Here is a 65,784-nt window from a genome sequence, read left to right as displayed (position 1 = left end):
CTTTGATCTATGGCCCTCCTAAAGAAGCAGAGAGATGTAGAGTATGGCAAAGACTGACAAGAATGGCTTCTTCTATCAATGGTTCATTGATGTGTGCTGGGGATTTTAATGAAATCTTCAATCAAAACGAGAAAATAGGCAGAAACTCGAGAGCAGCAAGGAAAATCCTGAGGTTTCACAAGATGATAAGTGACTGTGAATTCATGGATTTGGAATTTAAAGGGTCAAGGTTCACCTGGGCTAATAGCAGGAGTGGGGAAGCTCATATTAAGGAAAGGATTGATAGGGTTTTTGGGAATGGTGATATGAGAGAAAAATTCCCAAAAGCCATAGTCTTCCACTGGGAACTTGTGGGCTCAAATCATCATTTATTAGTGGTGAGTTTACACTATCAACAAAGTAAGAGTCCCAGATTATTCAGGTTTGAGCCTTACTGGTGTGAGCATGAGGACTTTGAAGGTGTGGTTAAGAGAAGTTGGGGTAAAGTTGTGCAAGAAGTTAATGTCTCGACTAAAGAATTGGCTTTGAAGTTAGAGGAATGTAGCAAGGCTCTCAGAAAGTGGAGTAGAAGAGCATTTCCTAATAACAGGAAAAAAATTGAAAATTTGATGACTATGTTAGAAGCCTGCAATGAGCAAATTCTTACTGATGAGATTTTGCAGCGAAAAGAAGCAATTATTGAAGAAATGGAGGAAGCTTGGAGGCTGGAAGAGAAGTACTAGCACCAGAGATCCAGAGTGAAATGGCTAAAAGAAGGGGATGGAAATACAAAATTTTTTGCATCTCACTACAGTACAACACAGAGCAAGAAACAAGATATTGAGATTGAAGAATAACGAGGGTAGATGGATGGAGGAAGAGGCAAACATAGCCGAGGAATTTACCAATTATTCCAGAGATCTATTCTCGGATTCAAGTGCAAGAGACATGTCTGAGGCTCTTAGTTACGTGGACTACAAGGTTTCTGAGCATGATAATTCAATGCTGCTAAGAAGTGTCACTAGAAAAGAGGTGAAAGAATCTTGTTTCCAAATGGGGGCAAGAAAAGCACCTGGGCCTGATGGATACATTGGGCAATTTTACCACTGCTCATAAGGAATTGTTAGCGAAAAAATATACCAAGCTGTGAAGAATTGTCTTGAAAACGGTGAATTTGTTGAACCTATGAATGCTACTGACTTTGTGATGATTCCTAAAGTTGACAAACTTGAAGTGGTAACACAATATAGACCTATAAGCCTTTGTGATTTCTGCTACAAGGTGCTTTCAAAGGTTTTGACAAACAGAATGAAGTTCTTGATGCCTAAAATCATCTCAAAAAATCAGTGTGCCTTTGTGGAAGGTAGAATGATTCATGATAATATCATTTTAGCCCATGAAGTTTTCCACTATTTGAAAAGGCGTAAAACTTTTGCCAAATTTGAATTTGCTCTAAAAATGGATATGAGTAAAGCCTATGACAAGATTGAATGGGATTTCCTTGAGGCTGTGATGTTGAAGATGGGATTTGATGAAAAGTGGGTTGATTGTGTCATGAGATGTGTGAAGACGGTGAAATATTCAATAATGCTATCAGGAAAAAGAATTGCTGAAGTAACTCCTGGAAGAGGGGTGAGGCAAGGAGATCCCCTATCACCTTACCTTTTTATTTTGGTAGCAGATGTCCTATCTAGCATGATCAGGATAAATGTGGAAAGAGGCATGCTGGAAGGTATTAAAATGAATTCTTCTTGTCCAGTTCTGTCACATTGCTTGTTTGTGGATGATTCGTTATTTTTCATGAAGGCATCAAAAAGGAATTGCAGGACTTTGAAAAAAAATCTTTGCTGTTTATGGAAGAGCCTCAGGTCAGCTGGTTAACTTGGAAAAATCAGGCATCTATTTCTCTGCGAATACTGATGAAGCTAGTAGAAATAGGGTCTGTAACTGGTTAGAAATTAAAGAAACTAATGACCCTGGTAAGTACCTTGGCTTGCCTATCATCTGGGGAAGGTCTAAAGTAGAAGCTCTTGCTTTCATTCAAGAAAAACTAATTAAGAAGATTCAAGGATGGAAGCAAAAATTTCTCACTCAAGCTGGAAAGGAAGTGCTAATCAAAGTTGTGGCTAATGCAGTGCCAGTTTACCCTATGACATGTTTCAAAATGCCATTGAAAACTTGCAAAGAGTTTGACAGCCTCATTTCGAAATTCTGGTGGGGAAGATGTTCTGAGGAAGGAGGTATTCACTGGAAAGCTTGGGACATAATGACTAGACAAAAGAAGAAAGGAGGAATGGGGTTTCGAGACTTCTCCGATTTTAATTTGGCTATGCTGGCTAAAACAGCTTAGAGAGCAATTCAAAATCCTAAGGCCCTGTGGGTACGGGTACTTAAGGGTTGATACTTCCCTGACAAAGACTTCTTAAGTGCTAAAAAAGGAGGAAGAGCCTCATGGTGCTAGTCAAGTATTTTAGAAGGCAGAGACATGCTGAAACAGAACCTTATATGGAGAATTGGGAATGGAAATAGGGTGAAGGTTTGGGAGGATTGGTGGGTTGGTGACTGTGCTCTCAAGAATTCTATGACTCAATCCTCTGCCTATCCTGACATGCTTGTTAGTGACTTAATAGAGAATGGACAATGGAAGGAAGACAAGCTTGTTGAGGTGTTCGATGCTGATTCTGTTAGAGATATTCTACAAATCCCCATCTCCAATTGTGGGAGAGAAGATAGAAGAATCTGGAAGGGAAGTAGAAATGGGGAATATTCAGTGAAGGCTGGATATGCTTTTCTGAAAAATGGAAAAACGATTCTTAGGAAGTCAAGACCTGAATCATCCTATGTGATACCAGAAGGTTTGTGGACAGAAATCTGGAAACTGAAGGTCCCTCCTAAAATTCAACACTTCACTTGGAGAGCAGTGAATGGATGCTTGGCCAAGGGAGAAAACCTCTTTAGAAGAAAATGTTACAAGGACCCTATCTGCAAAATCTGTGGCAAGAATGATGAAACTATTGAGCATTGTTTATTGCTCTGTGATTGGGCAAAGAAAATATGGTTTGGATCTCCAATCGGAATTATGTTGAATGAGAGGAACATCTCTAGGTTTGATAGTTGGATCCGGATGATGCTTGGTGAAGGTAGAAAGAGCAATGAATTCCAAAAAGCCTTGCTAGTGTCTATTTGCTGGAGTATATGGAAGGGAAGATGCAATGTGGTATATCAGGATATGATGCTGGAACCTGAAAAGATCTTGAAAAATGCAATTACCTTGGTGAATGAGTTTTGGGTGGCTAGGGGGTGGATGAAGGAAAAAGCTCTATCTGCTTCCAACAGGGAAGGCTTAATATGGAAGGCTCCCGATCATGGATGTATCAAGGTAAACATTGATGGATCTTTCCTTAGCAAGTCTAGTAAGGCTGGTATTGGGGTAATTTTCAGAAATGAGAATGGTGACCTGTTGAAATTTACAGCAGAACAAGTGAGATCTTCTTCTGCTTTCATGTCAGAGGCTCTTGCTGCAAGAAAGGCTTTGGACCTAATCAAGCTGAGTGGCAAAGGTAACTATCTGATCGAGATGGATTGTGAGGCTTTAGTTAAGGCAGTGGATTTTAACTCAAGTTCTCTTTGTGAGTGGCAGTCACACATTGTAATAGAGGACATTTTGACATCTTTAAGATCTATGTCAGGTGTCTCTATCAGTCTAACTCCAAGATCTTACAATAAGGCTGCAGATTGGTTGGCAGTCTCAGGCTCAAAGGGGTGTGTCTTGAAGGTTGTTCTAATTGGCCTCCACCCTCTCTTGCCAGACTTCTTACTGAAGATAAGGCCTTGTGTGCTTCTGCTTGTGGCACTGGTTTCTTCCAGGAGAGGACAGGTATTGGCTGATACTTTGATGCTGTTTGAAGTTTTCTGTGTTTGTGTTTGCTGGTTTTTTGGTTCTGTGTTTTTTCTAGGTTGTACTGTAGGTGCTTCCAGTTTTCTTGTTTTCGTTTTTTTTTTTTTTTTCAGGTTGTATCCTAGGATTTATTGCTTTCTTTTGCTTTTCTTGGCTTTGGCTATTGGGGTTATGTACTTCTTTTTGCTTATCAATAAAATGGACTACTATTTTCTGGTGAAAAAAAGAGGGTTGCTTCTCACAAGTACAGATATTTTTCTGTTAGATTGAAATAGTATTGAGTATTAAATATAAGCACATGTCTTAATGTACATTGTGAGAAATTCGTCTTTTCATTAGACCCAATCTTAGTAAACTTATTTGAATCTTTTGGCTTTTGTGAAAAACTAGTTGGGGGGACTTATATGTGAATAGTTTTTCCTTCTTCTTTTTCCTTCGGACCTACTCCCTCTGTTGTTCTTTATTAAAAAACATAATTAACTAAATTATGTTGTTTAAAATATCAGTTAAAATTAATTGAAAGCAGTAAATATGTAAAATAAAATGTCACCTTTTTGCCAAAAATGTATTCATTTATGTGAGAGAGAAAATATATGGTGAAAAGATAATTTGTGGGAATCTATATATCTACCTTTAATATATAAAAATAAAGTACGAAGCAAGACTCACAAGAAACTACACGTGGCTTCACAAGGATACAGATAAATGAGTTTTATTTTTCTATTTTTTTAAAAATTGAAATTATAAGCAAACCTCCCCTATTTTTGTAACTACCCATGACTACTCTAATATATCCAACATATGTGCTTTATGTTATTTTTCTATTTTTGTAAAAGTCAAAATTTCATGCTATCTGATTATGTGTGCTCCTAACTCTTAAAATAAAAACTTAATAATTATCTCAGAAACTTAATTCATATTGTTTAAGAGCATAAATATGAATTCAATAACTTAATCAGAAAAAATCAACATAAAAATTTTCGAATAACTTCTATTAATATTTAAATTTCAATTTTCATAGATTTTTTAATCTTCAATTTTACTCTTGTAAATTATTCCCACGTTGCATTATTTTTGTTCGAATTATTTTGACTGAATTATGTGTTCCTAAAATAAAGATCTTGAATAAATATTTTAAATTTAAAATTTAAAATATATGAAAATGATATAACTTTCTTGATTCACCCCAAGTTATAAAAATTTTCAAATACTACTATTAATATTTAAATTTCAATTTTCATAGACTTTTTAATCTTCAATTTTACTCTTGTCTGTCATTCCCACGTTGCATTATTTCTGTTTGAATTATATTGGTTGAACTGTTTGCTCTTAAAATAAAGATCCTGAATAACCATTTGAAATTTTAAATTAAAAATATATGATAATGATATAACTTCCCTGATTCACCCCGATTTATTTGGGTGCAGGATTTTATATTTTTCTATTCAGTTTATTAACCAATCAATATAATCTCAAAATAAAAAAATTTCAAAAAAATATGGGAGAATTTCAAAAAAAAAAGACCTTTAAATTCCAACATTTCAAATTAGTCTTATTTACTATGCTTTAATAACAATTGACAATATTTAACAAATAAATAACAACACATTTTTATAGTCATTCTTGATCTGGGACTTTGAAATTTTGGAGGTATTTTTTTGGGGATTTCCCCAAAAAAAATACTATAAATTCCTCCCCCATGCCTTCCCATTTTAAAAAAACCATTGAAAATGTTTTATTCCATTATCCTTGCCAGTCGCTTCCTTCTACTCCTCTCTAGGCAACCATGACAACCAAGCAGAAGCATATGGGAATCAATGAAAGGAGGGAGACCGTGAAGTTTCTGAAGCACAATAATACTAGAAAGGTTATGCCTGTGATGGGGTAATAGAAGACATTAAAGCATCTGCGGGCATTGTGAAGTTTCCGGTATTGGTACTTTCTTTATTTTCGTTATGGTTTTTCTTCATGGTTTGATATCTCGTCATTTTTATTTTATTTTTGTGCTCTAGATTTATACCCATAATGAAGAAGGCAAGGAGATCCAATCCAAAACAATAAAAAACAAAAAAGGACAAAACTTTTCCCGTAACTCGCAACTCTGCCTAAGTAATTCAAGAAAAATGAATTGATTGCGCTACCCAAGTAATTTTCCAATTACCAATTCTCTTCCTCCTTTGTGGTTGAAATCTGTGAATGTGAATCAGCGAAGCAAGGCATAACTGTGCATGATGCTTAGCGTTGACTCTAAGTAGTTTTCTTTTGTTGATGTTTCACTGAATCTTCATTTTGCTGTCTTCATTTCAACCCCTCACCACTTTTGCGACAATGTTGCCTTCATCTCTATCTTACCATTCATATATCAAACTTTACTCTTTATTTACATCAATCATGTATAGCTTTGATTAAATCAAAATCCCATGATTAAAACTTTAAGATAATCTTTAAATACCTCTTATAAAAGGAAACATAACATACTCCAAAATTGAAAGGAAAAAGTAGTTATAATTTTTCTCAAAATCTAAGTTTGTTGGATTCAAGTAAAGGGACAAAGCCAAAATTATTTAAGGCAAAAACATGCAGGTATATTGAGGGCAAATTAATAAACCTTACATTTCGTACAATTTTTCCCAGAGCTTCCGTTCATTCATTTCACGCATAAGTTGCCTATGTTTTGCAATTGCGTTGAAATGGAGAGGAATATATTCATGTATATATCAAAATTCATCAATCGATCATTAATTCTTGTCAGCTAACTGAGCATGAAGCAAGGAGAATTTCTGTTGTAGTCAACACCATATACTTTTTAACCCATAGTGAAACCAAACAAACTTCTTTATCAACCATAAAGGCCGTCAGGTGGTTAAATGAAGGGTGTTTTTTATAGGCACAGGTGTTTTTCTATTGAAAGTAACCTGTTCGATGTATTGCTAGGTGTTGAATATGGCTACCTTTTATTAATGAGAATCCAAACATTTATTTACTACGTTGTGAGAGGTTTGCTATTGGGGGACTTGTACAGTGATCAGTTTTTGTACATTGGACCTATGATTTTTCTCAAAGTTTCAAGTTTGTTGGACTCAATAAGTAGTAGAGCCCAAAAAAATTTTAAGCCCACGTACTTCTGAATATGGGTCGCTGATACAAAATATTTTGAGGGCACATTAATAAACCTTCCATTAAAGTTTTTGTACCCAAAACAAAACTTGCATTACTTACAATTTTTCCCAGACCAGAGCTTCCTCTCATTCATGCATAAGTTGCCTTTGGTTGCAATCATGTTGAGATGGAGAGGAAGAGATTCATGTAGATATCAAAATTCATCAAACAATTTTCTCTCATAATACTATTTTGCCCCAATGACACTCGCAAACCAATTAATGCATGCATCTATGACTCGTCCTTGATATCAGACCATCCTCTTCCTTCTTATCAAAGTGTAACTGGCATAGATTTAGCCACAGATCCGCAAACTCCAACATGCATGAACATCTTATTGATCAGTTTAAGTCCAGACAAGGGTATATGTTTAAATTTCATTGTCGTTCCAATTTTATCAAATGTCCCCAAAGGGACAATTTGAATTTCTTTGTCCATATAAATGCCTGATTGATAAACAATAACTTATTACTATATTTTGAACAATCTTTAAATTGTCACTCTGACTATGATTCTGATGAAATTTTTTCAGAACTCAATTCACTCAAGTATATTTTGTAGGAGAGCTATACACAAATTGACCTACTCAACTTCTACCTCATAATAAGATGACTTATTTAACTTATTTTGGCAATTCACTCTCAAAATGTCTCGCTAAATCTAAATATTAATATTAGTAACGTCACTTTTTTTAAATTACCAAGAAAATTTAATGGTCCTCAAATACAATAATTTCTCACAAGAAAATTAATGAAATGTTTTTTTTTCTTTTTCTTTTGCCAGTTATGTATATGCTGTCCAAAGATCACAATATATCTAACAAATTAGGGAAAATTAATTTGTCAGTTCTTATACTTTCATCAAATTTTGAGTAAGGTCCTTACAGTTTTTTTTTTCCATTTTATTCCATCCTTACTGTTTACCTTGTTATCCGTGCCAGTCTCTCTGTTTGCAAAACATGCACACGCCCTTAGTTTGAGTTGCCAAGAAATAACGTGGCAATCTGACTGGGCAAAAACGCTGACATGGTAAGAGAAGGACGACCAAACGTAGCACAAGAAAGAGATTCATTAAATAAAAAAGAAAAAAAGAAAAGAAAACTTGCTCCAATCTTCTTCCCCACCACCTCCGCTCCCTGCTGCGTTTAAAACTTACCAACCATCTTCAATTATTCTCTTTCTTTTGCAGATAAAAAGCGAAAACCATGCTGCTACTTTGTGATCTAAAATATTGAAGAAAACGACCAAGTGATGCTCATATAAGGTCTACATCTGACAATGGGTGAAACAAATTTTGTTACCAAACACCCCATTGTCTGATTAACTTACAAGTTTTGGCCAAGAATCAAAATGTCTGGAGAACTTTTTTCAGACCATCACGCCCGGATTCATTTTGCTTTTGATATAATCCTTCCAAATTTTTTTTAAAATTGAATTTCCCTTTGATTTGAAAATCGTGAACTTTCTTTGCTTTGAGGGCGACTGTTTCTGGGCATAGTTTTCCTTGCTCATCGTCTCTTCTTCTTCACCCTCCCCTCTCTCTAAACCGCTACCCCACCAAAAAAAAGGCTCACGCCCCCACATACCGCGTCTCCTCTTTCTTCATTAACCCTTCACAATCCGCCTCCTTTCTAGATAAGCTATTATTCTTACCAAATAAAATAAGTCAAAAAAAAAAACATTGCAAGCATTATCTTTCTTTAGCATCCGTTCGAAACTTCGCTTCAAATCCATCATAGCTTTGCTTTTGAAAGTGAGGACCCTCCATATCCCCCAATGGTGTCGATATTGACATGAAGTTTCTTCCCCCCAAACTTGACACGAGCAACTCAGATTCTGAAGAAGCGGTGGCGAGTGGCGGTTGAGGAGATAGAGGAGGAAGAAAGGTGGAGGAAGCAAAAGCTGTTGTTGCTGAAGAAATCACTACTGGAAAATTGTTGAGAGATAAGAAAGAGTGGTGTGACCGTGTGGGTGATAAAAAGAGAAGGAGACTGAAGCAATTTTTTTGGGAAAAGAAAAACTCCTTTTCCTGTCATGACAATGTTTTTTCCCAAGTCAGATGGTCACATGATCTCTCATCAGCTCAAACTAACGGTGTATATATGTTTAGTAAATGGAAGGACTAGCACAAATAACGGAGTAAACAGTGAGAATGAGATGAAAAGAAAAAAAACTGTAAAGACCTGATTCAAAATTTGATAAAAGTACGAAGACTGGAAAATTAATTTTCCCAACAAATTAATCCCCGGGGCTGTAATCACATTGAAATGGGACCGTTTGAGGTGGATCCACATTAGCGGTCAATATCAATTAAATGGGAAGCGAGAGATTCATCACACGAACGAATGGTTCCGGCTTTATCTTATTGTCAAAGTGTAGCCACAAATCCATGAAGCCTCATTTTTCTCTCAGGTTTATGAGACAAAACCTGTTTCAAGTGGTAAATTGACACTTTATATCAAAACAATTTTGATATAAAGTGTCAATTTACCACTTGAAACAGATTTTGTCTCATAAACATTAGAGAGAAATGGCGTTCGCATTCCGTGCTCATCAGGTGCTGAACACTTAAAACACTGCACGTTTTGAGTGCTGAGCACTTTTATTTTTTTCTTTTTTTATTTTTTTGCTAAAAAAATTTATACTGCCTTAAATTTTTAATATAAAAACTAGTTTGATGTTTAATTTATTTTTAAATATAAGATTACAATCTACTTTATCTTATATATATATATATATATTTTTTTGTTAAGATAACCCTTGTGATAGTTGCATATATTAAAGATTTAATCAATTGATGGTTCTAGTTTATACACATTATTAACAAAAGTATTTTAAAAAAAATAATACTTATTTATTAGAAATAACTAATTTAGTTAATTTTCTTAATATATTTGAATTAGTCAAACTAACTTTTATATTAGGGATGACAGGAAGTATATATCAAAATTATTTTTGGTTAAGATTTATCTAATACTCTAAAATATTTTTTTGGTGTTTTTAATACCTTAAAGAATTTTATATTTTATTTAGTATCCTAAAATATTTTTTTACGTATATTCAATATCTTAAAATATTTTCTATTTCGTGATATTATATCACAAAATATTTTAGAATGTTGAAAAAATAGTTCAAAATACTAGATAAATCATAAAAAAAACTCTAGAATATTAGGTCCTGAAATATTTTTTTTAGGTAGGTCCAATAACAAAATATTTTAGAATAACAAAAACATATGAAAAAAATATTTTAAAATGCTAGATGAATCACAAAATACTTTAGAATATTGGATTTTTAGATTTTTTTTCAAATAGGTTGTCACAAAATACTTTAGAACACTAAATATACATGAGAAAATATTTGAAGATATCATAAAATATTTTAAAATACTGAACGTATCTAAAAAATATTTTTGAGTATTACATAAACCTTAACTAAAAGTAAATCTAATACATATATTTTTTTGGTAGTGAAAGAAATTAAAAAATAAAAAATAAAGGTCCCTCACTATACTGCTTAGCAAGTGTTGAGCACGGAATGGGGCCCCTGATCCCTCTTGCTTAGGCTAATCATGTGAAAAGTATCAATGAGATATATACTACTTAATACAAGAGTTAAATAACTAATTCAGAAAAATTAAAAAAATAGTTAAGTTAGTAATTGTAAAAGATTAAATACTCCTCCGATCTTTAATATAAGACCTAATTTTTGATTTGATTTTGGTCCTAAATATAAGACCCATTTCTCATATTTATGAATTTTTTCTAAATTACCCCTATAGATACTCCCTCAACTATAATCAAGTAGAAGAAGGAAAGGGAGTATTAAGAGAGATGATTATGGTGTTTTAGGAAAAATGTGTCACTTTTTTTATAATTAACTAACTTATCCAACTTCCTTAATCTAATTAAATTAGTTACATGGGTCTTATATTAAGAGTCGGAGGAGTATATGTTAATTTACCTAAACTACCATATTTAATTTTAAACAAAACATTATAAATTTGAGAGATAAAATAAATTGAGTTCTTATATTTAAAACCAAATTGAATCTCCAATTAATTTTTATATTAAGGACCCAAGGCAATGTTTATTTATTAGAATACAAAGAGTAAAAACTCATTCATTATTTTCTTTTGATACTTTAATTTTTAAAGGTGCTTTAGAAAATTTAAATCTCATCGACTTTTTTATACTATATGTGGTTAAAAATTTTAATTTATATGTTTCTCATTTCTTTTTCTCTCTTTCATTTTTTATATTAGAAAATTGCTCAATACATTATTAGGCACTAAATATAATTACCTTTCCTAACAAAATTTCAAACCTTAATTCATGATGTTATAAAAAAGAAAAATCTTTTCGTTCTAACTTTCGTTTGTTTGTTTTGATCTCTCTCTTCAAACAATAAGCAATTGTAAAGGCTTGTTTGGTTAGAAGAATTTATTGGAATAAAAATGAATGGAAAAGAATTCAAAGAAAGAGAATAAAACATTTCTGACCGAGTGAGTGTTTGGTTGACACTGAAATTGAAAATGGTTTTAGTGAAAAATTTAAGTTTGGTTGGATGGAAGTAGGTTGAAAAATTACACTATTTTACCATATTACTCTTAATGAAATAATATGACATTATTAAATGAAAAAATAGTTTTTTTAAAATAAGAACAAAATGATATAAATAAAAAAAATTTTGAACCTAACAGAACAATAATATTATTAAAAGTTCAATAAGCAATAATTCAAATAAATAAATATTAATATGCAATATAAATATAACAATCATAGATATTAAATTAATAAAATAAACAAATAAAAATGAAATAATAGTGTATAAATAAAATACTCTTCCGATCCTTAATATAAGACCCATTTAACTAATTTGATTAGATTAAGGAAGTTGGGTAAGTTAGTTTATTATAATAAAAGTGACATATTTTTCCTAAAACACCATAATCATCTTTTTTAATACTTCATTTCCTCTTCTCCTTGATTATGGTTGAGAGAATATCTATAGGCGTAATTTAGAGAAAATTGATAAATATGAGAAAAGGGTCTTATATTTAGGATTAAAATCAATTCAAAAATTGGGTCATATATTAAGGACCGGTGAAGTATATTGAGGATAACAAAATATTCAAGTAGAACATAAAAACAAATATAAATATGGTACAAAGATTATACGTCCTAATTTTGTTTAATTTGAACGAAGTTGAACGGTCAGGGGTGTCTTTGAAAATAGTATATGTAATATTTATTGAAAAATCATAGAAGAAATTGAAAAAAAACGAATTCGCTGGAAATTCCAAACTTAAATGTCCTTCTTTCTCGGTACTAAACTTTTTTTTTTAAAAAAAAAAAATCGTTTTCTGGAAAGTTATTTCATTTCTCAAAAGTTTATTATTTTATCAGTGATATGAAAGCCAATTCCTTACCAAGTTTGAATTCATTTGGCATGTTTGGAATGACATTTAAAAATATCTATAAGTATGTTTCATGTAAACTAAGACAAAAATCTTTTTACATACTTACCTTATATTTCATAAATTTCCATTGAAAAACTACTTATAAACTATTCTAAATAAGTCAATTGTCATAGGTAGGAATCACAATCAGAAATTCTAATTTTATTATAAAAACTCAAATTTCATTACCATACATTCCAACTTTGCACGCAGCATTAGAATTCACCTCGGCGCAGGACCAACTCTGTTTTGCTCTGTTTTTTCATGTATGAATAGAGTAAATTCGCAAATTGAAATCAGACACAAATGGAACAAACCCAGAATACTTATATATTCATTACAATAGAGGAATGTTTTTGCAATCACCCAAAATATGCAGGAATATGACAACTTTCTAATCAACTTGCTTATAGATACTGCCGCGCTAACAAATAAAATGGTTATCACCTTCCACCTTCAACCCATATAAAACCCAGGTTTAAATTGGTTCAAAATCTTTCCATTCCTTCTACTATCTTTGATACAGTAACAGACAAGGCAAGAAGATTGCAAATGAAGAACAGAATACGAGTAGAGGACGATTACAAACTTGTGAACAAAGCTAGCTCATGCTCTCAACACTTGCACAGTAGTATTCATCCTCTTGAGCCTTCTCCATGCACAATGATATCATCTATGTCAAGCTCCACTCTCATTTTTTTAATGTTTTTAGGGGCAAATGGGTAAAATGAGCTTTCACACAGACGATAGAAAATCTGTTCCCACATTGGGTGGGAACATATTTTCAGCTATTTAAATAAAATCGAGCTGCGCTTTCGGTTCCATTCCCGCCTCTTCCTAATTTTTTCAGTCCCAAATTTTCCTTGAACCAAACGGGTTCTACTGGCCCACGTGGCACAACATGGCTATTCCAAACGTCAAGATTCTGTTGGTCAGCACCGGGGTCCTGAAAAATCCATATAGGGTCCCCGTTCGTTTAGATCACATTCAATTAGGGCCGAGAATTAATTCGAATCTTCTAATGCCTTTCCGAGCGGGGCGAAAATGTTCATGATTACGTTATCATTAAGAGGGTGTTTGGATAGAAATCAAACCATGGTTTCAGAAGTGCTTTTACGGATTACGAAGTAAATATGTGGAGGAGGTTACCTCGTTTTGCATAAAAGTGATTCTGAAACCATGGTTTTAGTTTTGCCAAACACCCCCTAAATTTACACTCTCACTCATCTCCTAATTAGAGCCGAGAATTTAGCTGAACCGAGCTTATCCGACAGACCGGATTTGGTCACAAAATAATAATAATTTTTAATTCTATTTATGTCTATTAATTTGTTATAATTAAATTATTTTAATAACAATAAGACAGAATATAAAATAATATTTTAGCTAGAATACATTGTTTAGAGAAATTTATAAAATATAAACATTTTAAAGTCTTACGTGTTACCCCATGAGAATACACTAATCAGATCTTAATTATGGCAAATAATAACTTGATGCTTAAAATCCATATTTAAGAACATTGCTCCTTTCAAATCTTTCTAGATGAATCAGAATCTACTGGACGTTTTATGAACAAGCATTAATTGCTTTTGGTTTGTTCGTTGGTGGGGACGTTGGGTGGCTGTATTTCTGATTGAAAAAGAAAGCTCAGAAACTGAAGATGATGTTAAAGTGTTTCTGAACCAGACATTTATACATCTGTCACTCTCCAATTTAAGACTTGGAATTATTGTGGATTTGGTTCCTCATCGCGACCTTTATTTTCTTAGATTTCGTGTTTTATGTTCAATAAAAATAACAAACATTTTGATTGGTTAATTTTTTAAAAAAAATATTTTGAAAATATTTTTTTCATTCTTTGTCGATGACACTCATGTAATAGAAATAATACTAACTCTGATCCTAATTATAAGAGCTAGTTGACTTATTTGAAGATATTAAAAATATAAGTTAAGTTAGTTATTGGTAATAAATAGGTGTTGTCTTTCCTAAAATATCCTTGCTAATCAAGTGTATTGGTTAGAATTATCATTATTAGAAGGACTATCTTGAAAAAATTACATAAATATGAGAAACAAAGTGGATTAAGGGTCTTAAATTTAGAACTAAAATAAAAGTCAAACAAAGTCTTATATAAAGGATCGGAGGTTGTATTTTAAGAAATTTTAATATGACAATAATATAATAATTCAAGGGTATTTTGCACTTTTTGGAAAAACAAACATTACTTACTTTAGTTTTTAAATATTTTTAACTTACGCATTAATTTCTTTTTTTTTTTAAATAGCAATTCCATTTCAAACACGGTAGATTACTTGCTTTAATTTTGGGATGAATATAGATAGGATTTATGAGGAATTTACTATTGGATGGATGTATGGAAAACATATTTATTGACAACAAAAATAGATAGGAAGAATATAGGATGGTAAAAAAGGCAATTAACTATCTCAAATAAAAATAAAATAGCAATAATTTTAAATTTTTTTCGGCCGCCCAATTTTAAAATGTTTGAAATATCAATTTATTAATTTGATATATTATATAAAAATTGGATGAGAGATACTATTATTTTAGAATTTATTAATTCTCTTTTTTTTTTTAATTTCGTTTTGTCAAATAATTTGTTTAATTCTTGAAGTTTTGAACAGTTTCATTACAAAAATTTGTATTGCATGTATATGCATGTCGGTTTTTCTTTTCTTGGGCATTAGAGTTTCACTATGGAGGCTTTGCACCAACTGCAAGTTGATTGTGATTTATATCAACTTTGAGAACTGAGATTACAGAAGTGAGCTCCCTTTTATTCCTTAATTGAGATTTTGATATCATAATTCATTAATTCTCAAGCTTAATTCTTATCTTTGTATTAAAATTAAGAGGTTTACTATTTTTAAATAATTTTAAAATCTTAACACATACTCATTGCTCCAATAGGTTTAATTTATTTTTTTTAATGACAGTTACATCAACAAGCAAAATCGTGCGCGTGAGATAGAGAGACTTGGAAGTCCTGAACAACTTACTTTACAACAACAATATTAACAAAACTACGTTTATTAGTAAACATAGAATTTTTTTTTTTCATCTGCAAAATAGAATTTTTTTTTCCCTCATTTGACTTTGAAAATCTATTTTGCGTACCTCTGTTTTCAATTGTACAAATTTCATTGATTTTTAGCCTCCCTTTTTCCCCCACAGTATATTGTATTTGCATAATAATAATGATAGTTACTCCAAAAATTGCACGTGTAATATCAATCTATTTATATCCTTCTCACAAATATTTCAAAACATATGTCTCACACTTTCTTTAAATATAACAAAATGTATCTGTCATAGCCCATATGCATTGCATATAATTTTTCAAGGAGAAAATGTGACTTTTAAATTGTTATAAATCTTATAGTTTATTTTTATTTAAACTTGTATTTCAAAGACTATGTATTACATCACAATATGTCATCTTTCATTGCAACTTGCATCAATATACTACTCCCTCACATTAGTTCAATGTAACAGCTGATAGAAGAGTTTATCTAATTATAAATGTAAAACCTTAATTTACTTTGTTATTTAAATTTATGATTTAAAAATTTTTCTTATTGATTGTACATATTAATTAAGGTATTTTCTATAAAAAATAATTTTTAATACAAATAATTAAAAGGGTACTTGAATCTTTTTTTTGGATTTTTCCTCCGGTATCCCAGGGAAATAGGCGTCTTTCAGCCGTGACAACGTCCCCAGACTAATCCGGATCGAAGGCTTGCAAGGAACCTTTCGGTCGGCGCCCTCTGGCCCCTCAGGGTGCTGCATTCCCACAGCTCGAACTCGAGACCTGTGGTTAAGCTAGGACAGCCCCAGCCAGCTGACCTAACCCCTTGGGGTTAAGGGTACTTGAATCTTAAATCTAGGTAGTATAACTGTGTCAATAATAATTGTATGGATGTGATCCCTATTTTATGAAAGCATATGTTTAAATTTTGAAAATTGTTTTTGCTAGCTAACCTAAAAACTAATTTTATACATGCTTTTTTGAGATTGAGATATATCAAAACTCTAATGAATAATAAAGAAAAGAGAGCCAATTTACTTTAATTTTGTGCGCAAAAAAATTATGTTATACCCCGATTTTTCCTATAGAATTTAATTACCCAGAAAAAAATAGGGACAAAATAACCCAAGTTGAATTGTAATATCTATATACTGATTTTCTACAAATATAGCAAAATAACGGACTTCGGCATAATTCTGTGAATCCGTTGGGTTCGGCCTGACTCAACTCTTCTTCTTCTTCTTCATCGTCGTCCTCTCTCCTCTTCATTCTCTAATCTCAACCTTGAAACCTACTATTCCTTCCTCTGCAACCCTAATGGATTCAGAACAAACGGAGAAGAAAGGAGCAATTCTAATGCAGAAATACGAGCTAGGCCATTTGCTTGGCCAAGGCACATTCACCAAAGTCTACTACGCCAGAAACATTAAAACCAACCAGAGCATTGCCATTTAAGTCATCAGCAAGCAGAAAATTCTTCGAATTGGCTTGATCGACCAAAGCAAGCACGAGATCTCAGGGATGCACCTCGTAAGGCACCCGAACGTCGTTCAGCTCTACGAAGTAATGGCCAGCAAAAACAAGATTTACTTCGCCATGGAGTATGTGAAAGGCGGCGAGCTCTTCGCCGAAGTCGCCAAAGGGAAATTGAAGGAGGATTTGGCGCGAAAATATTTCTAGCAGCTAATCGGTGCTGTCGATTTCTGCCATAGCCGAGGGGTTTATCACCGAGATCTGAAGCCGGAGAAGCTGCTTCTGGACGAAAATGGGGATTTGAAGATTTCAGATTTTGGGTTGAGTGCTTTGTATGAACCCAGAAAGAACAATGGTGTTCTCTATACAACTTGTGAAACACCTACTTATGTGGCCCCTGAAGTGCTCAGCAAGAAAGGCTATGATGGAGCCAAAGCTGACATATGGTCTTGTGGGGTTATTCTGTTTGTTCTTCTTGTAGGCTTTCTTCCATTTCAGGATAAGAATGTGATTGAAATGTATAGGAAGATTTGTACTTCAGAATTCAAGTGTCCTAAATGGTTCTCACCTCGAACCAGAAGACTTATCGCAAGAATTCTCAATCCAAATCCAAGAACAAGAGCAAGTGTTGCTAAGATTATGGAAAATGGCTGGTTTAAAATTGGGTACCAGCAGATTGAACCACCCAAATCACCAGTTTCCAATCCTACGAGTGATGTTCAGGCTCTTTTTATCATCATCAAGTCCAGAGGAAAAAACCAAAGAAACCCCAATGGAAGTGAAACCATCTGTCTTCAGTGCGTTTGATTTATTAATATCCCTATCTTCAGGATTTGATCTCTCTAGTTTGTTTGAGGAAGATACGTGTCGAAGACAACACGCTAGATTCACCACCACGAAGCCGTTTTTTTTTATTACCAAAATGCTATAAACAGTAAAAATATATATCAAAATACTGTACTTTTAAAAGTATTTATTAATATGTTATACTTAAAATCGTTTTTCAGGTAAACAATTTTTAAAGTCGTTTTTTCTGATAAATGATTTTTTCAGAAACAATTATCGATGTGCGTGAAGTGATTGAAAATTATTTTTCGGATGAACGACCTCAAAAATTATTATTTTGGTGAATGACTTCAAAACTTCATCTCCTATTGAAAGACTTTTCACCTTCTCTCCTAATAAATGAAAATAAAATAATTAGTATAATGATTTACATTCGGACTTGGATTTCATTCAAGTAGAGGATGGATGGCTATATGCAATTGTTAATGCTCCTATAGCACTTGATGAACTTAATCGAATATCTCAGTACACGCAATAGTATTGGAGACATACAACACGATGGATTTAACATATCAATGGTGATACAGGTCGCACGGTAAGTTTTTCATCTTTTCACCATTAATATCGTTTTCTTTTACACAAAAAGTGTTATTATCTTATATCTTATTATTTATTTCAATCTGACATAGCAGAGGAGATATACGGGCTATCAATTAATTCTTGTTCAACATGCCCTAGTCGTATTGATTATCGAGACAGGATTGCTCGTGACCAACGTAATGTTTTACTTACACTTAGAGAACAACGTTTTAATATGAACCCTCAGCCTGCTCCACCAACAATTGAGTTGCCTTGGCCACAAATTCCTCGTGATAGACCGAGCAAGCGACGTGGGAGTTACTTGTCTACCCAACCTATAATTGAAAGCAAAAATGCAAGGGAACAAGAACTTCCAATTTTTACTCAAACTTGTGACATATCACCATCACAATTATCCCTCTTCACCTCTGTCAATCCTACACAACTTGAGTCTCATTACATCGCACCCTCATCATCATCCCTTTTCAATTCAGCCAATCCTTCACAACTTTAATCGTTCATGACTTTATTAGATAATCATGTACTATTTTTAATTGAATAAAATGCCTTTACTTTTGAACATGGTGGACCATAAATGAAGCATTTGTCATTCCTCAACAATCTATACATTTAAATGAATCACCTTGATTTGATTTGAACATGCCAACTATACAAACAAATGAGACACTTGAATATCAAAAAATTGATATACAACAACAACGGCTACAATGTATGAGAAGGAGGGCAAGATGTATTACTATAAGTCACTATCAGAAAAGTGGATAACTTTTTCTTTTTAAACTTAATTTTTATTTATTATTCTTTATAATAAAATATTTATTACTTCTTTATTTTTAATTAATATACATCTTATACTCATTTTTCAATTAGTTTTAATATCATTATATAATTATCAACATTTTCCTCTCATTATTTAGTTATGATTTTGTCATTTAAATGATTGATAAATCATTATACTAAATCATTTTAGTTTCATTTATTAGAAGAGGAGGTAAGAAGTCGTTCAGAAGGAGATGAAGTTTTGAAATCATTCACCATGAGAATGATTTTTAGTCATTTCACAAACATCAATAACTAATTCTGAAGAAATCATTCACCAGAAGAATGACTTTAAAAATTGTTCACCTGAAAAATGACTTTAAATGTCGCATATTGGTAAATACTTTTAAAAGTGTAATATTTTGGTATATATTTTTACTGTTTGTAGCATTTTGCTAAAAAAAGGCCCCACGAAGCCCACCTCAACAATTGTTTCAAAATTATAATTTTTGAACTTAAAAATGACAGATGAGGTGTTGTGAAATTTCAATAAATAAATTGTAAAAATGCGAGAAAATTTTGAAATAAATCTATAAAATATAATGGGTCAATGCAAAATACTCGCATATAAGATGGCCAGTCAATTTCAAAATTTTACTTCTAAATTGTGGCAGATGAATCTGTAAATAAAAATAATATTTAAAATGTTAATATTCTAATAAATAATAATAATAAGTTGACTTATTGAACTTATTTTGGTGATTCACTTCTAAATCCAATATTGCTACATCTAAATGCAAAACTTGTTTTAAATAATGTTTTAATTAATATCATTTTTTCTTGCAATTATTAAGATTTTTTGAACGAAAAAAAGAGCCAATTTCATGGCCCACATATATAATAATTTTTCACAAGAAATTAACGAAACGTTTTTTTTCCCTGTTCTTTTTGACTGCTATCTGCATGTTGTCCAAAAGATCACGCAATATATATCCCACAAATGCCTCCCCACTTGAAGTCACATTGGAATGAGACCCTTGAGGTGGATGAATCCATTAATGCTCAATATCAATTAATTAGAAAGCCAGAGGTTTTCATTATATGAATGAATGGTTCTAAGACATGCCCTTCATATCGCGTCACGGTGTAGCCAAAACCCACGAAAGTCTCATTTCTCTCTCCCATTTATGAGTAAAATCTACTCCTTCGGTCCTTATTATAAGACCCCATTTGACTTTTTATTTGGTCCTAATTTTAAGATCCCAATCCATTTTTGTCTTTTATATTTATGCATTTTTTTTCAAGATAATCCTTCTAATAATGATAGTTATAGCTAATATACTTAATTAGCAAGGATATTTTAGGAATGACAACACTTATTTATTATAAATAACCAACTTAACTTACTTTCTTAATCTCCTCAAATAAGCCAATTGGGTCTTATAATTAGGACCGGAAGAGTATTTTTAAAGTGGTAAATTTCTCTAATAATATTCTGAGTTGTGGAAATCCATAATAATCCGGTAAGTCCTCGATATATATATGTGTGTGTATATGTGCAATTAACTCACTTGAAAATAAAGAAAAGAAAAGTGGAAATCTTGACCATGATTCCTCTAGCTATCTCTAACAATACTTAAACTCAAGACTTTGGGGGTATTTGAGTTAGTTTTTCATAAACTATATAAAAACATTTTGTTTAATATTTTTTTCAAGTATACCAAATTTTTGTTTGTAAGGAAACTCTTAAAACCTCTTTCACTGAGAAGAGTGTTTAGATAAAACCAAATTATAATTTTAAAAATAATTTTATAACACACAAAGTAAACATATAAAAAAATTTATCTCAATTTAAAAATATACTTTCGAGATAAGCCAAACACCTCAGAACCACCAGTAATTGGGTTGGTATTTCTTTGGCTCTCTCTCAAAAAAAAAAAAAGTCGAAATAAGATCCAAATCTCAGGCTGCATGGCTTGGGGTGCGCGCTCTTGGCCCACGTGGGAACACAATGGCTATTCCAAATGTTAAGATTCTGTTGGTCAGCACTGGGGTCCGCAAAAATCCACATCGGGTGGGTTCATTCAGATTCAATGTCCTTCAAGTGGGTCAGAAGTTTTAATGATTACGTTATCATTAAATTTACATTTTAATCTAATTCGAGCTGATTTGGGTGCCCAGAATAATACTTTCTCCGTTTTTTATTATAAGAGACAAATAACCAAATTATGTTGATAAAAAAATAATTAAAATTAGTTAAGAATAATTAATGTGTAAAAAGTATAATTTTTTTTTCAAAAATGCCCTCATTAATAAGAAGAGAAAGCATGAGAGAGAACAATTAAATTATTAAAAGGAAGAGAAGTGAGAGGGAGAGAGTGTGTGAGTTGGAGACAATAAGTATGGGTAAAATAAGAAATTAATACAAAAAAATAAAAATAACTTTTAAGTGTCTCTTATATATAGGAACATGATATAAACATTAAATGTTTTTTATAATAAGAAACAGAAGGAGTAATAAGTTTTCACTATTCTTTTTTTGGATACTAATTTTGCTATTATCAAATTTTTTGATAACAACAGGACAAAATAAAATTTTAACATCCATAATATAAGACTTAATTAACTAATTTAAGTATAATAAGCTTAATTAAGGATGTTAATTAAATTAGTTAATATAATATATTTTTTAAACATCCTAAATATATTTTTTTAATTCCCTTCCTCCTTTTATTACTTGATTATTGTTGACAAAATATCAAAAGGACTAAAAAAAATTATAAATATGTAAAATAAGTCTTATATATACGATCAACATTAACTCTCTAATTAGCTTCTATATTAGCTAGAGGAGTATAATATTTTTTTAGAGCAGAAATTATATATTAACACTCAAAGGTCTTATTACCCATAAAAACTAATCCGGTCTTATTTATGGAAAGAATAACTTGATGCTTAAAATATAGAATATTTAAGAAAATTGCTTAAAATTGCTCCTTTCAAATCTTTCTAAGTGTCTGTTTGGATTAGCAGTAGACAACTGTGATTTTAAATAATCATAAATTTTACAAGTGACACTGGCTATAAGTGACAGTGGTCAATCGTGATTTCTGTTTGGATATTTTTTTTATAAGTAATTTTAAGAATCATGATTATGTTTGGTTTTCATTTATTAAAATCGTTTATAGATGTATAATTACTAAAAAGGACATGAAGTTAATATTTAAAGAGATATTTTTAGAAGAGGATAGGAGGGTAGAATGGAGAAAATTTAATTGCTAAAGATTGATCGAGATTTTTCAAAAGTATAAACTACTCCTTGTTGCTTATTGTAAAAGTGCGACAAAAGAGTAAAATCACGATTGATTGGGATTTTATAAAAATTACCCAAATAAGACAAACATACTTCATAATCACTTATTTAGATTTAAACAGGCTTATTTGAGATCTTACCAAGGAACAAAAAACCGGACCGGAGACTAAACCGGTCGAGACAGTGGGTCAAGGGTCACTGGTCGGACCGGGGTCGGACCGGTCATATTAAAATGATATAATTTAATTTATAACATTAAAATAGAACAAAATTTATAAATAATAATTAGTTGAAAAAAGATAAAAAATTACAAAAGTAGTTTAAATATTTCATTGTACCAAGCAAACATTAATAAACTACATATCTTCATCGCTATGGAAAATCAAAATCATCATTAAGGTCATTGGCAATGGCATGGACCGAGACATCAACAGTTGGACAAGGAACAATAGGAGTGACAACATCATCATGCAAAGGTGGAGGATCAGCAATATCCATATCTTCATCACCTATGTAAGACAATAAGCAATATTAATGATTATGCAAATAATTATATTCATCTAAGAATAGAGTGTTAATTATATATATAAACCTTCGTTATCCCTCTCAAGAGTTGTTGAATTTGCAATGTTTTCATTGTTAATGACACTTTCAAGTGTAGCCATATCTCTATCATCAAACTCTGGAGTGGGATCTTCTTCAGCCACCCAAAAGTCCACCATGTCAATATTTTCATAGTCAATTGGATCATAACTTTTCTTCTTCTTTAATGTACTCCTTTAATGACAAGTAAAACTTCAATTAAACATAAATCAATTAAAATAAAAGACTAAAAGTATTCATTATTTTCAAGATTACCTATGCTTCAACCGCAGATTGTAGTTTGTGAACACCAAATCATTCAACCTCTTATGCTTCAATCTGTTTCTTCTTTTTGTGAATTCTTTCAAACAAACTCTAATTCCTCTCACAACCAGAAGAAGCAGAAGTTTGACTAAGAATACGCATTGCAACACGCTGCAATTCTGGAACTGAACAACCATAATATGTCCACCATTCATCTACATAATAAAATACATTTAGTATACAATAGTATAAGAATTAGTAAATAACTATGAATATACTATAAAGTATTAACACTTACAAGGGTCTAATTTTTGTGCAGCTTTTTGACATGAGGGTCTACTAAAAGATTCCTTGCCTTCACGATAAGTAGTTGCTTGTTTCATTACCAGAAAGCCATCAACATCTTCATCTGAGTAAGACTCCACCACATCAATCAACGCCATCATTAACTTTGACTTACTAGGACAATCTGGATCATATGTGATTGCAGGATTTAACAAATATGATGCTGCATGAAGATTAGTCTTCAAATGCCTGTCCCATCGAGCTTGAATGATGCTTGTGTAGGGCTTATACAACTCCTTGTTCCTTTTAAACATCTCTTTAATCGCCACTTTTGCCCTTCGCATGCCTTCATAAACATAAGGCAATGAAGGCTTCTCATCTGAATCCACAATTCTCAACAACTTTATGAGAGGCGACACAATCTTCACAACTTGATAACAATCATTCCAAAACCGATTATCTAATATGAGGGCACTAAAATTTTTTCCTGCCTCAGTCCTGGATAATTTGTGATCCACAAAATGCTTATCAACAACTAGAGCTTGCAAGTCATTTTTGTGCATATATATACTATGCAACATAATAAATGTAGTAGCAAATCTTGTGGCACCAGGACGTACAATTTCTTTCCAACTCGGTCTTTTCCTCAACCATGAGAGGAAAACCATATGGTTGTATGCAAAAATTGTTATCTTTGAGGCTTTTGATGCAAGGTCTGACACATGAGGCATGCTGGAAAAATCTTTCAATACAAGATTCAAACAATGAGCAGCACAAGGCGACCAATAAATATTTTTATATTTTTCCTTAATCAGCCTACCACATGCTACATAATTGGCTGCATTGTCAGTCACTACATGGACAATGTTCTTAGGACCAACCCACTCAATGACTTCACAGAATAGAGTAAATAGAGTTTTGGCATCTTTAACTAAATCTGATGCATCAACAGACTTCACAAACACCATACCATGTGTAGAATACACCAAAAAGTTTATCAAAGTCCGTTGTCTAATGTCAGTCCATCCATCAGCCATGAGTGTGCAACCGTTGTTTTTCCATTTAGCTCGATGGCTCTCAATGAGTAACTGACATTCTTTTCTCCAATCACTCAATAAATTAGTTTTGAAATCATAAGCACTAGGAGCTTTAAACCCAGGCCCAATTGAAGCAATACCATCCACAGCTTTTTGAAATAAAGGGCAATCAAATGCCTTGAATGGAATACAGTTTACAATAGCCCATTCAGCAATCAACATTTTCACATTGTGTTTTGCTTCTTTAGTTGCTAATGCACTTTTAATGCCTGGTTGGGAATCAAGAGCTGTCCTAGGAGCAAAGTAATTGTCCAAACTCCCAGGAGCTCTCCTCTTCGTCCCACTACTCATAGTAATTGGAGAATCAACATGGGTTTCTTCTAGGTCCTCATCTATGTTTTCAATAGCCTTTTTCTTTGAACATTCTTTCAAAGACTCTATCATTCTATGACGCACATCATGTGAAACTTTTTTGCATGAAGCTATTTGACCAGTAATACCAGCAAGATGTTGTTTCATTCTGTTTATCCCACCTCCTCTATAATTATTACCACAAAAAAGACATGTATATATAGTTTGTGTCCCCTCTTTTTTGTAGGCAACATGTGCCCATGCAGGATCAGATTTACCACGCAATGAAGAAGCCGGGGTGGGAGAAGAGGTTTCGGTATTAGGAGTGGAAGATTGAGTGACATTTTCATTTCCAGAACTTTGATTGTTTGGAATATCCATAACTGCTATTAAATAACAAATCAAAAATTAATAAAAATGATCAAACACAAACAATAGAGCCACAAGCTTCAGCCTTTCAGGAACCACTTCAAAACACAAATTTGGAATATGCAATGAAAGGCAGAACTAGAATTAGGAACACAAGTACACAACATCAATATTCAGTTAAAGGCAGAACCAGAATATCAGCCAACACAATATCATTATTCAGTGAAACGCACAACCAGAATTAGGATCAGTCCACAATATTTCCAATCATCATATTAATCCATAGAATGGCAGAAGCAAAACTACTGGTCGGTCCACAACATTAAGATCAGCCAACATGCCAAAATACTTCTAACATTGTTTATTTGTTCTAATTTCACTTCTGTTTAGCAGAGCAATCAGTGAATAAAATCAATTAATGAATAGTTAAGTACCGGTATTTAATCGGAGGCAGCGGCACAGAGCAACCCGTGACCACCAAACTCAACGAGCAGAGGCGCAGAGCAACCCACCGATCAGTGGCACAGGAACACCGGTCGACCACTCAGTGAGCAGAATATGCCGAATACGGACACCGATCGACCACCAAACTCAACGAGCAGAGCAACCCACCAGCACCGCTTCTCCACTCTCCACGGCAAATCGGCGGCGCAGGGACGTCGGTCGACCACCGAACCAAACTCAGCGAAGAAGGAAATGCCGAATACGGACCCTAGACCACGGCGCCTCCACCTCCACCACAAGTCGACCAACCCACCGGCACCGCTGTCTCCACTCTCCACGGCAAGTCGACGGCGCTGCAAGGGAGAATGGCCGGACGCTCAATCAAACTCAGATACTCAGCGAAATGATGGACGATGGGAATGGGGGAAGGGATCTGCGATGTGCGATTTGCTCACAGAGCCAGGACGAAGGAGGGAATGGGGGAAGGGAACCGGGCATTCGACCGATCGGTTGAGTGAGTGTGGGATCGAAGGTTTTTTTTTTTAATATGATACGACGTCGTTTTGGGCAGTTTGAGGGGGAAAATATATAACCAGTCAACCCCCCAAACCGGGCGGTTGACCGGTTTACGACCGGTTTAACCGGTTTATTACCGGTTCACTTGGTGACCGGTTTTCTTGTTAAACCAGACCGGACTTTGGACCGGTTCACCGGCCGGTCCGGTCCGGTTTTTTTTTCATTTGATCTTACTGCTTAACCAAACAAGCTTTAAAGGAATCAGAATCCAATTGACGTTATCTGAGCAAGCATTAATTATTTTTCGGTTATCCAATTGACGTTACCCGTGGTTGGGTGGCGATACTTGTAATTGAAAAAGAAAGCTCGGAAATTGAAGATGACGTTAGGAGTTTCTGAACCAGGCATTTATACATCTGTCACTCGCAAATTTAAGAGTTGGAATTATTGTGAACTTGGTTCCTCATCACCACCTCTAGTTTCTTAGATTTCTTCTTTTATGTTCAATAAAAATAACACACATTTTGATTATTGGTTAATTTTTCAAAAGGAAAAACAAATATGTTTGAAAGAATTTTTTTTCCTAGTTGATAACACTCATGAAATAGAAATAATATTTTAAGAAATTTTAATATGACAACAATTCAAGGGTTTTTGTACTTTTTGGAAAAAGCAAACATTACTTAGTTTATTTTTTTATTTTTTATTTATATTCCCTCCGTTCTTTTTTATAAGAAATCTTAGATTAAATTACATAAATGAAAAAGTCAATTAAATTGAGTAAAAGCAATAAATATGTAAAAATTAAAAGTATCTTCAAAATATCTTTACTTATAGAAAAAAGAGTAAAAAAATAAAAATTTCTCATCTAGTCTTAAATATAAGACTCATTTTATAGTATAATTTTTACAAAAAAAAAAAGATAGATAGGAAATGTATATATAGGATGGTAAAAAGGCAATTAACTATCTCAAATAAAAAAAATAGCAATGATTTTAAAATTTTGTTGGCCACTCGATTTCAAAATGTTTGAAATATCAATTTATTAATTTTTATATATTATATGAAAATTGGATGAGAGATATTATTTTTTCGGTCCTAAATATAAAACCCTTTTTATAGTGTAAATTACATTATAAAAGAGATATTATATTTAGGCCCAGAGGAGTATTATTTTAGAATTTATTAATGTGCCTGGTGTTTTATTTTACTGTCAATAATTTGCAATAAAATTATGGTGGACAATCTATAAGTATCAATGTTTTAAAAGCCGGACCGGAAGTCGAGCCTAGGAAACATTAAGATCAAAACATGCCTACAAGCATTAAGGTTTAAATTATTTACAAATGTTTTCTAGGCATGTTTTGATCTTAATGCTTGTAGGCATGTTTTGATCCTTGTGAGTCCTATAACCTAACTTGCTAAATTTTTAAAAAAAATGTAAATGAAACCACGTTTATTAGTGAACCTAGAATGTTTGATTTCATCACAAAATAGATTTTTTTTTCGTATTTGCATAATAATAATACTCACCCGAGAAATTGCGCGTGCAAAATATTTACGTCAATCTATTTACATCCTTCTTACAAAAATTTCAAAATGTACGCCAGGCACTTTCTTTAAATATAACAAAATATATCCACCACAGCCCATAAGCGGTGCATATAATTTTTTAAAGAGAAAATATGACTTATAAATTGTTACAAATTTTATACTACCTCCGGTCCTTAATATAAGACCCCGTTTGACTTTTAGTTTGGTCCTAATTATAAAACCTCAATCCATTTTGTCTTTTACATTTATACATTTTTTTTCCAAGATAGTCTTTCTAATGATGATAGTTCTAGCTAATACACTTAATTAGCAAGGATATTTTAGGAATGACAACACATATTTATTACAAACAATTAACTTAACTCACTTCCTTAATCTCCTCAAATTAGTCAACTAGGTCTTATAATTAGGACCGGAGGTAGTACTTTATTTGTATTTAAACTTACATTTTAATGAATATGTATTACATCACACTGTGTCATCTCTCAACGCAACTTACAACAATATATTGCTCTTTACTCCCTCTAATCGGTTCAGTGCAAAAGCTAATAGAAATAGTTTATCTAATCATAAATATAAGATTTATTATTTAAATTTATATTTTTTTAAATTCCATTTATTGATTGTACTCATTAATTCTAACTAAAAAATTTTCTATCAAAAAAATAATTTTCAATACAAATAATTAAAGGTTACTCCAATCTTACATCGAGGTGGTATAACTTTGTCAGCAAAACAATTTTTTAATGAAAGCGCATGTTAATGTTTGAAATTATTTTTGGTAGGTAACCTAAAAGGCAATTTTATCCCTTACCAAAGAAAATAGTTTTATACATGCTTTTTGGAGATTGAGATATACTCTAATGAGTAATAAGCAAAAGAGCCAGTTTACTTAAATTTTTGCCCCTATAATAATTTTTTTATAAAATTTAATGAAAAAGGGGAAAAAAAAAAAACCAAACTGAATAGTACTACCTCCGATCCTTATTATAAGACCCTATTTGACTTTTTGTTTGGTCCTAATTATAAGACCCCAATCCATTTTGTCTCTCATATTTATGCATTTTTTCCAAAATAATCCTTCTAATAATGATAGTTCTAGCCAATACACTTAATTAGCAAGGATATTTTAGGAATGACAACACTTATTTATTACAAATAACTAACTTAACTTACTTCCTTAATCTCCTTAAATAAGTCAACCGGGTCTTATAATTAGGACCGGAGGTAGTAATATCTATATACTGATTTTCTACAAATAGAGCAAAATAACGGCCTTCGGCATAATTCTGTGAATCTGTTGGCTTCCGCCTAACTCCATTCCTCTTCCTCTTCTTCTTCTTCATTGTTGTCCTCCCGCCTCTTTATTCTCAGATCTCAACCTTGAAACCCACAGTTCCTTTCTTTGCAACCCCAATGGATTCAGAGCCGGAGAAGAAAGGAACAATTCTGATGGAGAAATACGAGCTGGGCCGTTTGCTCGGCCAAGGCACATTTGCCAAAGTCTACCACGCCAGAAACATCAAAACCAACCAGAGCGTCGCCATTAAAGTCATCAACAAGCAGAAAATTCTTCGCATCGGCTTGATCGACCAAATCAAGCGTGAGATCTCCGGCATGCACCTTGTAAGGCACCCAAACGTTGTTCAGCTCTATGAAGTTATGGCGAGCAAAAAACAAGATTTACTTCGCCATGGAGTACGTCAAAGGCGGCGAGCTCTTCGCCAAAGTCGCCAAAGGGAAATTGAAGGAGGATTTGGCGCGAAAGTATTTCCAGCAGCTAATCGGTGCGGTTGATTTCTGCCATAGCCGAGGGGTTTATCACCGAGATCTGAAGCCGGAGAATCTGCTTCTGGATGAAAATGGGGATCTGAAGATTTCGGATTTTGGGTTGAGTGCTTTGTATGAACCCAGAAAGAACGATGGTCTTCTCTATACAACTTGTGGAACACCAGCTTATGTAGCCCCTGAAGTGCTTAACAAGAAAGGCTATGATGGAGCCAAAGCTGATATATGGTCTTGTGGGGTTATTCTGTTTGTTCTTCTTGCAGGCTTTCTTCCATTTCAGGATAAGAATGTGATTGAAATGTATAGGAAGATTTGTACTGCAGAATTCAAGTGTCCTAAATGGTTCTCACATCAAACCACAAGACTTATCACCAGAATTCTGGATCCAAATCCAAGAACAAGGGTAAGTATTGCTAAGATTATGGAAAATGGCTGGTTTAAAATTGGGTATCAGCAAATTGAACCACCCAAATCACCAGTTTCCAATCCTACGAGTGATGTTCAGGCTCTTTTTGATTCTCCATCATCATCAAGTCCAGAGGAAAAAACCAAAGAAACCCCAGTGAAAGTGAAACCATCTGCCTTCAATGCCTTCGATTTAATATCCCTATCGTCAGGATTTGATCTCTCTGGTTTGTTTGAGGAAGATACGTGTCGGAGACAACATGCTAGATTCACCACCACGAAGCCCGCCTCAACGATTGTTTCAAAACTGGAAGAAATAGCACAAGCAGAGAGAAAATTCAATGTTGTGAAGAAAGACGGATTAGTGAGGTTGGAGGGAAGCAAGAGTGGTCGGAAGGGACAACTTGGTATTGATGCAGAGATTTTTGAGGTGACATCAACGTTTCATGTCGTGGAGGTGAAGAAAACTGCCGGCGATACGTATGAGTATATCCAATTTAGGGATCAGAACTTGAAGCCTTCATTGAAGGATATAGTGTGGGCTTGGCAAGGAAGTGAACAGTAGCAGCAATACTTGGCACCAATATATACCAGAAGATATGGTTTGTATTTTTAATTTGCTTGCGGGATGTGTAATTTGAACCCTTCTGTTTCTGTTTTTGTTTTGTTCAGATATATGGTCTTCCACTCTGCAGAATCACTTGCTGCAAAGTAGTGAAGGTTGTCTCCATTGTACGCCTGGTTCTTCTTTTCTTGCGCCCAGGTTGTGTATAATAATATTGTACAGAACTGTAACTGTAGAGTTCAAATTTTCTGCCTCTAAAGACGGTTATCTTGCTACTACTAGCTCCTATTTCTAATATAAAAACTAGTTGGAAGTTAAATTTGGTTTTAAATACAAGATTTTATTTCATTTTATCCCTCATATTTATTATTTTTCCCAAATTGTTTCTACTAATTGTATGTATTTAGGGAATTTGCATCAAGAAATGGTTTCAATACAAATGAAAAAATCGTTTCTATGCAAATGATTTAATATGGTATTTTGGATAAACCAAAACTTATTTTTAACAAATAACTAATTAAACTAGTTTTTTTTATCTATCCAAATTAATTAATTAATCAAGTAGATATTATATTCAGGACTACAAATATTATTATTATTATTATTATTATTATTATTATTATTATTATTATGGTCGTCATCATTATGGTCCTCATTTTGTTGGTTGATATTTTTTTTTTTGAGCAAATTTGTTGGTTGATACTTAGAATAGCAATTTACCAACATTAGTAGAGTTGAGTGAAAAGGATTGGAATTTTATTTGAGGTTAAGAATCGAACTTTGTACATGCAAAAAATTATGTCACCACAAATAATGCTATTATCAGTTATGTTAAACCACGTGTGAGAACTTCCCATATTAAGTACATCATAATGCTAATTATTCACATGCACTCCTCCAAAAGAAGCCATAGGATCATACTTATTTGGGAAACCCAAAAAAAGAAAAATCAAATTTCAAGGAATAAAACTATTGATTTTAGATCAAAATTAAAATAAGATCAAAAGGAACTGAAAATATCAATAAGGTCATCTAATAAAATAAATTGTCTCTCCCAGAGCAAAACAATGACATAATCGCATATATCGCCAATCCTGTCCTTGTTGGTTTATTTCTCATTATTTTTTGTACATTTGGCCGGTGGATCTGGATGGTGATTGTTGCTCGCAACATGGAGATTTCATCAGTCACTTTTCAAATCACATATTTAAATAGAGAGAATTGCAACAAAGTCTCAAAAAATAAATATAATAACTAAAAAGTCTTAATAACAATTGAGCAGTTTTTAATAATAAGTTATAGAGTGAAAAATGATAACTTCTAACTTGTAATTGAGACTTTTTGGTAATTATTTTTTTAGCTTAGAATTTTATTATAATTCTCTTGAATATGTTTCTCCATCCTATAACTTTGAAATTTGATTTCTTTAGGAATTTTAATTTAATCTTTTTTTAAGCTCAATCTTCATTACCCATTTAAGAAGTTGTTACCATGTACTGCACATTATTCTTCTTATCTTTAGTATAAGAGTTAATAGAGGTATTTGTTTTAGCCTTAGAAATAATATTTTAATTTAATTTGTCTTCTAAATATATACTTCTTTAATTTTTTTCTGCTTAATTACACATATTATGGGAGTTATTTATGAGAGAAGCAATTCCAATACAAATGAGCCTTGGCTTTAATGACATCGCTCTACCCCCTTATTGAGGAGGTTGGGGAATTGATTCTAGAAAGTATAATAGATATGGTGATACAGTATACTTATAATTGAGTTTTCAATTCCAATGCAAATGAGCCCCGGCTCAAATGACATTGCTCTATGTTGATAGTGTATATATAATTAAATTTTTAATTCAATTTAAATAATTACAATAAAAATAAGCATAAATTAGTGTTTTTTCTTCTATTTATCTAAATATAAGGAGTGAAAATATTTTATACGCACTTTTCTCTTCTATATCCATTTTCTTTTCTCATTCAAACACAAAATACAATTCTTTGTCAAGGCCTAACAAGGTTGTGTGGTGGATTTTTTTTTTTCCTTCCCCTTTTAAGGTTTCAATAAGAGAGGCAGCTTTCTTTCTTTAGTAGACAAATGAGTTCTTAAATTTTTGTCCTTTTTTTTTGTTTCATTTTATTTTACATGCCAAATCATGCCGAAGGCTAGCGTGGACCTAGTTCCATAATAATAAATAATAATTCAATTATACATATACATATATATATATACACACGCACAAATATATAAATTGATATGCAGGTTTGAGCTCTTTATGTCATACCGTTTAGACCAAAATAAGGCTTTTCGAAACTCTCTTTTATTAAAAGGGAGCATTAGAATAAAGGTCATTGGGGTTAGTTCTAGCCCTAGGCTCTACGCACAAGACTCAAGATTGAGGTATAGTTTCTTCTCAATTTGACAAAGTAAATAAAAATTATGTAATTTCAATAATTTTCTTGAAGAAAGACTTTATCCTAATTAAATAATAATAATAATAATAATAATAATAATAGTATGAGATATCGGTATAAATTAAACGGAGAATTACAATGAGGTCCAAAGCAAAAAAAAATTTACTAAAATATTATAATAACAAGCTCAACAACTTGTAATAATAAATTTTAAAGTAAAAAATGATAACTTCTAAAACTTATTTTATAATTATTTTTTTTTTTCTCTCATTGTAATTCTCCCAAAATTAAAGTAGGATTGGATATGAATATGTGGAGCTTGGGCCTTATAACTCAATTAACACTCGGCATTTTTTTTTTAAAGTTTTTCTTGCACAAGAGTTTGAATCCTTAATAAGAGATAAAAGATACGGTAGTTGTGTGAGTTATTTAAAAAAGTGAATATGAATATATCTTGGGTTCGAATAGGAAGTCTCATGTTTTTATGGTGAAGGTTGAGATATATGGCAAGATATATAATTAATGAACTATATATCTTACGAATATAGACTTGTAATGCAAAGAATTAAGATCAATGGAGTAATTCAACCAAAACCCCATTACAATCCTTGCAAGGAACCCCATTTATACTTCCTTATACTTCAAACTAATAAGAAAACTAAATATGAAGTTATACAAGCCCAGCAGAGATATATACTCAACTACATACATATTTTGTCCAATACACAGTCTGAGGAATGAGTTTTCACTGCGGTTTGGCTGGCTATGTATTGATAATTATTGATATGTCTGATCATTTATTATTCAAATTAGGCGTGTTGCAGCTTAGCACTTATAGTTTGTACACAAAAAAGAACCATAGAATCTACGACTCCAGTTAAGGACAAAACCTAAGTCCAGAAAAGAAAAGATGACAAAAGATTACCATGTATGAACAACTTAAAGCAGAGGAGAAAAAATAAGGATTCAATATCCGAGACTTAACTAGTGTGGACAATTCTAAGAATCAGAATCAGAGTGAGGACTCTCATCAGAAGAATTTCTCTTGGAAGAAGAAGTTGGTGATTCATACTTCATCATTAACTTCTGTAAGCCAGGTTTCAATTCGGAGTTACAAACCTGTTCATACTCTGTTTTATCCCCTGCCTTCTTCTTCACTTCCACCACCACCAACGACGGAGTAAGCTCGAATATCTCGGCAGCAATCGTCAGTGGCCCCTTCACACCTTCCCTTGATCCCTCCAAGCTCACCCTGCAATCCTTCTTCCTCACTGTAAAGCTCACCAACTGCGCAATTTCCTCCAACTTCGATATGATCTCTGACACTGGCGCGCCGGACACGAACCTCGCCTCGTCCCCTTTCTCCTCGAACAACCCAGAAAGATCAAAGCCTGCAGAGAATGATATTATATCAAATGCATTCAAGCTTGCTGGTCTTGGCAATGAAGCGTTGCTTCTTCTTTTGACCTCTAGCTCTGAATCGGATTCTGATACTGAATAATCTGAGATTGAGTCTATGTCGTCCTTGTTTAAATCCAGTTTGTCAATATCTTCAACGCTGGTACAGAGCTTATCGTCGTCGAAATAAAACTTGATTTGTTTGAACCCTTTCTTGAACCACTTGTTTTCCATGATATCTGGAATTGAGATTCTGGTTTCTGGGTTCGTGTCGAGAAGACGAGTACATAATAAGTTTAGCTCCGGCGAGAACCACTTGGGACACCGGAAAACTCCTCTGTAAATCTTCTTGTACATAGCCATAACGTTCTGATCATGGAATGGTAAATAACCTGCCATTAAAACGAAGAGAATAACGCCACAAGACCAGAGATCAACTTTGGCTCCGTCGTATCCTTTTCTTGCCAGAACCTCAGGAGCAACATAGGCAGGCGTTCCACAAAAAGTATGAAACAATCCGTCTTGTCTGATTTGATCGGAGACAGTGCTGAGGCCGAAATCGGAAACCTTGAGATCGCCGTTTTCGTCGAGTAACAAGTTTTCTGGCTTGAGATCGCGGTGGTACACGCCTCTGGCGTGGCAGAATTCTACGGCGGAGATCAATTGCTGGAAATACTTTCTGGCGACTCCTTCCTTCAATCGGCCTTTTGCGACTTTATTGAATAACTCACCGCCGCGGACGTATTCCATGACGAAGTAGATCTTCGTCTTCGTGGCCATGACTTCGAAGAGCTGGACGATATTGGGGTGGCGGACGCGGCGGAGGATTGAGATCTCGCGCTTGATGTGAGCGACTAAGCCGCCCTTGAGGATTTTCTCTTTGTCGATGATCTTAATTGCGACTTCTTCGTCGGTTTTGATGTTTCGAGCGTAGTAAACCTTCGCGAAGGTGCCATGGCCGAGGAGTTTTCCTATTTCATAGCGGCCGAGTAAAAGATTGGCGTTATTCTTCTTCTTCGTCCGATTGAGACCGTTGTTCGAAACGTCGACGTCCGCCATGGATGCGGTGGTGAAGAATGTAGAAGCTGCAGAATTGTTGTTCTGTTTTTCTGGTTTAGTTTTAGGCGTCGACGTGCTTCTCCGCCATTGAAGGTGGTGATGATGTGAGTTGTTCGGAGGCGAAGATGTGGTTTTGATTTGTTGAGGTTTGTTTGTGTGTGTGTATCTGCGGGGTTGGTTAGGCTAAATAAATTTTTGTGTGTATAATAATTTTAAATTTTATTTTGATTTAATTTCAATGTGATAACTTTATTTTTATTTTAATTTTATTTTTTAACTTATTTAACTCTAATTTTACAGTAGTTTTTCCTTTTTTTTAAAAAAAACTAATTAATCTGATTTTGATGTTTAAAATATTTAAATAATTTTTCAAACAATGTTGAATCAGAACAAATACGCAATATATGTTTAGTCAATCAAAATCCAATCCTGCAGATTGCTTTTGTTTATTTGCATTGACATAAATCTGTTAATTCAACACTGAAAGCAAAATAATTCAAACGTGCCGTTGAATTTGAAGCTTTTAACATACCTCTCATGAATTAAACTGAATTTTTTGAAAATTATAACCTACGAATGCAATTTAATTTTCTTTAAACGGGAATGATATATATATATTAAGATTAATGATGATATTATCAGCCGATAAGGTTGGCTTGAATCAAAACCAAGTTCTTTTACTATTCTATTGATGCATTCAGAGAATCAATTATTTTACTTCTCACATGCCGATCTCCAGAGTAACTTACCGGTAAATTACTAAATTGAAATGAAGATTGAATAGAGTATGTGCCAAAAAGAAAAGAGAGGAGAAAAAGAAAGGTCAAATTAAAGATTTGAGATCCAAGGATGAGGAGTTATAAAATAGAATATTAAAAGCATAGTTAGTTTGAGTAACAACTTAACTAGCTCCACGTTTATAGGGTTGGCATGTAACTGGAAGTGGAATATTACAAGGGAACTAGTGATCGCGGCTACCGTACGGTCGTCGCCCCAGCAGGAAGCACTCCCATCTACGACCTAAGAGTTGGGGATGTATGTATATGTATTTACCCGTATATTTTATTCAAAAAGTGTAGCTTACCCCATACTTTATTCAAGGGAAGCCACGCTCTAGTTTGACAATTTTTCTTTTTGAATAACAAAATTAAAGCCACGGTTAGGACGGTGCGCATAAAATAAGGATTAAGTCAAATCAGAGATTAATAAATCCCTATATCTCAAGGGATATGGTTATTTAAAATCGTAACATTCAAGCTATAATGGTCTGCTTTATGAGTTAGTTAGTAGGTATTATCTTCTCCAAAGGGGTGATCGAAAGAGACGATCCAATCTCGCATGAGAAGATTCATGCGTAATCATATCCAAAAAAAATTGGGGGGGGGGGATAACTTCGAAAGTGCTTGTTCTATATGAATGATGATGATAGCTTTCAAGGAATTGTAGGAAACACTGGCTCTCGTAGAAGCTTTTCATTCCAGATAGAAGAAGGTTTTCATTTTCCAATAGTTCAGCTGCAATTATCTAACTTTCCAAAGGAAGGTTTTGATTATCTCATCATAGGTGAGCCATTTCCACATTTTTGTCCAAATGTCAGGGTTGGAAGCGATTTTTTTTTTTTAAATTTGAATTTTCAGTGGCTTTATAGGCAGAGATTTGATTCAGAAGTTGCCTCCAACCAAAGGTCTACAACAAAGAGCATCATCATCATCATCCTCATTCGAATCAGGCAGTTGAACAAGAAATATTTGGCTGATGACATTCATAGAAGGATAACGGATAATCTTGTTTTAAGTCCCAACCCCTTACTAACGTTTTAAAATTAGTGACTCTGGCATTAAAAATATTGCATCCGCGTTAGAACCATATCAAACAAGAGGTTGAGGAAAAAGTGATGACCATCTATCAAACCATAAAGAAACTTGATTCCTTTTCCCAATCCCTAATCCTACATTTCCCATATGAGTTTGTCGCAAGAAGATTCTAGTCCAAGTAAAAATTCAGATGGGCGAGGTTTAACAAGGGAATGGTAGGTTTGTTACACTTGTACTTACCCCTTAAAACCTTGACCTGTTCGGTTTAGGGATTTTCATAAGGAAAGCAATATTCCAAATTGGAGAATTACTGTGAGATCTCATAAAAAAAATAATTATAAAAAAATCCTAATAACAAGTGAGAAGTAGACTTAAAATTTGTCATTACAAATTGCTCAGTTGTCATTAGGATTTTGAGATTTTATTTCAATTTCCTCTTCCAACTTGAGTTTCCTAAGATCAAAGCCAAGTTTGAGAAGCTTTACGCCATAACCTAACATGTATTGAGCTAGTCAAGATGTTCTTAAGATTTTTACCCCAAAATAATCTTAAGGACTTAGTTTTAGTTTTATCCTCCCATCTATTTACAATACCAAATAAAGATTAAAAAAAATAAGACGATGAACGTAAAAGAATAAATAAATAAATCAAATCCATATTTGTAATAATTACTTCTCCGTCCTCAATTTATGAGTTAATTAAGAAGTTAATATTGATCCTATATATAAGATTCATTTCACATGTTTATCAATTTTTTCCAAATTAACCCTATCGGTATTCTCCCAACAATAATCAAGTAAGAGAATGAGGAAAAGAATTAAAAAAGATATTTAGAGTGTTTAAAAAAAAAAACATATCATATTAACTACTCCTTCAGTCTTAAATATAAGACCGATTTTGTAGTGTAGTTTACACTACAAAATGGGTCTTATATTTAGGACCGGAGGAGTAATTTAAATAACATCATTAATCTATTCAAATTAATTAATTAGGTCTTATATTAAGGATTGGAAGAGTACTTAAAATCAACAATTATTTTATTGAGATAATGACCAACACATTACTGAAAGGACCATGATACTTTCCAAAGTCGGATATAAAACCTATATCTCTAACATGGTGAAGAAGTGACTTTCACATTTTGCAAATGTGATCTATCAATCATGTGACATAACCACTATACATTTGTTGACTTTGATAAGATTAATTATAAAACAATTATATTATTATTGAAAAAGCAAATAAGTTGACTTATACATTGTACGCAAAGGGTTAATATAATATTGAAGCTTAAGTCAAGTTCATGCTTTATGATGATGCCTTAATGACACGCAAGAACATAAAACGAAACTGCTTTAAAAAATACTACATCCGGTACTAATTATAAAACCTAGTTGACTAATTTAGAGAGATTAATAAACTTAGTTAAGTTAGTTATTTGTAATGAATAGGTGTTGTTTTTTTTAAAATATCCTTGTTAATCAAATTTGTTATCTAGAACTATCATTGTTAGAAGGATTACTTTGAAAAAAAATGTATAAATATGAGAGACAAAATAGATTATGGTCTTATATTTAGAATCAAAATAAAAATCAAACAAGACTTTATATTAAGAACCGGAAGTAGTATAAATAGGTAAACAAGGCTGATCAAACAAAAGATAAATAAACGAAGCTCCAAAAATATCGGCTTTTTTTTGGGGGGGGTGATCTAATAAAGTGGCAAACGCAGATATGAAAATATTTGGTAATAAGTCCTTTACTTTTTTTTAATTATTTTTTTAACGCCCCTTGAATGCAGGAGAGTGGTGATTTCTTTCTCGATGTAATTGGAAAAAGAAAAAAAAAAACTGAAGTAGCAGAATGTTGATAAATATCAGGTGGCTTTAATTATTTATGTATTTAAAGCTTGTTTAGTTTTGTTGTGTATCGGTAGAATCAACTAACTTTACAAAGTTGGCTCTAAGCAAAATCAAAATTGGCCCAAATTGATATTATGCCAAAACTGAAGTTACCCAAAAGCAGGTACAATTTGCTTCTATTCCTAAATAAGGTTTTGGGCTCAAACGTAGTTTTTTTTTTTTTTAAAAAAATGATACTATTTGGTTTTAAAATTCATAACTACGAAAAATTGTGTTACTTGTTAACCACTCTCAACAAGTATGGATTAGGCTTCAAATTCATGATTTTTTTTTTAACCACAAATATTCCTTTATCAGAAGCAATCCTGTTTAAAATATTGTTTGATACTAAATATGAGTACACCTTATAGTGGGAATTTATATATTAGTTCGTCATGTTATGATGAGTTAATGATTTTTACTAAATTTAACTCTTATTGGTTCAACTTCAAAATCATGATTTTGAGCCTCAGAACAGTTTTCCGCAAATGGGCATTTACGATAACATGTTAGGCCCAAACAAGGAGCAGACAATCCAATCTAGATCAGAAATTATTGGGCCCATTTGAAGTCTTTAATATGAGTTTTTCTTCAAGAGTGTGATTTGAGTTATCACCATCACCACATTGGACACCGTGTTAAGTTGTAAACAATTCTTGGCCCAGGAAAAAAAAGAGTTGTAAACAGTTAAAAACTTCAAACTACAAATACAAGAATTATCAGAGAAAATAGACTGATATATTGAGTATTATTGTTTATTAAATAAACGGATACTTGAATTTAAATGTTGAAAAATTCATATAAGATTCTTAAAAGGTATTGATAAGAAAAATTGGGATGGAGCGCGACTCGCTGATCCGTTTGGCTAGAATATTTTTTGTGTTTTTCCGACTCTAATTTTTTGATAAAAAAGATTAATTATATAATATGAATAAGTTATAATATAGGTGAAGTTGGTGTAATAGATTTTGTGAAATAGAAAATTAATAAAACATCAGTTTTATGGAGGGAGTTGCTAGAAAATGATCGAACGCAAGAGGTAACTAGGTATATCTTTGAATTTTAACCTTTCTAGTTGCGATCTTAATGTTGGACTGACTCTGGTTTGAATTAAAAATAACACGTATATCATTCATAGAAACTTTAGGGCAAAACTAGATTAACGGGCTGGCCCACTAAGAAAATTTCTCATATTTCCATCCTTGTTTTTATTTTGATTGCTCAGAGTATCCTCCCACCCGAACGATAAGAGACTAATCTCTCGGGATATTGTTAGGCACCGTAAAAGGGACTCCTCTCAATAGTGTTTTTTTTTTCATACTACCATCCCAAAGATCGAACCCAAGGCATGATGTTTAAAGTGCCAAAATTCCTTTCACTTGGACCATTCCTTTATAAAAGTATACATATAACATCGTTTTTTTAAAAAAATATTATAAAAAAATTTCAATAAGTTCAATCTTACAAATTTAGTAGGGTTAGGATGTGTCCTACAGCTCAAATAATACTTATTATAGAGATGATTATAGTCATAGATTGCCTCTTGAAGAAAGTTATCGCAATGGATTATGATTTAAATCCATAACTCTGCAGAATACATTTACCAATTTTTATTCGCATGACATCATGTCTTGTAGTAATCAATTATTCTTTTAAATGACAAATAATGGATTAACTACTCTGCAACTACCACACATCATAAATAAATATATATACAAATATATTATTTGTAATATACTAATAGTATAATTTATTTTTCAAGCGCTGGTGAAAAAAATTTATTTTTCTAACGTATTTATATCTTCCGATTCATTTGATTACAAATAAGCGTGTAACTAGAAGCTATAGTACTTTGCGGCAAAAAAAAAAAAAAAAAACAGAAGAAGAAGAAGCTATAATAATTTGTTAAGTGCAATGGTCAACAGTCAACACCTCACCCTCTTCCCATTCTCCCGAGCCGTTAAGTTCTCCGTCAACCATGACGTCGTCGATCCTTTATATTCGCGCGACTGCCCCACTTCAAGTCCAACTCCCCATCCCCCTCCCCCTCAAAGCCTCTCACTGAAACAAACGGGGTATATATGACAAAAATAATTCGAGTCTCTCACTTGCTCCTGCTAAAATGAGACCCTTTTTCAGATTCTTCATTCTTCTGGCTCTGCTTGCTTTTGTTGTACCTTCTTCCTCCTCTTGCAAACTTAGTCAAGAAGAAGGTGACCTTGTGTCCAAGGCCTTCAAATCAGTCTCCGGATTCAACGTTTCTTGGTTATTTCACTGCTCCGACGATGATCAGTTTAGGGCCATAAGGCTTCCTTCCAAGGATCTCCGTGGTTCTATTTCGTGGAAGTTTCTAAGGAACGTTTCAAACTTGCAGGTTCTTGATCTCTCTGGGAATTCTCTTCAAGGTCAAGTGCCTGGCTGATTCTGGGCAAGCTCGAGCTTACTGGAGGTCAACCTTTCCAATAACAGGTTCGGAGGTAGTATTCACGGCTCCTTCGCTTCTTCTCTTCAAATGCTTGATCCTTCACACAATAGGTTCACAAACCATGTTCAGCTTTCTGGGTTTTCAAAGCTGAAAGTTCTTGACCTTTCTCATAACAATCTGAAATACCTCCCTTCTGGGTTTCAGAAGCTCACCAACCTGAGCTACCTTGACCTGTCCAACTGTAAAATCAAAGGAAATGTTAAACCTATCTTTGTTTTGAAGAAGCTGAAGTACTTGGACCTCTCAAATAACGAGTTGAATGGTACTTTTCCTTTTGATTTCCCTCGTCTTCATACCCTTCATTTCTTGAACATTTCTCACAACAATTTCAGAGCCATACTTAGCTTCGATGGATACAAGAAGAAATTCGGCAAATCGGCTTTCCTTCACGCCGGTGCTAACTTTAATTACAGCGCTTCTAAAACATCGACGTTTCATCACCCTCCGCGACGAGACTCGATCAGTGTGAAATGACCCAAATCAAAATCTAAAACACTGATTATCTTGGTCTGCTCTGCTTCAGGAGTCATCATTGTTCTATTGTGTATTTCAGTATTATGCATCCATAGGAAGAGACGATTGGCTAAGAAAAACAAATGGGCAATCTCAAAACCAGTCCCTCCATCACCTTTCAAGGTCGACAAATCCGGACCGTTTGCTTTCAAGACCGAATTAGGTACGTCGTGGGTGGTTGATCTGAAGGAGCCATCATCGGCACCGGTTGTGATGTTTGAGAAGCCACTGATGAACCTGAGCTTCAAGGACCTGATCGCGGCCACATCACACTTCGGTAAGGACTCGCTGCTCGCTGAAGGGAGGTGTGGCCCCTTGTACAGAGCCGTCTTACCCACCGGCGGAGACATCCACGTGGCAATCAAGGTTCTGGAGAACACCAGAGACGTCAAACATGACAACGCGGTTGAATTGTTCGTTGAACTCTCAAAGCTGAAGCATCCAAACGTACTGCCTCCCTCCGGTTACTACATTGGAGGTACTGTGCCGAGTTGGATCTCTTCCCAAATCCAAATGCTTTCTTCTAAATTTTACTTTTTTTTTAATTCTGTTTTTTTCGCAGAAGCAGCGTACATTCTGAAATTGAATTGAATCTGCTCGCATTAATTGCCTTCACGGGTTTTAATCTTATGATGTCGCACTCACTAACTTGCTGTGTAGCCATTTTCCCTAAATCTACACTCTTGTAATGATTACGTATAGGAATTCGTGTCTGTCTTGTTGCACATTTTGGTTTCATAATTGAAATGTTTGTTTCTGGAAATAAGCAAAATATTTCAAATGGTTTTAGCCTCACAAAACTTTTCTGTTGATATTAATCTTTTTTTGGGAAAAAAAATTATGGAAGTTGGTAAACTTGATTCATGTTTGGTCTAATTGAGAAATTTGCTTAAAGATGAGCGTAATTATATGTGGTGAACGTAATTAAAATTGAAATTTGATTATGTTTTTTGCAATTTTAGGAAAAGAGAAGCTGGTGTTGTATGAGTTCATGCCGAACGGCGATTTAGGAAGGTGGCTTCATGAGCGGCCAACAGGGACTGCTAACGTGGAGGATTAGAGTAACGACACGTGGGAGATTCAAAATGGTGTTGGATTGCAGGCGTCCTCATCAGAAACCATGGGTTGGCGAACACGACACCGTACGACTGTCGGGATAGCACGTGGCTTGGCATATCTCCACCATGCCGGATCAAAGCCCGTCGTACATGGCCACCTAGTTACCTCTAATACCTTACTAGCCAACAACTTCCAGCCCCGAATCGCGGATTTTGGGTTTCGAAAAATCAGGCAGCAAGATAAGCCGAATTGCACAACAGAGACAGGCGTTTACTCCTTCGGCGTCGTGCTGATGGAGCGCTTAACAAAGAGGGCCGACACAACTAAGACAGTTGTGTGGGTGAGGAAGATGGTGAGGGAAGGAAATGGGGTGGGCGTGTTGGATGAGACGCTGAGAGATGAGGGTGGCGAGTCAGAGAGGGAGATGGCAAAGAGCCTCCGAGTGGCGTTCTTGTGTACGGCGGAGTCACCGGCAAAGAGGCCCACGATGCGGTAGGTCCTGGGGTTGCTCAAAGACATTCATCCTTGCGGTGGACTCTATCAATCTCAAGTTTGAATTCTGAACAACTTGTTCTACATAGTTTTTTTTTCCCTGCTTCTTTTGTTTTTCCCCCCTTAAAAATATGCAATTTAATCCTCAAATATACATTTTTCATTTTGTAAAATTTATTGTAGGCATCATATGGCGTGAAGAAAATTCTTGCTCCTAGAGGAGCGTGCTTGTGACGATTAAGATTTATTCTGTACATGGAAGTAGTAAAAGACCTTGCCATGCGTTATGTATTTAAAAAAAAAAAACAGAGAGAGAAATAGAGTGTAACATGAAATATCCAACATGCTTACTCTAATTTATTACTAAATCTTATGCTTTTAATATAAGAATTAAATAGTTAACTGATAAAAATAGGATAATCAGTTAAATTAATTATTTGTACTAAATATACATTAATTCTTTTAAATACCTTTTTTAATAAAAAAACTTTCTTAATATTAGTATAAAAATATTTTTAAAAAATAATTATCAATTCAAAGAAAATATTAATTAAAATTTTATATTTAAAGATAAAATAAATTATTATTTGTCTCTTATATTTACAATCTGGATAGTATTCATGTTGATGAGTGGGGAAAAGCCTAGGCTGTGTTTGTATATAGTACTCCTCTGTTATATTCGTTCAAATTTAAATTCTTTTAATTAATTAAATTTTCAAACAGACTATTTTAACAATACTTCCCTAACTTTTTTTGTGGGCATAGTACAAATAATCCCGCTCACATTATTCACTTTTTGCCTCTCCTTTTTGGCTTTTTCCTTTTTATTTTTGAATTTTTGTTTTACTCCTTTTTTGGCCTTTTTCCCTCCTTCCTTTGTTGTCTTTTAAATTAGTTAATTCTTCTTTGGGAAAGAATATTCCTTTCCCCGGGCTCGGGGAGCAGTGAGATGTGGATGTAGTATTACTTCTGGTCCTAATTATAAGACCCAATTGATTTATTTGAGGAGATTAAGGAAGTAAGTTAAGTTAGTTATTTGTAATAAATAAGTGTTGTCATTCCTAAAATATCCTTGCTAATTAAGTGTATTGGCTAGAACTATCATTATTAAAAAGACTATCTTGGAAAAAAATACATAAATGAGAGAAAAAATAGATTGGGGTCTTATAATTAGGACCAAATAAAAAGTCAAACGGGATCTTATATTTAGAACCGGAGGTAGTATTAGCACTTCAGAAGTTTTGCACTATTTAGGTAATTTTTATTTTTATTTATTTTTAACTTTAATTAAATTAAAGCTTGAGTTTCTGTTTTGTTTTTCTTTTCAGATAATTATTATTCCTGAAGGAAAATACTCGTTCTAGATCTATTCCGCCTCGATGAGAGAATTTTTATACTTTTTTTTTGTTATAAATCCTGAATATAAATTTAAAAAATATAATTGTGAGGTCAATAAAGTTTACCAAAAAACTATACTTCATGATTTGAATAATATATCAATTTATTTATTATTCTTCAATGTAATCTGAAACTTTATTTGTTTTCTCAACTATGTGGCTACAAAAATTTCAGGTGACTTTTGTATTAATGGATGGGTCATCATAAGGTGTTTGTCTTGCATGGGCATGTCATTGCCGACTTTCAGCTTTTATCGTAGTTCGAAATTATTGAGATTCCCTCACATTTTCTTAAGACTTTAATTATTTATCTATTCTTTTTTAATTGTATATTAATTAATTCCGCTCAAAAGTACTTATTAAATCTTGCATGTACTTATTCATTCTTTTAATTTTTAATTTGATATTTTTATATTTTTCTCTTTTTATTTAATCTTTTAGCTTTACTTTCTTAACACAGTTAACTCCTACTAAGAGTATTAATAGAACAAAATTAAAGGATAAAAAGTGAAAAGTATATCAAAAAATAAAGAATGAAAAGATTACATATACCTAATTAAAAATTGAGTTAAAATATAAGTATCCAGAAAATGATCTTTCCTTAAAATTAAAATAAAAGAATTTTGAACTGAGCAGTTGCAATGATTTTTGGATATTTTGCAATGGTATAGTATTATAACTATAACATGCACAAAAATATTTTATTTTAACGTTTATCACAACATTATATTCACACTAAGTTGGCAAAAAAAAAAAAAGGAAACTAGATTCAATTCTAAGATCCCTGGCACTTGACGCGGGAGTGCTTTAATATTGGATTTATACTGCTTTTCTTTTGCGTTATTTCATGCTTCAAAACATAACATCAAGATCTGACTCATAGATTTCAACCTCTTTTTTTATGTAACCTTTTCTTTTACTTAAAAAAATGGCCGCTTCTAGCTTCATGATGGGATCCAGTGCCTTTAAGCTTTTGATTAAAGTTAATTTCTAGCACATGAATAAGATTTGCTTTGATTCCTCGCTTTTCAGTAAATTATCCCCACATCTTCGACTGTTCATCTGAACAAAAGGGGATCGACAAATTCAAAGATAAGAAATTGATTAGAGCGAAATGAAATTAAGTAAATCATTATTGTATGATTGTGTACAAAATTCATGTCAGACAGTTAGAATTTTGGAACATCTACATTTAGTGCCTGTTTGGGTCAGCATTTGTTAGTCCAAACGTGGCTTATAAGTGATTATAAGCTCAGTGGAATTTTTGGTCCGTTTGGCAGAGCTTTTTAACAATTGGGCTTATGAATTTTTAAGCCACTTCAACCCACGATTGAGATAAGCTGGGGAGCGGGAGCTTCTGATCACATGGAAGAACTTATGGACCGTTTTGACAGGGAATTTATTCCCTTTACTTTTCTCTTTCATCTGCCTTCTTTATTCCCTCATGAGTGAGGCTCACTTTTATTTTTTTAAACCCGAGCCCCCATGCTTGCTCCGTCTGTGTTCGCCTCGACAAGGTCTGTCGGTGGTCGTCTCCGAGAAGCTTCATCGCTGGTGACCGTGAGCTCTGTCCCATCATCGTTGTGAGGTCAGCTATTAGGTGTGAGGTGTGCATGGCCTAGTGATGCTGCTCATTCATCACAAGTCGTTTGTTGTTTGATCGTGAGCTCTGTCTGTGGTCACCTCGACAAGGTCCGTCAGTGGTCACCTCCGAGAAGCTCCGTCACTGGTGACCGTGAGCTCCGTCCTGTCATCATCGTGAGGTTAGCTATTGGGTGTGAGGTGTAGGTGGCCTGGTGGATGCTTCTCGTTCATCACAAGTTGGAGTTGCTCTCACCGTCTGCAACCGAGGTCACCGCCGTTTGCCTTTGCATGTGAGCCATGTGTGGAGATCTTGTCTTCCCAATGCAATACACCGTCTGACCTACCTCTGGCAGCCTTCAATTGATAGGATCTGTTACAGGTTGGCCGGTTTAATTTTGTTATGTTGCTTTTCCGGTTTGATCCCTGTGCTTGAATTTGCATGTTGTTAATGATTGCTGCATGTTGAGGACCGACTTGTTGTGACACTGAAATAGGGGCTTTATGTTTCAGATTTTATGGTTTTGGGGTACTACAATCTTTTGTTCGATGTTGCTTAATTGTTTAGAGATTTTGATTGTCAAAACTTGGTTAAAAGTTTCGGAGATTGGTGTTGGATGCTCTGAATTTTTGAAGGAGGGAATCTAGCTTAAAATTTATGGTTGCATGTGGATTTTCTGCCTCTGTTTTTGAAGGCTGAAACAGGGATTAATGGTTCGAGGAAATGGCTCTAGCTTGATGAGAAAATGAAGAGCATAAATGTGTGTATATGACCGAAAGCTTGGGTGTGCAGTGTTGGGGATTTAAATTGTTGTGTATATGTCTATATTGTTAATGGCGAGATGTGTAACTCTGGAATTGTAATTTTCAGAATTACAATGGTTGTTGTTTTGCATATCGTTAGCTTCGGTCTCTTGGTTTTTGTGGTTATAGGATTCGGTCTCTATGAGGGTAGAAGAGAATGAGGTGGTAACGTGGTGTATATATGTGTGTCCGAAGGGTTCATTGAGGGGGGATTGTTAAATGAAGTTATAAATTAAAGGATGGGTTAGAGTATTCCTAAATGAAGTCAGAAATTCATTGGTTTTAAGTTATTGGAGATTTTTAGAAGTTATTAAAGGGTAATTGCTTAATTGGAATATAATGCCAATGAATATTCAAAATGTTCGGCCAAATGATATAGGAAATAAAGGAAGATAAGAATTGATACATATATCACCGTTAGATTTGGTCTCTCCAAGTAAAGCCCAAACAAACGTGATCGATTAGTTTTATCAAAAAAGAGAGGCACAAACATTATCATTCACTTGCAAAGTAATTGACTTCTTTGATAGAGCTAATTAACAGCGTTGATATCACGCCTAGTATATTTGCATGAGATATGATGAACAATAAGACATTGATTTGTACCATACAAAGAAATTAAGGACTATGTGGGTAATTACTTAAAAATCATTTGGAATTAATTTCTTTAGTCTCAATCAGAATAAATTTAATGTTGTTCTTTAAAATTTAATTCACTCATTAATTTGACTTCTTCATAATAAATTATTTCAATTTCATTGTATTATGTCAAATCATTTTTTTATCATGTTTCATTATTTATTAACACTCATACCCATTTTGGTTATTTTATAACCAAACTTACTTTTGTTCAACTATAATCCAAACAACTTTTTACCAATCTCACTTCTGCAAACTAGCTTTTCTGAACTCTAATCCAAACACAATTCAGCTTATCCAATTTAGCTTTTGCCAACTTCATTTTTCCATAAACTACTTTTCCAATAAGCTGCTTTTCCAATCGCTCATCCAAACGGACCTTTAGTGTACATGTAGACTAGAATACAAAATACTTCTCTGGTCCTTAATATAAGACCTATTTAACTAATATGATTAGATTAAGAAAGTTAGGTAAGTTAGTTAATTATTAAAAAATATGATATGTTTTTCCTAAAATACCATAATCATCTTCCTTAATATCCTCTCTCCCTCTTCTACTTGTTTATGGTTGAGGGAGTATCCATAAGGATAATTTAGAAAAAAATTGATAAATATGAGAAATAGGTCTTATATTTAGGACCAAAACTAACTCAACAATTGGGTCTTATAGTAAGGATTGGAGGAGTATTATAAAATTTTCTTCAATTCCTAATGATAGATGGGAGTGATCAAATATTATTTAGGTCATTGGCTCAATGGTTTTTCTTGGCCAATATAGGATTAATCAACCAGTTCAAATTATGTAGTGTAAGTTGATATCAAAAGTTATATATGCACACGGGTATTCCGGGGAGAATTAAACAAAGTTTTTAAATAATAAAATCAATTACATATAACTCATAGTTACTTTTAATATAGAAGGTTGACATACAAATAAAACTAAAAAAAGTTTACTAGTTTTCTTATTTGGAACAGTTTCGAGAAATAACAATCCTTTTCGAGTTGGCAGGGCCTTTGAAACTGGGGGGCATTGCATGGGAAGGGGAAGATTTCCAAGGAAACCGAAGCCAGTATAATTTCATTGACAAAGTGGTGGAAAGTGAACGTTATGGAAATTGCGAGCGACTCTCGATCATATAAAGGTTATGGCTCCTTTTTTTAATTAGAACTTCGAGTGTGGTTGGCTTAAGATCACCCAGAAATGAGTTATTGCTAGGATTGAGAGGCTTCTCTAGTTGAGCTTTTTGGTACTTTGGTTGCCCCCCTTGGTTTGCTAGGCCTTTTATTGTGTAATTTGTCTTTGCTTTTTGTTTCACGTGCATATTTTTATTCAATTATTTATATTTTTAAATCTTGATCTTTTGATTGAAAAATTATGAACGAGTGGATTTTTCTAGTAATTTTGTGATTAAGACATTAGTTATGTAATTGAGTCTTAGTCCTGAGGAAAGATAGATGGAAAAATCACCCAAAAAAAGGAAAACTGTGGAAATTACAAAATCACAAATTAGGATCGTTACAATGCTTTTATAGGTTTTGACAATAGTTGAATTGCAATTGACACCATTTTTTTTTATTATAAAGTACTAGATTTGCAATTTCGTACAATTTCTTCAAAATAGATTCTCAAATTTTAAGTCAAAAAATTATACTCCTCCAATTCTTAATGTAAAACCTAATAAACTAATTTGAGTTGATTAATAATGTTATTTAAATTAGTTAATATATTACTACCTTCAATCCTAATTATAAGACTCAATTTACTAATTTGAAGATATTATAGAACTTAGTTAAATTAGTTACTGGTTAAAAAATATAACCTATTTTCCAAAAATACCCTTATAAAATATAAAAAATATCCCTGCACAATACCTAATCGCCCGCACCAAATCTCAATTTGACAGCACTAATTGATCTCTCTGAATTTTCAATTTCTAATTTCTGCTTTGTGATTTCAGATTCTCTCTTGTTTTTTTTTTTTTTTTCTGAGCTGAGATTTTAGATTTTGTTTGATCTAGGAATTTCTAGCTGTAGATTATTGTAATTTATAGCTGTAGATACTCTCTTATAAATATTTTAGGGGCAAAAATTTGGAACAGTTCTGAGATGAAAATACTTTTAACCTAAATTAACAATACATTAACTAAATATTAAATATTATAAATAAAAAATGGGGGAAGACAATTTTTAGGATAATACTTATATTAATTTTCTTATATTGATTATATCAAGTTCTCCACATGAAATAAAAAAAAGACACATAACTATATGTAATTAGAGAACTTGACATAGTAGATATAAAAAACTTGACATAAACTTTTGTCATTTTTTAAATACCTCTCAAGGTCATGAGTCCTCAGTCAGTTTTCAGGCAATAAATTTTGTAATTGATGCTTTTTCAGCAATTTTTCCTTTTTATTATAATTATAAATTGAATTAAAGTCATAATTAAAAAAGTTTATTAGTTCAACTACGTCGTTTAATTTGTGGGAGATCATAGCTGTTCAAGCAGTGGAAAAATCGAGTCCATCTGTTCAACCCCATTAGTTTCTTTTGTCATTCTTCTCTCTTGGCTCTGTTGGCCCTCTCGAGTCTCGACGACGGCGGCTTCTTTTCTTCTCTTTCTCCAAAAAGGTCTCGTCGACGGGTTATCCGAACTGATTCACTAGCAGGTTCTCGTCATGGGTTTTCCCTCTCCGTTCTTGTTGCCGTTCTTTGATCTGATGTTTTAGATCGTTTCGCTTGAGTTGTGCTGCGAGTCGGTGTAGTCCGAGAAGGAAAACAAAAAACCTGGAAGCATCTTGCGCTTAGAGAATTCGAAAGTTTAAACGATCTGTAAGCATTCAACCTTCTTCAGTAATTTTTTTGGGTGATTTTCCTGTTTTATTTTTCTCTTCGCATCTATTGGAATAATAATTGTTGGAAGAATTTGAATTTTAAACCATACTGTTGGAAGTTATTATGTTGGCATCGCTTTGAATGTTGATTTTCTTGCTTGTTGAGATCTTATAGTCTATAGGAGTTAAGCATATGTACACTCTCAAACTTAAATAGGGAACTTGACCCGTAGTATCTGAAATTCTCATCCATGTTTTAAACATGGTCGCGGCCACACATCTAAATGCTCGAGGCTTGTGATATTACCTTTAAAATCAATGCAATTGAGCGAAGAGCTGGGTAAGTTGTTTGAATATCAACTGGTTCTGGTTTAGAGTCTATATTGTCTTGAGTGTGCCAAGTTAAGGTTGCCAGTTCATGCTGTATAGATTCCCATATTTGAACGTTCGACTTTTGTTTGAATATTCTTTCTACCTTTTCTTTTCCTTTATCAATATACTTGCAAATTAAAACTAACTCTGATATATGGTATATGGTAAAAAGTAAATGATAAATAATAATATGGGGACGGTTATTTCAGCATTCAGGTAAACCGTTTCTATTAAGTTAGTTATAGGTTTGTTATAGAGAGAGAAAGAGATACGTTGCTGACGTGGGATGATTGGGGGAAATATATTGATGTACCGTCCACTATTTCGTTTTGTGAATGAAATACTCTCTGTTTCTTCTCTGTCTGCTATCAAACTCCCTTCTCCATTTTGCAGCACAATACTCGATTTCTTCGACAAATTTTTTAAGATAAGAAATCAGATTTTCTAGAGTGGCTTATTAATCATTATTGCACTGACTGGTGTCAAGATTCTTCTCTTTCCATGGTTGGCGTCATTTTACGCTGAATGTGAGCTGCAAATAGGAGGGCTGGCAATGAGAGAACCCAAGCGACTATGATTCTGTCTTTACTAAATTTAAATTTGAAGATTTTGTTCTTTTCCTCCTTCAATGTATTAACACTTAGTATTTTACTGGAATTTGCACTCGATTCCTTCTTTCTACGATACTTTTCTATTTGATCAACCCTTTGTATTAGTCACTGGAGCCCCTAGCATCATGGCATCCAAGAAGAAGCAATCTTAGGGTCTTGCTTTGCTGTCTATGTACAATGATGAGGAAGATGACGAGATGGAGGATGTTGAAGGAGGAAAGGAGGGAGGAGAGCGACAAGAACAGGATGGTGGGGATGCCAGGATTGCAGAGGAAAATCTAGAGACTGATGCTGAGATGATAAGGATCCCTGATTCTGCTAATAAGGCTACTCTACTGACTGAAAATGATGGGATGACCCTGCAGAAGAGTAAATTTAGGACTTCAATGCCACCACAGCCTTTGGTTGATGTGTTGGTTACACGGTAGGATCTGTTGAATCTAGGAGTAGTAGGAGAGGGAATGGTCCTGAAGTAGCAATGTCGCCTGAGCCGGAGTTACTCTCTCTTACTTGAATCCACCCCTCTTTTTTTTTTTTTTTGGAGAGATGCATTAAAATAGGATTGAGGACATGACAAGTTTTGTATACTATTTGTCTTCTATGCGTTCCTTCATCATTATTTTCTTCCATTGATGGAGTCATGTTTCTTAAACTTGAAAATTGCCAAAAATGTTCAAGACCTTCACGTTACCTTAGGCACCCTGGCCTTGCCATATTTTCCAGGCAGGTTACCTTATACTAGGAAACCATTTTCTCCTTTATTTTAGGTTATAAGTTAATAGCTTATATTTGGTTCTGATATCAGGATAGAGGGCTTGATGGTAATGGTCGACTCACATTTGAGGAAGAACTTCAAACAACAAATGGTATTTCCCCTTTTGATTAAAGTATGTTCTGCTAAATTTATTGTATCATTTCTTTGGACACCTCATCCCACTATAGGTTATTCTCAGAGAATGAATATTACTTGATTAATCTGTTGGCGGTAAGGAAGAATATCTCAAAAGTCTGTTCTTTTTGGAACAGAAGAATTTAAAATTTTGACCAGCAATCTGTTCTCTCATTTGGCCCAAAAGTCTGTTCTTTCTGGAACTTGTATAAACAGTTCTGGTAAGATAATTATGAATATGACCTAATGAATCTGAACTTTCATATTGATAAGGTAATAAACATATGAAACAGTTAAAATTAACTTTTGCATGAAATGTATTCAATCAAGAACAATTATTCAACTGACCTTTTATATGCAGTTTTTTTGCCTATATTTGATTGTTTAACTGTTTAGTTCTGGATAATTGAAGTGCATGAGAGTTTGTCTGAACTATTAATTTGAGAATATGCCAATCTTTTGGACTTTGGTTGGGTATCTAAGAATAAGATTATTGAAAAAAAGGCTCAGACATTACGTTGGGGTGGTTTCAGTTCACTTTTCCATGAAGTATATTAGATGGGAATGATCCTATTGTTTTATTTTGTTTTTCTGTTTATCATTTTGCCTCTTGGTCCACTGTTTTTTCCCCCCTGAAGAACTTCCTTGAATGTGGTTTTGTAGGTGATTTGCTAGATGGAGCATGATCAGGATCTTTTCAGGTTTTGACACCTAGCAGTCAAGTTAACACTCCTTAGTTTTCTGAGCCATCTCATACCATACAAGTTGATGCTGTGGCTGGATCAGATGGTGCAGAACATGAAGAAATAGCTCAGGAAGAGCAGAAGTTTGTAGATCCATTGGATAGATTTCTCCCACCACCACCCAAAGTTAAATGCTCTAAATGCCTACAAGTAAATTCCTTTAGATTAATTTTGCAATAACCAATAAATTATTCTCAATAAAGTTTAGATATGTGCTAATTTATTGACTTGAATTGGTGTGCTTTGCTCCCTCCCCCAAAAAGAAAAACAGCTATTGTGTGCTTGTGTAGTTTGATGTCTTTTTCCCTTTCTGCTTTGTGCCACACTAGAGCTCCGCTTTTAATTTGCTATGGCTCTTTAAATTTTATTATTTTCATATGTTAGTTAGTGAATATGATTAAACCAATTTGGCGATACTTTGGAAGAGTTGTAATGTAATATTACACTCTAATCTCGTGTGACTTCCAATCCTGTTTAGTGATTGTGCATATATGTAATGTAAACTACACGTACATAAATAATTCTAAGGTCCTGTTGAAGCACTTGAATATAGTGATCTATGTTTAGAAATTTGGCATTGAAATTTTTGATTTAGTGTTTAGTGTAAGAATCCACCCATCTAAAATGAATTTAAGGCGTAAAAGTGTGGAAATCAGTCATCTTGTGGGGTATTATTCGATGAATTCAGCAGCTGCTCTTGTTTAAATACTGAGTGGTGATATATGGTTTGATTGATTAACGTGTTTCCTTTAATATGAATTCAAGCCTTATAATTTCAGATATGTATCAAGTTTTTTGACCACTAAACATCTCTGTTTTATTGAATGCACCTTATATTACTATATTTTCTTACCCCCTTCTTGGCATTCTGTACATGGGAAGTTGAATGATCATCACTTTACTCCTTAATTAGTACACTGGTAGTTTAGTAGTTTTAAGTAATAGTTTGAATTAAAAAATAATTTCCCTCAATTTTTGAAAAAGTAGAAAATTGTATAAAACTATTCTTAGCTTTTGCATATTTGTTGTTCTTTCATGACAACGTGCTACGCTTTTTATTATTATTGCAGAGAAAGATAAATAAATTTCTTGAGTATAAGAAGGCTGGAAAAAATTTTAATGCAGCAGTTCACAATAGGAAGGACTATCGGAACCCTGACTTCCTGTTGCATGTTGTGAGGTATCAAGGTATTGACCAAATAGGATCTTGCTTTGATAAGGATGTATTCGACCCTCATGGATATGACCCAAGTGACTACTACGACCAAATAGGTGCTTAACTGTTTCTTCTCTGCATCTACTTTCTTGTGCTTCCCTATACTTGTTTATTTTATGCTCATATTTTACCTGATTTTGTCAATTATATGATACTTCTTGTGTGTTCTTGCAAACATTAATATTTCATGTTTGTCATATTCTAGATATACTGGTCGCTGGTATTTGGGCTGTTGAGGCTATTATTGTTCACTATACTGACAATGGACTTGATATCTGGTATTAAAGAACTTGTTTGTCTTCTAACCTGATGTTGAAATTATGTTTTGCCATTGGGTTGTGTTTTTTCTCTTCAAAAGTCCTTGTGATAATATTATTTAGGTTGAAATGGACAGCCAACATCTACACACAGCTGTGTATGGCTAGTTATATCTGCTTTGGGGTTCTTTCTATATTTTTGATGAATATGTTGGTCATGATTTTGGAAGTTAAATACTGGCCTAATTTAAGTTTTCATTGTGAATTTAACCAACTTATTGGTCATGCCATATTTTGTTATTTGTTCATATTTTTCTCAGCACCATCAGATCATTAAGGCCGACTTTGCAGTCAAGCTCCCTTTAAGTACTTGATACTGATGTTGCTTTACCAACCCTAACTGTCATAGAGGCAAATATGAGACGTGGAAATGACAGGAAAGAGCTTCTCTTTGGGGGAGCACAACCAGGAATTGGAACTGGTGTTCCAAGGATCAATGTACCCGTTGCAGGTTATAAAGCAACCTAGTTTACCTATGGTATGGCAAAGGTCATTCTTACTACTCATTTTCTATTTTATGCTGACTTTCTCTCTTCTCTCTTCAGGTGGTTTGCCTTTGATGCCTCCTACTGCTGAGGCCACCAATCATGAACAAAAAATCAAAATGGGATAAGGTATTCATTTAAACAAATGCACCAATTTTACACAATATTTCAGTGAATAATAATCCTGTTTAGGTGGATGGGGATCAAAAAAATCCTCTGCTCTTTGTGGGGCAGGATTCTGTGCCTGCTCACGCTGCAATTTTATCTGCTGCTAATGCTGGTGATGGATACATGCATTTTGTGTGAGATTATGAATAACTTTGAGCTCCTTTATGTATCCCAGAATGAGATGTGTTTGATACTATAGCCATTGTTGTAATGTTGGACAGGCAGCGAAAACGACGAGAGGCGGAGTAGAGGAGGTCAACTGAAAGGAAGGAAAGAAGGTCATGAGATCCACTCATTTTGGTCAGTTAAAACTAATGCCTCTAACCATTTTGAAGTCCTTTAGATTGCCGTCGACAAAAATGTTTGTCTATTCAGTAAGTTTTGCTAAGTCACCATTCTATATATCATGAAAGGTGGAAAGGAATAATGCTGTGGTTATCACTGCAGGATTTCAGTCAGCTAAATGGTTGGTTTTATTTTGTTTGACTTTTTTTGCGAGCACGCAATCGGGATTTTAAGTAGGATTGTCATTCCAGTTGCTTGTGACAGTACAAAATGCACCTCTGATTCGATTTATAGTGCTATATGTATAAGCTTTTTTTAGGGGAATAGTTCTTAATACATGTGAGAGAGTATATAAGTGACCTTTTTTCATTGGAAATGATGTTTTGGATTTTTATTGGATCCAGAAAGCGTGCTCTTCTGTTGCTGTTGCCAGTGTGAATGGCGCCAATGGCATAAGCAAGTAAACCGAAAGATAAAATAAAGGGCATCAGGAGTGATTTTGTTAACTAAAATAAAGAAAGTAAAATATGGTGAATTTAAATGCTAGGTATTCCATTCATTCTAGCTAACAGTTTAATATTGACCTAATAGGGTTATTGTCATTATTGCTTACCATTATCTTTTGAAGTGCGGTCCGTGACAGATAGATTGGCAAGATTTAAATCTTTAAATTGGTGTGAAAAAATAACTTATTTCTTATCTAGCTTGCTTGCCGTTAAGTCCTAGTCAATTACACAATGTAATCGATAGATATAAACCTTATATCTAATTTTATTTATTGTTCTTCTGTGCCTTCACAAATCATAAAAATGAATATTGTTTCATATAATTATCAAGAACTCCATGGTCAATTATGACCAATCTCATTGAACTAATTAATAATCTTTATAACACAATTAAGCAAACCACACGTGTTGAATGAAAGCTTCACAATCACAACACACCAATTTCTGAGTCTTTCATACATTAATAAAACAAATCACGTTTTGGGTAGAGTTTTGTCATGCATCACCCAATTGTTTATGATAAAAACAGTCTCATTTATCAAATAATTGAGAATTCAACCTCAACAAAAGCATCACCGCACAAATATCTGTCCATATTCATCATCTTGCAGTCAATGATTTTGTAGTCCACACTCGGATTAGCTGCCTGCATTAATCAAGGAAGGAAACGAAGAAGGCTATTGAGTGTATTCTACATATATTCATGTTATCAAGTATAATTATTTTGTAGTTAATGCGTCAAAAAGCCTTATTTGTTTTTTTTATTTTGAAAGCCGTTTTTTGTTTTTAAAAATTAAAAAAATTAAAAAGGCTTGTCTCGTACTTTGTTGTCAAGTGTTTTTAAAAAACCAAAAAACATGAATATTTTTAAAAACTCAAAAACAAAAACAACTTTCATTATTTTTCTTGCTTTTGTTTTCATTCCCCCTTTTTTTTTTGCAAAAATTGGAAAACCCTTTTTTCCCATTTAAAAACTTGAGTTCTCATTGAAACTTCACTTTCCAGTCTCAATATGTTTGTTCAAATGCAGCTTGAAGCAATTAACCAAACAGATTTTTTTTTGTTTTCAAAACTTGTTTTAAAAAACAATTTTATAAGACTATCTTGAGAAAAAATAAAAAAACAGAAACAAACAGCCCCTCTGTTTTTATCATCCTATTTTGTAAATATATATATATCATATTTAGTTGAAAACATGGGTTAAATAGTTGGGGTAAACAAATTATCAAAATCATCCTTTTTGAAATATGCCAGCTATTTCTTTTCTTCTTAATCACAGTTGATCTCTTTAAAATGAGCAAAAGTGATTCGCTAACTCAACCGATACTATACAGAGAGAATGTACAGAAACAAAGAAAATTTTATAAAAAAGTTCAAAAAAAAAAAACACTCACACTCTTCAAAAGATGGCTCCCCTGTTTCATCCTTTAATATGTAGCAGTTGTTGATATTATGGTAACTACCATTGGAAAACAAATTGAAATAAACTTCAACAAGCAGCTCATATATCTTTTAGTGATAGTAAAGCACAGACAAATGTAGCAAAAACATACAAATAATTTAAGAAAAAGAAAAAATTTGGCGTATAGGGAGAAAAAAAGAGATGCAATTTTTTTATTTTCAAGCTTGTCCCCTCATATATGAGGCTTTTATTGATATCATAATAACCACTAGGAAAAAAAAACAGCCCATAAGCAGAAAAATCATAGAAGTAACGAACCTGGAAAGAATGATAACATGGATGATGGACTTCTCGTTCTATATGTTAACACTATCCTGCAACACCAAATCATAATATTAGTTGGCCTTAAAAAATAAAAAAGTAATTTTGAAGACAGATGACATTGGCTTAAGCACGTATCATACCTTTGCTACGGATAGCATTTCTATTGTTTTGTTAAGGTCATTTTCATCCTTCCATTCCATCTCATACTCTTCAGTTTTCACTTTAGATAGCTTTGGTGTTTCCGACAACCCTAGACAAAACACCTTCATTTCAGGACATCTAGTTATTTCTATATCTTTTAATTCAGGGAATTCAAATGTCTGATTTTGTGAAGAGAACATCTTCAAGCTTGGCATATCAACAAGATAGATGTACGACAATCGGTTGAATGTGATTCCACCTTCTACACCTCCATTGTTCTCATTCAATACAATTTCCTCCATCTTTTTGCAATCATCTATCTTCAACCACCAAAGATTCACCAAGCTTTTGGCAGTTGAACTTGTCACCAAATAGACGAGTTGATGACATCCAGATATAGACAGAATATGCAAATTTTGAAATGAAGCAGAGGATGGTGCCAACTTGACCAAGCTATGACAACTTTCGACTTTCAGGCATCCTATTAGGTCTTGATGAATTGGTGGTAGCTGAGAGTCATCCTTCCATATGCTCTTGAGTTGATCCAAATGGGCAATGTTTAAGCTCTTAAATGGTGGGATTTTTCCCATAAAATCAAGAATCTCATCCTGTGAGGGGAATATCCCCCCAAAGGAACTGTTCTCCACATAAAGCTCATACAACTTGGGAAATCTCTCAAGGAAGCTATAGGGAAATGTTACCCCTTTATCTGTGAAGCTTTCTACATAAAGAGCTCTCACTTCAGGAAAGACATCCCCTATCATTGTGATATTCTCCGGATTTAAAGCCATGCTTTCGGTTGTGGAAATTACCTATAAAATCATAATTAATAAAACAATTACCATAATGAGTAGGCGATTTAGTAAATTACATCAAGATATTGTTTTCAAGAATTAAAACTTTTCAATGGATAACTCGTCTTTTGCTAATATCTAAAATTTTCATAATTTCACCATGAAATAATATCCACACCTTAAAATTTAAAAAATCCTTTAAATTAACTTCACAGCCCCTTTCTTTCGTCTAAGTTAAATTGAAAAAAAAATCCATAATTTCCTTGGAATTCACATTTAGGGCTGGGCTTTTTTTACTATGAAAATAACCTGTTCAAAGATTATTGGTAAAATTATTATTATAAGAAGGTAGTTTAATAAATCAGGTCAGAATATTTTTTAAAATAATAATTTCTTATATTTATTGTAGATAAAATCTTTCTTAATTAATTGACCCGTCATCTTTTTCTAATACTTATATTTTTCATCATTAACCCCCCCAAAAAAAAACCACGTTAAAAAAAATAAAATTCTTTGAATCAGTTTGTAGGCCCATTTCTTTCCGGTCAGAGACCTACAAACATTATCACACTATTTGCAGTAGTTTGCCACATCCATTAATCATCATTTGCTTATCAGATTTCGTGTGAATTCAGAGTCTTGTAATTTAATGAAAAGTTTATAATTTTTGGATAGACGACAGAATGTCCAAACTTTAATATTTATATTAGATATTTATCTGATCCTAAATTTTATAGATGATGAGGAATTATCTAAAAAATGAAAAATAAGAATATCAGTATGTTGGACTAACCTCTTGAATAGTAAACCGGTGTTGGATGGTGGCATTAAGATCAGTCATCCAAATATCTCTCTTAGATTCTCCATATGCTCTCGTCATTCGAACATTTTGAAGCTGCGGGGTATGAATGGCTCCGGAACAGAATGTCGTGAGTTGAGGGCACCCTGTTATGGTTACAAATTGTAATAATGGAAACTTGAAAGTATAATTTTGGCTGCAAAATCTCTTCAATCTTGGTAATTCATCAAGTTCCAAAAACTCCAGTCTGCTGAAAATGATCACCGTGTCCTCATTGTCCTCTTTTTTTTGTTTCGTCATAAGTTCTTCTATTTGATGGCATGAACCATCTAGTGAAGAAACCAAGTTTATTTCTCCTTGGCGGTCATTATTGCTTAACACATTCTTCAATTTTGGCAAACGCTCAAGCCTTAACTTTTTCAACGGCACAATCACTGATGATGACACCATCTCTTTATGATCATTTAAATCTTCAAAATCAAACACTGTCTCCATGTCAGAACGCTCGACTTTCAGTTCTTCTAAGTTGTTTAAAGATTTCAGCACATGAAGGGGCACCAATTTCACAAAGCCACAGTGGCTCACAGTCAATGTTTTCAAGTTGCTAAATGAGTTGTGTGAAAGTTTGTCATCCCATATCGGTGGAATCAAACTGTTTAAATAGTCTAATCTTAATATCTCTAACCCGGGGAATGACACCTGTTGAAAGAAATATAATTAAATGAATATCCTTCAACAAAAAACGAAAACAAAGTTACTGTTGATTTGTGAGGCTTAGTTTTCATGAAAGATTGTTTAAATGTGTAAGTATAGATCTCGTGTACCAATCAGCTCAAAAAAAAAAAATCTCGTGTACCATAGTATTCTTCAAGAGATTGATAAAAGTTCAACTTCAAATTTCAAGTTCACCAAACAGAAATAACTAACTTAAAAACGAGAGAACTATAAAATGCTACAATAGCTAGCCTAATACCAAAGTAAGTAATTTAAGTGAAACAATTTTTGTAGATATATTGAGACAGGAAAAATAAGAACATATCTTTACTGAACGGAGTAAATAATTCTAGTGAAATTAATTTTCACAACGTGAGTTTGAAATTAAGAAAATCTTGGTAAGGAAAAAATATGCAAGATACGAAAAAAAAAAATTAATTTTTGTCCGGAAAAAACAATAATAAATTGATTAGTAAAATATTCTGGCCTCCTTTGTGTTGAAAATAAGTAATTTAGTGAGTGGAAATTTGGTTAATTCCTTAAATAAATATATAATTGACTAAATTAAGTTATAAATATTTCTCATTTGCTTAAAAATTTTAAAATTTAAATTTAAATAATTTCTATAATCTATCAGACTTAGATAATCTATATTATATGAGGAAAAGAATATGTATTCAACATATTTTTTAGCCATTTAAAGAAACCTAAATAAATTAATTTCAATGTGCGTGACAAACAATTAAAATTATAAAATTTTATAATAGAATTAAAATTAACAAATTTTATTACATTTTAAAAATTATGTTTTGTGGTATTAAAAATTATTTTTTTAAAAAAATGAATGTTTAAATAACTTTTACACGAAGGAGCCGTATTTTAGTCAAAATAAAAGTTTAAAGGTAAAACTTAACGGTTACCTTACAGTTGGATAGATGAAAATGGAATCTCAAACCAAATATACAAGAGAGGTTTGTACAACATGTGTTTTAATTTTAAGGTAGTTATATATATAAATCTCGAACAGTGCCACGTCAGTGTTGTCATCTTAATGTAATGGCAATCATATCGGGAGCAAAAAATAAAAATATAATAAAATAGAAAAAATTATAGGGACCTGATTCCAAATTTGATAAAAGTATAAGGATTGTCAAATTAATTTTTCCTGTTTAAAATAACGGGAAGGTTTCTATAACTTAGGTAAAACATAGGGCTAGTTAGTATATTTTACTGTAAATTGATTTGAACATACCTTATGATTATTTGTTGCCGGGTCTTCAATGTTGAAATCCGTTTTATGCTCTTCTGCTTTCAATTTTGGTAGTAGCCTCAGTCTTAACATTCTCAACACACTGAAGGTGATTCCACCTTCTACATCTTCATTATTCTCATTTTTTACAATTTTCTCCATCTTTTTGCAATTATATATGTCCAGTGCTTCGAGATTCACCAAACTTTTGGCAGCTGAATTTGTCATTAAATAGATGAGCTGATGACATCCGGACACTTTCAGCACTGTCAAATTATAAAGAAGTTGATTTTGGTGAACAATGGGTGATGGGAATATCTCCTCAAAGGAATTGCAGTTGACATGAAGTTTATTCAGCTGCGGAAATCTTTCAAGCACTGTATACGGAAATGTTGCCCCTTCATCATTAAATCCTTCTATGTCCAGAATTTCCACTTGAGCAAAACAGTCCGCTGGGAATTGGTCATTCCTTATCATGCTGACATCATGCTCATCTAACACCATCTTTCTTGATGCCACACATCTCTGTAAAACAGATATTGAGTCAGAAGCACAGTAATATTAATTTATTAATTATGTCATCGTAACTTCTTAACGAATCAGTAACACTATTTTGTTTTCTGTTGTGTCCCAAGGTCAAACGCAGTCACTGGAGGACAAAAAATATTGAATAATTTTATCGCCCATTTTCTTCCTCATCAAAGAAGTGTCAGACATTTTGGTTTCATTTATTTTTCATGATTAACCTTGGACAAGAAATAATTATATCAATGACGACAAAAAACAGTAATACGGAAACATTTCGCTGTGTATCCCATAAATTACTTAATTATGACGTAATTGTTTGTGATGTTTTGTAATTAAAGTTATGTAATTAAAAAATGATAACTAAAATTTTAGTACAAACTTCAAAACCGCAACACGTACAGGTATATTTATATTAAATATCATAACAATGGAACATATAGAGATGCATACTTTTTTTTTTTTGTAATTAAAGCTAGAGATGCATATTTTTGTAAAACCAGGAAATAGCAAGAATAGGGCATTACTAGACGCACCTGTTGGTATAATGTTTTGTCAAGATTGGTGTCCCAAATTTCATGATGTTTTTCTATGCCATCACGTGACACTTGAACGCTTTTAAGAGATGGTGTATAAATGAGCCCCGGAGAGAATGCCATGAATTCTCGACATCCTGTTATGATGAGCTGATCTAATAATGGAAACCTGAAAGTATAATTGTAGGCGCAAAACACCCTCAATCTTGGCAGTTTCTCAAGTTCCAAATACTGCAACTTGCTGAAAACGACTTCCTCGTCGTCGTCATCCTCTCCTTCCTGCTTCCATATAATTTCCTTTATTCCACGGCAATCGCTAATTGAGAGACTTGTGAGATGGGCCAAGCTTCGAGCAACTGATGACGTCATCAAAGTGGTCAACTGATAACAAGATGCCACGCGCAGATGTGTGAGATTTTGTGAAGAAACTAAGAGTGGTACCAAGCTTGTGATATTGGAAATCCGGTGAAGAGTCAATTTTGTTGGAAGATGAACATCATCCCCTCCGCCAAAAGCCTCCTCAATGCCACCCTCCAGTGTCAGCTCCTCTAAATTTGGAAAGCTCTTCAACAATTTGTATGAAATAGTCGTTGCTTCATAACCAACATCTAGATCAAGCAGTTTTACTTTGGGGAAGCAGTACGTTGAAAGCTGGCCACTCCCTATCATCTCAGCTCCTTTACCCTCTAATGTCAACTCCTCCAAATTATGAGTGACCTGCACAATACATAAATCATAATTAAATGTAACAACTAATCAATGCGCCAAAATCCAGCCGTGTGCATTTTTTTAGGAGGATATCTTCAAATTTAAATTTGATGCATCCACAACTTGGACATACGTATATTTTGTAACTACAAATAATAATTACGATACATTAAAATGAATATAAATTTCTAGGCTGGAGTTCTATCTTTGATTACGAGACGCAATCGTTATTCCTCCCTTCTTTTGTTTTAAGAAAAAATATCAAATTAAAAGCTTATAATGACTTGAAAAAGGAAAAAAAAAAACCCCTATTCAATGACACACCTCTTTTCGGTGAAGATGAAAAGCTGAGGATCAGAGTCCCAATTTTTTAAAAAATAGAGAATTATTAATTAATTTCTAATATCTATTAATTAATTAAAATAATGATTATGAATTACTCCTTTTTAGCTTTTTAAGTCAATCATCAAACTAATCCTAAACTACATTATATTCTAATAAAGTTATTTTTTGTTCTTTTATTAGCTTATTTTTAAAACAAATAACACATGAATAGCTGATTTAGATACGTACCTTGTCATGGGATAGTAGAGGATATTTTGAGTTTGATGTGCTCTCTTCCTCATGTATTTCTAATGAACTTGAAACTTTCTTTTCAAATATCTCTAATTCATCACAACTTTGAATAGATAATCGATGAAGGTGCGGCCATTCTAATTTGTGTCTCTGTGGATAGAAGCTCTTCAAATTTTGAAGCCTAGAAAGCTCAAGGGAAGTCAGCCTAGGAAACCCAACAGATTCTGAAACTTGATCCTTCGCAACAATTACATCCATACCACAATGTTCTATTTGAAGCTCTTCAAGATCACAAAGCATGCCATTGGCTATAGAAGCAGGAAACAGACTTGTAAGGCTTTCACAATAGGAAACATGCACACTCCTTAGACTTGGGAAGGAGACACCTCCTTTTTCATAGTGATTGCTCCACACATTCTTCAATTTTTGCAATCTATATAGAGTTAACTTTTTCAGCGGTACAATCACTGATGATGACTTCATCTCTTTATGATCATTCAAATCTTCAAAATCAAACACTATCTCCAACATGGAACAGTACTTGACTTCCAGTTCTTCCAAGTTGTTTAAAGATTTCAGCACACGACGGGGCACCAATTTTCCAAAGCCACAACTGTTCACAGACAATGTTTTCAAGTTCCTAAACGAGTTGCCGGAAAGTTGGTCATCCCCTATCGATGGAAGCAATACCTGCAGTTCACAGAAAATATAATTAAATAAAAATCACTTTTAGTTCGTAGGCTTACTTTTCATGAAAGAATGTTTCAAAGTCTAGATAAAACTCTCAACCACCACAATATTTTTCAAGAGACTGCTGAAAGTTCAATATGAAATTCTAAGTTCAAAAAACAAATAAAGTAATAAAAAAATGAAAAAAAAAAACGTAAAATGCTATTGTAGCAAGCCTAATACCAAAGCAAGTAACTCTAGTGAATATAATTTTTGTAGATACGTTACCGAAAAAAAAAAAGAACAAAATAAGAAGAACAAACTTGAAAAATGCCATGATAGCCTGATAGCAAAGTTTTGACGGAAAGTATAAGAAAAACAACATGAAAATAACGCATCGTTAAAAAGGGGTTCCAAAGTTTTTTTTTTTGGGTGAAATAAGGGGTTCCAATTTTTTTTTTTGGGTGAAATAAGGGGTTCCAAAGTTTTGTTATTACAATGGTTAATCATCAAAACCATGAGCTACATTGTCATGGATATTTCAGTGACAGGAACAATTCGTATATTAAAATACTTAAAAATATCAAATTAACGTGCTTTTAGGTTGACGAATAATTTGAGGCTTCACTATTTATTTTAATACTCGGAGTTAGCTTTTCTCTTTTACTACCTAATTTTAAGTAATTGGAAAATAGAAAGCGGCAAACTTCCATA

The 65,784-nt window shown here is 33.3% G+C and overlaps 3 protein-coding genes, 2 long non-coding RNA genes and 3 pseudogenes across 5 annotated transcripts; 4 read left to right on the top strand and 4 right to left on the bottom strand.

The window, feature by feature from the left end:
* Positions 1-16,178: 16,178 nt before the first annotated feature.
* Positions 16,179-23,335, top strand: LOC114727202 (uncharacterized). Its single transcript, XR_003738565.1, has 3 exons — positions 16,179-16,395; positions 20,676-20,677; positions 23,325-23,335. It is a non-coding gene; the product is annotated as an uncharacterized LOC114727202 (long non-coding RNA).
* Positions 22,760-23,118, bottom strand: LOC114727203 (uncharacterized). Its single transcript, XR_003738566.1, has 2 exons — positions 23,081-23,118; positions 22,760-22,997 (listed from the first exon to the last, which is right to left on the bottom strand). It is a non-coding gene; the product is annotated as an uncharacterized LOC114727203 (long non-coding RNA).
* A 110-nt stretch (positions 23,336-23,445) lies between the features above and the next one.
* On the bottom strand, positions 23,446-25,388 carry LOC114727196 (uncharacterized). Its single transcript, XM_028913905.1, has 2 exons — positions 23,633-25,388; positions 23,446-23,549 (listed from the first exon to the last, which is right to left on the bottom strand). Exons 1-2 carry the CDS (start codon positions 25,386-25,388, stop codon positions 23,446-23,448), a joined length of 1,860 nt encoding a protein of 619 aa, XP_028769738.1.
* Positions 25,389-29,193: 3,805 nt separating this feature from the next.
* LOC114727201 (CBL-interacting serine/threonine-protein kinase 20-like) lies at positions 29,194-30,794 on the top strand (annotated as a pseudogene).
* A 3,263-nt stretch (positions 30,795-34,057) lies between these two features.
* Positions 34,058-35,520, bottom strand: LOC114727195 (CBL-interacting serine/threonine-protein kinase 12-like). Its single transcript, XM_028913904.1, has one exon. The coding sequence runs from the start codon at positions 35,518-35,520 to the stop codon at positions 34,063-34,065; it is 1,458 nt and encodes a 485-aa protein (XP_028769737.1). The 3' UTR covers positions 34,058-34,062.
* Positions 35,521-41,356: 5,836 nt separating this feature from the next.
* LOC114727194 (calmodulin-binding receptor kinase CaMRLK-like) lies at positions 41,357-46,968 on the top strand (annotated as a pseudogene).
* Positions 46,969-52,194: 5,226 nt separating this feature from the next.
* LOC114727193 (uncharacterized) lies at positions 52,195-56,127 on the top strand (annotated as a pseudogene).
* A 1,044-nt stretch (positions 56,128-57,171) lies between these two features.
* On the bottom strand, positions 57,172-63,486 carry LOC114727192 (uncharacterized). Its single transcript, XM_028913903.1, has 5 exons — positions 63,118-63,486; positions 62,060-62,581; positions 60,088-60,792; positions 58,500-59,312; positions 57,172-57,279 (listed from the first exon to the last, which is right to left on the bottom strand). The coding sequence occupies exons 1-5, from the start codon at positions 63,484-63,486 to the stop codon at positions 57,172-57,174; spliced, it is 2,517 nt and encodes an 838-aa protein (XP_028769736.1).
* Positions 63,487-65,784: the final 2,298 nt, after the last annotated feature.

Source organism: Neltuma alba, unplaced genomic scaffold, assembly GCF_004799145.2.
Source record: "Neltuma alba isolate B1F8T4 unplaced genomic scaffold, ASM479914v2 tig00012452_pilon, whole genome shotgun sequence".
Lineage (NCBI taxonomy): Eukaryota > Viridiplantae > Streptophyta > Magnoliopsida > Fabales > Fabaceae > Neltuma > Neltuma alba.
Note: the sequence above shows the minus strand (reverse complement) of the source record. Positions and strands in the feature narration are given on the sequence as shown.

Coding starts and splice junctions, on each gene's coding strand:
- LOC114727196 (XM_028913905.1), bottom strand. CDS start 25,388: ATGGATATTCCAAACAATCAAAGTTCTGGAAATGAAAATGTCACTCAA. Junction 23,550..23,632: donor TGCACAAAAATTAGACCCTT/GTAAGTGTTAAT, acceptor TTTATTATGTAG/ATGAATGGTGGACATATTAT.
- LOC114727195 (XM_028913904.1), bottom strand. CDS start 35,520: ATGGCGGACGTCGACGTTTCGAACAACGGTCTCAATCGGACGAAGAAG.
- LOC114727192 (XM_028913903.1), bottom strand. CDS start 63,486: ATGACGTCATCAGTTGCTCGAAGCTTGGCCCATCTCACAAGTCTCTCA. Junction 59,313..60,087: donor ACCGGTTTACTATTCAAGAG/GTTAGTCCAACA, acceptor ATGATTTTATAG/GTAATTTCCACAACCGAAAG. Junction 57,280..58,499: donor AAATGCTATCCGTAGCAAAG/GTATGATACGTG, acceptor TGATTAATGCAG/GCAGCTAATCCGAGTGTGGA.